Consider the following 71,176-nt stretch of genomic DNA (forward strand, 5'->3'; position numbering starts at 1 on the left):
TAGATCATTCGATCGGCGATTTGAAGCTCCTGGCTTCCTTGAATTTGAAGTTCTGCACAGAGCTCAGCATGTTGCCAGTAGAAGTGGGTCAACTTACGGCTCTGAAAGAGCTTCTCCTGGACAAGACTTCGGTACAAGAAATTTCCATCTCCATTGGTTATTTAAAGCAGCTTGAAACTCTGAGTGCCTCAAACTGCTTCTCATTGAGTCAACTATCGAAAACGATTTGTCGCCTGACGAATATCACACTTCTTTCACTGGATGGCACCGGAATCACAGCACTTCCCGATTCCATTGGAGAACTGGTTAGACTTGAACACTTGTCATTAAGGGATTGCTATCAAATAAGAAAACTTCCGAACTCCATCGGCAACATAGTGAGAACCTTAGTTGAGTTAGACGTGTCGGGAACAGGCATCGTCAAGTTTCCGCATTCGCTAAAAAAACTGTGGAGCTTGAAGGTGCTGAGAATGGATTCTTGTTTCTTCAGAGAGTTCCCTCCTGATATCGGAGAGCTAACCAACCTCGAAGAAATACATGCCTGCTGGTGTCTGAGTCTCGAGGGGGGCATTCCAAGCGAGATTGGAAAACTGCATAATTTGAGAATCTTGAGGCTGCGACATTCGACTATTTCCAGCATACCGGCGGAGATCCACCAACTTTCCAATCTTCGAATCCTTGATTTACTTCACTGCGACATGATCAAAGAGTTGCCAGAGCTCCCCTCTAGCATAACGGTTTTGTATGTAGACGATGAACTGAAGTCGTCGCATCTGCCATAGCTAGGAAAGCTATGCCACTGTGATGAAGACTAGGCTCTAGTGACCCTGGCAAAATGATGGCCTTTCCATTTACCTCATGTTTTCATTCCAGATTTGAATATGGATACCACCAACAAGATGTGTTTTTCTGAAGTTTGCAAAGTCGTTTCATCTGAAAACACGGTAACTTTATATGTGCGTTTATGTGTATGTACCCATGCCTATCGATATGTTTCGTTAATGACCGAGGCGAAAATTCCTAATGCAGCATCACTTCGGACCCATCTTGCAGGCAATCAGGAGCTTTGGGGGTCTATTAACTTGGGCGGTACCCAGATCAGCATATAGACTTTTATGATGGTCTCCGAAGATTGGTATTGCTAGCATATACCTCGTCATATCGTAATAGAAATAAGACATGTATATACATCTATATTTTTTATTTTATTTTTTGGTTGTGTCCTAGAGAGTCCCTTTTCAAAAGGCAAAATTATACTAGTAATTCATAAAGTTTGGCCAAATATCCAATGTTTGCTTTAGACTTTTAATTTGTTTAATGTGATCCTTGATCTATTCCTAAGTATTCAATCTAGTCCTTGAACTTTCAATTTGTTTAATCTATTCTATCAACTTTCCATAACAAAGTCAAATCAGCCCTTCAATACTATTAAAAAATTTCATAATTACACTATTAACCGGATTTTAGAATATTTTCCCATTTCATTTCAAATCCAAAACTTTATCAAATGAACAAAAAATATTACGTTTTCGCTCTGAAACTTCATTCAATGAGAAGGACAGAGATTTAAATATTACGTTCAACGGATTTGATCTGAAATGAGCGAATGTAATTGGGAGAAAGTAGAACGTGGACCTGATAAGAGTGGTCCCTGCGTTGCAATGGAGGTAGCAATGGGGACTGCTTGCGCACACAAGTAGAATGACTTCCCAAATTCCTTCCCACGCAAGAAAGTGTGTGTTCAGGCATTGGTTTTTTTTTTCTTTTATACCGAGGATTCGCTTCATGACTTCCCAAATTCCTTTTCACGCAAGAAAGTGTGCGTTCTGGCATTGTTCTTACCTTGTAGGATCAAGAAAAGAAACTGTTTCACTGGAAATGGTGTCTTACCCAAAACAGTGAAAAACCTTTCATCGAAGGTTGATCTTTGATTTTTATCGTTGAAATGGGGTTCGGCGGTGATTCTAGACAGGAGTTTTGATTGGTTTCACAAGGAAAAATGAAATTCTACAAGTGAACTACTGAAACATAAATTGGACATTGCATTAATAATAAAAAAAATACATTGAATGCGTGTTCTTGATGATCGGAGATCCTCTACAATGATAGCATATTGCCACTTATGTAACCCACTAATTACAACCATTTAATCACGGTTACTACTACTAAGGCAATAACACATGTAATTTTGAGATTCTAGGCTCCCCATGCACGGGCCATTTCCATCCACAAGCGGTTACAACTCCAAAGGCTATTATAATACTCAACCGTCACTTGATATCTTTGTCTTCAATCTTCATCTCAACCCTTGCGTCCTCTTCTCTATCCAACACTTGGCCTAATTTCGATGGCCAACTTGTGGTGCTCTTCACCATCATACTTTGCCGATCTCCTCTTAATTACTTGTCGATGTCAATGCTACTTTGTTGTCAACTGCTATATCACAGATGCCAATATCCACGCTATAAAATTGTCAATTGTCCAATGGCTCGATCATTGATCAATTCTCGCTCAATCGGCTAGCCCCAATTGCACATCGATTACAATGGGTTATTTCTTCTGACCCTCAGCAATCAACTCAAAGTTCTAGTGTCTCTTCAAGAATAAATACTAGCTTTTAGATGCAACAGCAATACTCAGAGCGATTAACTTCTTTGAGCCTTGATTAAACCAATGAAGGACAAATGATGAAGTAGGTTGTCCTAGCCAACAGTCAAGACTAGACAAAGCAGATCATCCCTGTAAAACTAATTTACAACCGTTTCTATACATTTTATTAGTAGTGTGAAAATAAGAGAAAGGATTGGAGGGAAAAACCATGTGTCATTGAGACTGCACACAAGTATTTATACTATATTGAAGTATTACAGAATAGGAAAACCCACAATTAAAGGATATTACACAATCAACATGTACATATATATTCCTAACACTCCCCTCAAAATGGAGCATAAATATCATAAATGACAAGCTTGTTATATATACACCTGATTCAGGGACCACTTAGAGCTTTAGTGAATATGTCAGCTACCGATCATTAGTTCTAACAAATGCAGACTTGATCTCCCGGGACTATGGCTTTTCTAGAACAAAATGACCGTCGACCTATATATCTATGCTTCATCCTCTCATGAAAAACAGGGTACGAAGCAACACGTCACTGCTTGACCATCACAAAACAACGCCATCAGTGACTCACGAGGACCAATCAAATTCAAAGCTGGCCTCCATGTTCTTTGTCTTTGTCTCTCTCTCGGTTTTGACAGTTTGTGCAGGCTGCTTTTAGCTGGATCCACTTGCCCTCAGCAGCAACAAACCATGCAGCAAACTTAAGGAGGAACGTTAGAATCCATCAAAACTTGGGGTCGGCGTACACAACCACTTGGATCGAGAAACGCTAGACCGGCCGATTTTGGGCATTTTTAGAATGCACTTTTGGTTCCTCATTCTAGGGTGGGAATCGAATTGCCTGGAGCAATTTATATATTTTTATTTTTTAAATAATTAAAATATAAATCTAAATCCTAATCTCCTCTTGTGCCCCCAGCTTATTTCAAATGATGAAATAAATTTCCTTTATATTGTTGCACCAATTCATAGAACTTGACCCTTTTGTCTCTTGTTCCTTTCTTTACTTTAGTTTCTTTTTTAATTCACCAATTTTACTTTCCTTGCTTACCCGCTTTGAGTCTGTCATTAATGGAAAAGAATCCATTAAATCTTCCTCCTTTTTTCGAGCTAATCCTTACAATCATGGTCCCATCATCTCTTTGTCTTCCTTGCAAATCTTGGATGAAATCTCAATTTCAAATTGCGACATGGATTAACAATTCAATTAATCCAAAATTTCCGGTTAAGATATATGAATCCACTGGTTATGTTGGACTAGCCGGGAGCTGAACGAGACTGATTCCCATGCTAGGTGGTCCGGTTCCCAATTCCTAGGTTGGACTAGACTGAATTGGATAACGAACACCCCTAATCAAAACTATACCTATCAAAATGGATTATAGGCCGATTTCTTAACCTACATTTGATGGGTCGAGTTGTTATACAAATTAATTATATTTGATAAACAAGTTTAAAATGGTAAAACTCAAGATATGGGTATTGAATGAGTTGATAACTTACTTAAACCCAATCCACCTATATAATTCTCTCTTCACTCTCTCTCCCCTTACTCAATCTCGCTCTCACTCACTTTGCGCTCTTACTTTGGTTTAGTTATGATTTTTCTTATTAGTTTAGATATATAAGTGTTTTAGCAATATGAGATAGGTATAACTTACTACATAATAGGTCAAAGTGGATTGACACATTTCAATTTGAGTCGGATCATTTTCAACCCGATCATCCCATTTGATGAGTCTAACTAGAACTTTAGATATTTCTATGCCATGAATTTAGGTCAGGTCCCCTTGGGGTATATCAATTTCCAGTTGAAAATAATTCTCAAATTTAATCGAATGGTTACTTATGTACCTTTATTTTTATAAATACCTTTTCACTATATGTCGAGGCAAACCTTGCATTTAAGATGCCAGATTGCCCCTCCCTGCAAAATCTTCTTAGCTTCTTACTTCGGGTTCGAGTGGTTTGGCTTTTAGTTAGAAATTGAACGGATTGAGTGGGCATAAGAATTTATGACTGATAACTTTTTGAAAAATGATTGTTTCGTAAATAGGAACGCTTGTGAAGATGCAAGCTTGTTCCCGAGAACCATAGTTGGGTTTCTCATTGGTACTTTCACAAAAATTCTGTTTTTTTTTTGCGAAATATGAATGATTTTGAAAATGTTTCCTAAAAATTATTGCATGTATCGCATACAAAAGTGATTGACTTTGTAAAATACTTTCTTCATCACCAATGAAAATTTGGCCACACAAATTATTGTCGATGATGAAAATTATTCTCGTTAACTAATTATTTCAACAAATACAAGTGATTGTTGTTAGGAAAATATTTTCTAAATTATTAGCCATTGGTTAAAAAGTGAAGATGCTTTTGGTATTTTTTTATCCGCCCCACTAAACCAAATACGGCGACTAGTGGGGCTCCCCCCAAGTGATTATATTTAAAAAGAAAAGGGGGAAAATCACCAAAAATCCCAAACTTTGTTTTGTGATATGAAAAACTCTAAATTTTGCTAATCGTAACACATTTACCCCACTAAAGGCATTTTCATCTGATTTTTTCTGTTTCTTTTTTTTTTCTTCTTCTTCTTCTTCTTTCTTCCCTCTGCCATGGCCGATGGAGGGAAGCCAGACTCAGGCGAGGGCGGCCCTCGCCAGCATCAGGTGAGGGCCACCCTCGCTTGGGTGTTGCCATCGCCAACCTAGGTGAGGATAGCCGTCGCTAGATCCGATGAGGGCGGCTGGCAAGGGTGACCCTCACCGCGCTTAGGCAAAGGCGACCCTCACCAGCGTCGGGCGAGGGCTGTCCTCACCAAATTCGGCCCAGGCAAAGGTCGCCCTTGCTGGAGTTGGCGAGGGCAGTCATCGCCTGGGTTGGCAAGGGCAACACTGAGGTGAGGGCGACCATCGCCAAACTCGGCTGAGGGCCACCCTCGCTTGAGTCCGGCTTCCCTCCTCCATGGCTAGGGGTGGGAAGAGAGAAGAAGAAGAAAAAAAAAAAAAAAGTTAAAAAGAAATGAAAAATAACCTTATAATTTATGGTAAATGTGTCACACGGATATAAGTTTAGGTTTTTCTGTGTCACAAAAAAAGTTTTTTTGTGTCACATTTACAAAGTTTGGGGTTTTTCATGTCACAAAAAAAAAGTTTTGGATAAATTTGTCACTTTGGGCAAAGTTTGAGATTTTTGGTGGCTTTTTCCCAAAAAATAAAAAATAAAAAATAAAAGAAGAAAATATTCCTCAAAATAATGTGTCATTACTGGTTGTGGACATTGTTCTGGTTTCAATAGAGTTGGTGGAGGGCTATCGGTGTTCAGTCGTCCATGGTCGATGCTGTTTTCAGTAATAACTTATCATAGTCCGTTAGATTTTATTTTAAATTCATTTATTTTCACGATTAACCCAACTTTCAACATCCTTGACAATCTCACGTCGCTCCTCGCCATTAGAGCTCAGATTTTGTTAACGGGTGTCTCATAGATAATAGTTAACTAATTGATAAAGGAAATTTCATTATTTTCAATACACCGATTTTCTCATATTATGCATAATCAGTACTTTGAGAATTGAACTATCTAATTAAAATGCTTGAGACACTCATTAATACTAAAAATCGAGAAACGTTCCTAGTTAAATGATCTATCATAATTAGGGTGTTAGAATCGAATCGAAACCAAAACCAAAACCGAACATAACCAAACCAAAGTTTGTGCATTTTCGGTTTGGTTCGGTTTTCGGGTCAAATAATTGAAAAGTAACCATTCTTTTTTTCGGTTTGGTTCAGTTTTTTGTTTGGTTTGGTTAACCGAAACCGAACCTAATCGAACTGAAATTCTCAATAAAACCACGCAACTTAAAACCTCTCTTCTTTCTTACCCTTTATTTAGTTTGGTTCCAATAAGTAAGGCAAAAATAAGAAAACCGAAAAACTGAACCGAACCAAACCAAATCGAACCTAACTGGGTTTTCAATTCGGTTTGGATTAAATTTACACCTTATCGGCTTGGTTTGGTTCGGTTTGATTTTTTTGAAAACCCGAACCGAACCGAACCATTGACACTCATAAATTACATTCTTTTACCCACAGCTTCCTTTTATTTTCTCAGTTAAATTAGTTCTATTTGACAACTCAAAAAGAAAAGAAAAACTGAATAAATTGAAGGAAAGTCTTCAGACTCCTGAAGAGGAGAACTGCGCTTATTCAACAGGACCAACACCATGTTTAACTAAAGTACACACCTTGAAAATCAAACACAGATGGAGCTTTCTTGGGATGATGCAACGAAAGGGGTGGTATCGGGGGTCCTTAGAGATGACAGAGGCGCTTTACTGGATGGTTGTACCATGAAAGTTTCGTCTTTGTCGCCGATTCAGACGGAAATTTTGGCTCTAATTGAAGCTCTAAAGCGGTTTGAGCCGAGGAGAGAGAGAGTGATATGGAGGATCGAGACCAGCTGAGCTAGTGGACAAACTTTAAGGGGAGACGCACGTGTAGGGGAAGCTGGAGACGCTGATTGAAGAGGCTAGGATTTGAATGGCCCAATGTAAGTCCATCTCGCTAGCCCATTGTTATAGGTCTGCAAGCAAAGTGGCTAATTGAGTCGCGAAGGCCCATCGTTCAAATTCCCTTTCATCTTTTTGGGATTTTTTTAATGTTTGGACACCTTTATACTGGGCTTTTTGTTTAAGAACTCTTGAATTTCAATGAATATCAAGAAATATTTCAACAGAAAAAAAAAAAAAATTCACAAGACGAGAAGGAACATGCATGAACTTGCTTAATCAAACACCTCAGAGTCAATTTGACTCTCTTTGTCCAAAAAAAAAAAAAAAAATTGACTCTCAAGATTGCCAGATTTTTCCATGGCATGTGATGCACCCAAATTTTCATCAATGATCTTGAGAAAGTCCTCCGAGAATGTTCCGTTTGGTAATATATTTGTAACACTATTTGTAAATTCTGAAAAAAGATGATACAATCATATAATCTGCTACTGGCCGAAGAGGTATATTGACATAATTTACCAATAGCGTTAGCAAATTACCACCGTCAATGTTCCAATAACTTACTAACTGTGAATATATTTTTATCACTCAAAACAACATTATAATAATAGCTAGGAATTTTCTATCGGATTTGTCAATAGTAAATTTTTTATTTCATTGATAAATTACAACTAGTTACGTGCCCCTTGTAAAATCTAATAGCAGGGGTAATCTACTATTGATGGAAAAATCATTATTTTATTGGTAACTTATAAATGGTTGATCAGATTGACAAATCGCCCGCCACCTTTTACGATCCTTTTACTTACCATCGATTTCTAATTTACTGCCAACATTACATATTTACCATCTGCGGAACAAACTGCTTCAATTTCAGAAATCTGCCAAATCAATATATGGACTCAATGCCAAAATGCTTGAAACATCCTGCAATTGGGTGAGTCCATCCAAGTATATCCCTATGACATGCTTCCCACAATCGTCCTATAAACGTTCGGAAATCGTAATCGATGGTCTCTGCTTTGCAGCAAGAGACAGGAGAACAAATGACAATGGACTAACCAAGAGGGCTGGTTACAGGTCGAGAGATGCAAAATATAATGTACAGCAGTATTATTCAACATGGAGAAAGCAAAATCTACACTTCATATAAGTCCTGGATGAACAGGATGATAGGCCTTACTTCCATCAACTGAAGAGACCTTGTTACACAGCATCAAGAAGAAGAAAAATCTAACAGAAGTTTGGAATAAGAACAGGCAGAAATCACAAGGGAAGGCGCAAGGTGCGGCGCGCTTGCTTTTCAAGGTTGACAAAACGGCACTTCGCCCTTCGTTTTCTGTCTAACCATCCCACCCACATAATGCGATGCTGTTGATCCCTCTCAGTTTATCTTCACCAGTGCCCTTGATCTTCAACTCGCATGTCGTCCTGAAGAAGTTCAAAACCGAACTCCCTACCCAATCCAATCCTGGAGTAATCTGAAGAAATGTTGATTCCGAATCATCAATTCAATATTTACTAGGAACATGAGCTACCACCTATTTAATGTTTCAGCAGGCAGATATGTTGAAGTAACACAATCTCATTTGAGTTACCATCGATCAAATTTCCGACTAATCGATAGGACACTAATAGCAAGAAATGGCTCATTCAATCATGGTTAATTGGTTTGACATTTAACTAGTAGCATGATTGCATATGAAGAATTTCATATTCGCACGAAAATTACTTACGTATTTACGTATCGCAAGCATGTTTTTAACTTTAGTTTCATGGAAGCCTTCATTGGAGCATGATACTTATTATGCAATGGGGGGTAAGCGTAAAAATGTACAAACAGAGACGTACTCAAGTGCCAATTTAGCACTACAACATGTTGTGTTACTTACAAACTAAACTGTCTTTCAATAACTTATTAGTTTTCCGTGTTACCTTTTACAGGTTTTACTTTACACATAGTCGACGTGTCTGATTCTATTATGCAAATTTAATTTCTCCAAAAAATCCCTAATAACGAACAATTCTGGAAACCTGGTACTTTCGATGCCCCAAAACAACAAACTTAGACAATTTGGATAAGCCTGCTTACTCACATGAAGCATTGCAATATTACTTCTTATTACATCTAAAGATAAGATAAAAATTTTAAACTTCATTAGAACACAGGTGTAGATTGCATGAAATAAGAAAAGTTTATTTCAGGCAATTGATTTTCTCAAGATTTCTCCATGTCCAATCCGGCATGACTGTAACACAGTCCTGAAATTTGGAGCATCAGGTTTCTCCCAGAATTTCGGAGCCACGTACTAATAAAAGTACTAGCTTGTAAATTCTTATGCCACGAAAATAAACCAAGTCCAGGTTGGTGAATCCATCAACTTGTAGATCAAAGTTTTTCGCAAATAGTTTTTGCTCTCAACAGAAAAAGAACTGCTAGAGTTGGTTCATGCTGATTGTTTATAGATCAATGAGGAATCATCCAGTGCATTAAACTGGGTACTTCAATACTGACCACATTTTAACAGTCCATGTGATAATTATTGCTTGAATCTCATCTTTACCCCAGGGAAGAGGCACAGATTAAGTAGAGTATGACAATGGGAAAGAGAAAAGTCGCTGCAGAAAACAGGTAAAAAGAAATGAAGAAAAACAACTAAGTTGAAATATTCACCTTGGAGACCCTGTCGGAATAATAAGGTCTACCAATTGTAGATGCAGAGAAAAAGTGCAGTACTTACCTTGGAGAAAGAAATAAACTCCAACCTCTTTCAATTGGTAATGCAGAGCATCCTTGGAGCTTGCTGTTAAGATCACAACATGCATCAACCACCACGTTAATATTGGTACAGACAATCACAGCGCCTCGAGCAGCAACTTTCACAGTGCCTCTCACGGGGTTGATCCTGAATGCTGCAAAATTCTATTTCCTCAATTTCCAGACTTGTGCACTTTGATAGGTCCGGCAACCTATTAAGAGAATGGCAATCAGATATGGAAAACCACCTCAATAGTGATGCTTTTTCGAGACCATCAAGGTTCTTAATATTGCAGCCAGATATCTTCAACACTTGCAGGAACCGGAGGTTCCCAAGACCAAGAATTTCCGATGCAAGGCAGTCACAGAGCTCCAATTCGGACAGAGTTTTTAGATTAGAGAAATCCACCCTCTGGCTCCTGCAATTCTTGATAACCAGTTTAGACAAGCTTGAGGGAAGTTGTGGGAGCTCTTGCAGGTTTATGCAGGACAAATCAAGTTCTTTAAGTTGAGTAAGATCTTTAAAATCTTCTGGTAGACTAGTAACATTTGGAAGGGACAGGTTTAGGGTCTCTAAGTTGGATAAACTTGATATCCAGCCAAAGCTTTCCATTTGGGACCACTCAAAGGAAGATAGGTCCTCATCGGGATCATTAACAAATTCCAGAACTTTCAAATCTATCAAATATGAAAAATTATGAACTATCCTCATGTTTTTTGTTCCCCAGCGCAAACTCACTAAACTAGATGGTAATTTTGGCAGAGTCTGAAGTTTGTCACAGCATAGCAAGTGGAGAGTGTGGAGATGAGAAAGCAGACAAATGCTCTTGGGTAGGCTACTAATCAGGGTACCCGATAACTCCAAGATTCTCAAAGATGATAACCCTGAAATGTCACACAGAATTTCCCCATTCATACTCCAGCAGTCAGAAAACGTTATGAGTTGCAACTTGCCTAGATTTGCAATACCTTTAGGGAATGTACTTATGGGAGTATTATTCATTCTCAGCACCTCCAATCTATCCAAATTTTTTATGGATTCTGGCAATACCTTAATTCTGGTGTTTGACAGGTCCAGTTTCTGTAGTGACTTAAGCATCCCAATGGAGTCCGGAAGTGCAGTTATCTGTCGAAAATCTCTTAAAGAAAGCTCAGCAAGTCCCTCCAACAACGTAACAGAATTTGGGAGTCCTGGGATAATGGACTTATCCAGTGCAAGATATGACAGAGACCTCAAACAACCAATAGACTTGGATATTTCAGCCAAATTTTTGCAGCTGGAAGCACTGAGAGTTTTAAGTTTCTGCATAGACCCTCTTATGAAACGAAGGTGACGTATGGAAGTTTTATCCACCAAAAGCTCTTTCAAGTTATCCAAGGAGCCCATCCCCTCCGGCAGCTTGAAAATCGGAGTGGACTTGATGTTCAAAGACTTCAAAATTTTCAAATTACCAATGGTTTTGTCAATAAATAGCAAATTAGAACATCCTTCAAGAATCAGTCTTTCTAATTTGCTATCAGCTGGGAAGCATGGTGATTTACGTAATTGACTGCAACCAGTTAGGTCCAAAACTTTCAATTTGTTTGCCTTCTGTGGAACAAAGAGATAGAATAGGTTCAGTTTCTATTAGCTAGTCATCACAAAAAATTGAAAAAGGAACGTGTCTGATACCTCCATTATTTGAGTCCAACCTTCCCAGTCATCTGCCACTGTGCTCAATGACAGATCAAGAATGACCAAGTTCTCTGGGCACAAAATAAGAGGTTCAGAGCTCTTATGGTACCCTCGCCAATGAAGCCACCTTAATTTGCAAAGAAGACCAGTAAAATTTCCTCTCATATTAGCTCGATCCAAATTGAGGAACCTTAATTCTGATAGTGGGCTAAATTCTTCAGATGTGAAACAGTCATTGGATCCTTTGTCAAAGGTAAGACCTAGGGCTTGAACTCTTGGAGTACCCTAGCAGTAGATGCATCGGAATTGAACTTTGTCATAGTCTCTCTTTTTTTAACATTTCTACAAATTGAATATTTAGAAGGGAACTGCGTAAACTAAAAGAAAAATCAACTGCAGGTAAAAAATAATAGTGCTAGTTTTCAGGTTTACCTCCCTCCTCCATAGGGCGGATAGGGCTTGATCGTGCATCCACAACCTACTTCGATTACAAGGGATTGGATCTTCATTTTTCACAATACTTCTGCCCAGAGTTCTCAGTAGATCATGCATCAATAGCTCGTTGTTTTCTCCAATTTTCACCAAAGACAGGAGACAAAGAGAGTCGATCCCGATGTGAGGATAAAGATCACAGTCGTCCCACATGTAAAAGGCAATTCTCTTATCCTTTCCTATCAGAAAACATGCTATGTCCAAAAATATATTCTTTGCATTTTCATCTAAAGCATCGTAACTGATCTTTAACACATGTTCAACTTCTTTATGTGGAGCTTCTTGTAATGTATTCAAGGTTTCTCTCCATGTACCCTTGGGTTTCTTAAACAAACGCGAACCTATGACATCAAGTGCCAAAGGAAGTCGCCCAAGAGCCTTTATGATGTTCATGGAAAGGTTTTCAAAGCCCTTGTCAGGAAAATCCCTTCTAAAAGCCCGCTTAGAAAACAACTGGAGAGCTTTTTCTTCTTTCATTGGTCCAACCTCATAGGTTTCAGCCTCTTCGAGGCTCGAAAGGATGTCGCTGTTTCTAGAAGTCACAATAATCCTGCTTCTCGGACCAAACCAACTGAGCTCCCCAACAAACACATTGAGTTGGTTGACATCTTCCACGTTGTCAAGGAGAATGAGGACCTGCCTATTGCGAAATCCATCAGCAAGATATGCCATAGCCTCATCAGAACATCCGAAGTCTGCACTTCTTTCACGGAGATCTGAGATTAATTTATTTTGCAAGGATAAGATCCTATCATGTTGATCTAATTTTGGAATTTGATCAAGACAACTATAACCTTGAAAGTGATTATAGAGTTGATTGTAAACAACTTTTGCAAGAGTAGTCTTGCCAACCCCCCCAATACCATATATTCCAAGGACTCGAACATCGCTGCCACAAATTTCAATTACTTGTCCATCGCGATGCACAATGCCAAGCTTTCTCATGATCTCTTGCACGTGATGGTCAACTCCGACTAAACAATTTGTCACAGTTAGTCGATGCTTCTTCAGCTTTCGCAGAACAATTGGGATGAGTTCATCTATGAGCTTGGAATGATATCTACAAAATTCAACGGAGACATAATGAGAAAGTGAACCAGAACAATAATCATCAAAACAGAATGCGCAGAGTGGGACCAGGAAGCAATGCACATGAGGCAAGAAAAAGGAGGCATTTAAATGCATTTTCCAAAGATCCCACATTAAATTGGTCTTACTTGGTCTAAAAGGCAAACGGTTAAGTGGAGTTGCGAGAGAATTAAACTTAAAAATGAAGAATAATGTCAAAGAGAGCATAATTAGTTTATGATCCAATACAACAATTTTGTAAGTCAATTTTAAATTGAATTGGATTACCCGTCTGTTACGAATCCATTTAACCTTCCAATCTCTTTGAGAGCCAGCTTCCACTCCTGGATGATCTTACTATCGACCCCCTTCATCTCGTGTTCGAGAAAGCTCTTCTCAAAAGAATTCCTCTGGTCTTTTAAGTCCGAGAGCTCAATCTCATAGAAAATGGGAATGGTTTCTCGACTCATTTTTCGCTTGCACTCTAATATTTGGACCAACTCCATGAGGCAGCTTCTGCTGGAAGCATAATCCGCCGAGATGATGGGAATCAAAACCTTCGACTGTTTGATCGCTTCAATCAGTGCGGGCTTGATCGGTTCTCCGACAGGCAATTCCTCTTCATCTCGAAAGACATGTATCCCAGCATCTGTCAATCTTTGGTAGAGGAAATCTGTAAAACCATAGCGAGTATTGGGTCCTCTAAAACTTAAGAACACTTCATAGTTGTTTCCAGCGAAGTCAGAACTTGATGGCAAGGACGAAACGGGTGATTCCTGTCAAGTGAGTAAATTGAGCTTATCACAACCACCGTACAATGTCGAATACCCCTATTGTAGTTAGAAAAGAAGTATTGAAACTTGGGCAGGGGAGAGATTGCCTCATTTTATGCAGTGAATATGATATATATCCATGGTCTTCAAATGCTTCTCGCTAAGCTGATGTAATAATAATGATTGAGTATGATGATGCGATATATCTGATCCTAGTTAAAACATACAAGACTTGAATCTCGTATGGGAGATCGATGTTTTTGAAGTTTCAGCGTGACGGAGATATGCTGCAACCATTGATAATGCAAATTTTTCAGGCCGAAAGACTAAACAGAGAGAGAGAGAGAGAATCAAGACGCGAAGTCAAAGAATCTCACCGGAGTAGTCCTCCGTCTCTTTAGAAAAGCAGCAGCATCGGGACCGGCCCGAGAGTCATCGCATTCCCAAGCAGTATTCTGAAGCGACGAAAGCATCGCAGTCCTCGATTCCATCTTCTTTCTTCCTCAGTTATCTTCTTCCACTGGTACGGGTGAAACACCCATGTGGAAGGTCGAGGTCCGAGACTAAAGGCCACTTTCCTCGATCCACATAAAAAACATACGACCCCATAAAAAATTGAACCATCCTAAATGTTTTGCGTTAAGTAAGTCCGGTAACATGTCAATCAACTTTTATTGGTCGGACACATCAATAATTCCACCTGCCCTTGTCGCACCGAGGTGGAGAACGAAAAAATATTCAATGATTCCAAAGCGCCACGTCATTGACGTGGCGCGCGTTTTTATTTATATCCAATAATAGAGTGTTGGATGAGATGGAATAAAAAATGAAAATCATTTTTTTTTCAACTTCCTGCACCACCCACTCTTCTCCTCTCCTCTGCAAATCGTTTCTCGGCCATGGATGACACGGCCTCCTCCTCCTTCCGGCCACCGCCTGCCCAGCCACTTGAGAATCCCGTGCGGCTGTCTCCACCGCACAAGCCAGAGGGGACTTGGAACAGTCATGGGGTCTCTCTCTCTCTCTAGTGTCTCCTTCCATTGTCCTCCCTTCAAGTTCCCTTCCGTGAAGCCCAGCCATGACAGATCTGGAGCCATGGCAGGATCTAGATCTGGAACCGCGGAGCCATGGCCGCGTTCTCGACAGAACTTGAAGCCATGGCCGCACAACAGACCTTGGAGCCAGATCTGTCGCGGTTATGGCTTCACAGACGAGGCCGGCCCTCGCCAGATCTGGGCGAGGGATGGCCTCGTCAAGATTTGTTCCATCATTTTTTAAGGCTCAGCCAGGTCTGTTGCGGCCATGGCTTCGCGGTTCCAGATCTGGATGCGGCCAAGTGACACTGGAAGGGGGCGGAGATGGTGGCCGGACGGGTGTTCTCTGTCAGGGAGGAAGATGAACAGAGAAAAAAATATTTTTATTTTTTTTATTCCGCCTATTCAACACGTGTCGATCTATTATTGGATAAAAATAAAAAAGGCGCCGCGTCAGTAATTGACGTGGCGCTTTGGAACCACCGAATATTTAGATGGGGCCGACAAGGTTTGGTGATCCTCGGGAAAATAAAATAGCCAATTTTTTAAAAAATATTATTCTAAGGCCGAAAAGAAATTATAAGAAAAGAAATCAAAGAGAGAGAACGGCATTTTAATGTCAGTGAGGCCTCGGATGACCCGAAGCAGTGGCTCCATGCTGGCCGTATCATCGGAGGACTGAAGCTCGAAAGGAGACGCGATTTGGCTCCAGGATTCGGCAGTGGTTTCGCCTTGGCAGGGCAAAGGTAAGTCTCGCTCGACCCATCTGTTTCCTTTGCAATATTTGAGCTGTGTTGGGGTCAATAGTCGCCCAGATTTGAATGAGTGTTGCGACTCACCCCCAAAGAACTCTCATTCCCTTTTGCCTCGCCGTTCCCACCGCCCTTTCCGTTGTCTGAGGAGCCGATGATGGCCGCCCGAGCTTGGCCGTCGTCGGTTTGGCGGAAGTGGTGGTCAGTCTCCGGTGGCTAAACCTTAGAGAGAGCAAGAAAGTTCTTTTTCTTCTAGGAACTTTGAACTAGATGGTGACGGTCAATGTATGTCATGAGCTAAAAGAAAATCTTGCAATGCATAGGGTGTGTTTGTTTCACTAAAGAGCATTTTGCGAACTAGTTTTTTTTCTAACTTTCACATATTTGATTCGTTGAAATAGTTAGTCAACAAAAAAGTATTTACTGACAAAGAAAACCCACGCTTTTAATTAGGAAAATGAATTCCAAGTTTTGAATAGAGGTAATCATTTTCTTAAGCATAACAATTGTCTCATCACAAATGCTTTTCTTCACTAAGATAGTGGTTTATATGCTTTTCAGCATGTTACCAAACAAATAAAACTAATTATATTTCTTGAAAATGATTTTCACAGAAAAATTTTCTTTTATGATGAAGCTATAAGTGAAACAAACAAATGATCATGATATAGAATTTTATGGTAAAATTCCTTAAAATACGACAGAAATAGCATCAAGCACGGAGCAACCCCCTCGGTCTGTCATTGTACATGTTCTTTTCTGTCTATCTGAGTTGGATCTATTGGTGGATATGCTCTTACTTTCCCCTTTATTAAATATATTTTGCAAAATGCTGAGGGAAAAAGAGATTTATATTAGACATATGGAATTTCTCGGTGTGGCCGCCGGCAAAACTCATCACTCGGTCTTCTCTTTTCTGCAGCCCCTGCTATTTATAGTGTTTTCCTTGACTCTTTATAGACCCATTTATGGTTAAATGCTAGCTCTTGTTTTATCAACCCATTAAAAATTTAACCTATTTATTTTCACTCAAAATCCCACCATCTCTCTCTCTCTTTAACTTTACAATTTTTTTTATAAAAACCGAAATTATAATTATTTTTTATTTTATTTTATTTTTTATTTTTATTTTTCTTCTTATTTTTTTCTTTCTTCTTTCTCCCTCCCGTTGCAGATCATTGCCCATTAAATATTATATTCTTTAAAAAAAATAATTAAATAATAATAATTAAAATTCGATTTTTTTTAAAATAATTATTTTAAAAATTATAAAAATTTCCCATTAAATTTGTGTTATATAAAACCATTTTAGCAATATCATTTTTAAAATTTATATAAGCTTTTTTAGGTTTCGTTAAATGGGTCGGGTATAGGTCGGATACGGGTCGGGTCGGGTATAGGTTAAAAATTTTTGCACCCCAACCTTTCCTTGACTCTTGCTAGCTGTTGGACAACCCCAACCTACGCCGAAGATATCACAATCAAGATGAAGGCAAAAGATGATTGTGTGACTGACCATTTAGTTGGGATAGATGATCAAGTGGAAGCCGTGATGGACTTGTTGGGCTATGACTTTGGTTGTACACGGTTTCTTGGAATTCATGGCCCTGCTGGTATTGGAAAGACAACCCTTGCCAAGGCTCTCTTCAACAACCTCATTCCTAACTTTGATTGGAAATGCTTCCTACCAGATATCCGTGCATCATCACGCCGCCATGGCCTATTACTTCTGCAAAAGAAACTGCTATTTAACATCCTCGGTGACACCAAAAAAGAAAAAAAAAACATCCTTGGTGTTTCGACCAAAAGAAAAAAAGAGAGACCCTCGGTGAAAATTCGATGGAAAAAAAAAGAGACCCTTGGTGAAACCAAGTCTATGGTTGACATCAATGACATTGATGATGGAATGAAGGTTATCAAGGAAAAACTTCATGATAAGAAGGTTCTAATTGTTTTGGATGATGTGGACCATAGGGAACAACTTGAGAAGCTAATTGGCAAGATTAGTTGGTTTGCTACAGGAAGTAGAGTCATAATCACGACAAGAGACAAAAGTATCCTAGATAGCAGTGAGAAAATTATACTTTATGAATTGAAAGAAATGAATTCTGATCAAGCACTTCAGCTTTATATAAATCATGCATTCAAAAGAGAATCTCCTAGAGACAATTATTATGAAGGATTTTCAAGGGACATTGTTTCTACTATTGGAGGACTTCCTTTGATTGTTAAGGTCATAGGTTCATTTCTTCATGGGAAGCACAAAACTGTATGGAAATATACACTAGAAAAGTTAAGGAGCATTGCTTGTGAAGAGGTCCGTTGGAAGCTGAACATTAGCTATGACGCCTTAAATTTCAAGCAAAAGCAGATTTTTCTTGATATTGCATGTCTGCCCTTCCATGAGGAGGAGATAAATGCATCTTATATGTGGGAAAATTGCAACTCTTTCCCACAAACAGAAATTGAAGTCCTTAGTTCTTTGGCATTGATAAACATTTCACCGGAACGGCGGGTTATGGATGCATGACTTGCTAAAAGACCTAGGGCGCCAAATTGTCCATGAGGAAAACCTAGATCCAAGGAAAGCAAAGCAGATTGTGGATTTCTGAGGAAGCTGTGGACATATTGAAAACAAGAGAGGTAAAATGAATAGAGCACAAATTCTGTCTTTCTTTGCATAGAATCATCTATTTGAGAAATTTCTGCTACATGAAGAAGAGAAATTGAAAGCTCTTTCTAATTGTGTGCGTATTTGGCAGAATAAAGGAAATATTGAAGCACTCAGTCTAGATGGAGATCCTACTCTACTCATCTTAACCGATGAAGATTTCTCAAGGCTGCCAAATCTAAGATTCCTTGAATTAGATGGGGGGAGCTTTATCGGGGACTTTACTGGTCTCTTTTCAAAGCTAAGATGGTTTTCTTGGTGCCATTTTCCTCCAGATTTAATTACAACTAATCTGTTCCCACAAAACTTGGTTGTCCTCCAACTCTCCGAATTTAATGATGCCAATGCTTGGGAGGGGTGGAGCCAAATTAAGGTATGTATGTTGTCCCACATTTTTCCTATGGCTATGTATGTTTGGCAACACCATGTAAAGCTCTATTCTTGTCACAGATGCTACACAATTTGAAGGTTCTACATTTGACACGTCTAAATATGATCAGAATCGACTTATCCGGGTGCTTTACTTTGGAAAGGTTAATCATCGAAAAATGTCAACAATTGGTTCAAATTGATCACTCCATTGGAGAGCTAAAACAACTGGCTTACTTGAAAATTGAGGGTTGCCACAAGCTAAAAGATCTGCCTGGCGAAATTGGCTTGCTAGTGAACCTAAAACACTTAACCTTGACCAACTGCTCAGTGTTAAGGGATCTCCCAAGCTCGATGGAAAAGCTAAATTCGCTGATCAAGTTGGATATATCATTCACATCAATTGAATACTTACCTTATCCTCTTGGATATCTAATGACTTCGGATGAGATAATTATTGAAGATTACCAACAAGCAGAGTTTCCTTCAGCCAGTGGGTTGGCGATGGAAGATTGCCAACAAGCAGAGTTTTCTTCAGCCAGTGGGTTGGCATTGAAGCTTGAAGTGGTACGTGCTAGATGTTGTTCTATGGTGCGAAGTTTCAAGTGAAATTGGGAATTTGTCCTTTTGAGAATCCTAGATCTATCATACACTTCCATTCGTCTAGTGCCAGAAACAATTGCTGCGCTCCCTCACCTAGAAGAACTGATTCTTAGGAACTGTGATAGCCTGCAAAAGTTGCCGCCGCTTCCCCCAAGTTTGACTCATCTACTTGTTAGTTCTCGGTCTTTGGAGTCTATTCCAGATCTATCAAACCTGACTAATATAGTTAATCTTCTCTTATCAAATGGCAGAGTTCCTCCATCATTGCCTCCATCGATCCTCACCGAAACCTTTAACTTAGAGTGGATTGGGAAGTTATGCAAGTTAGGAACTTTGGAACTGTGCCTTCCGACCTTTGCCTTGTCGCCAACTGCATTGGGTTCTCTTTCTTGTCTAAGAAAACTTCACATGTCTGGCCACCGATACCCGAACTTTCTCATGCAGCCCGTTGGATCAACAATGCATGGAAATCTCAGCTCAATAACAACTTTCCCAGGTTTATCCAACTTGAAAAATCTAATAGTTTTGAAGCTCTGTTGCTCTATGGAAATTGCGATCCAACTTGGCGGGCTAGAGCAGTTGAGACATTTAACTGTCAGCAGCTTTCGACTCCTTGAAACTATAATATTTTCCTCCCCAGGCCTGAAGAATCTAAAACGATTGCAAGTAGAGGACTGCGATGTTGAGAGAGATTCATGGTGCTGGGGCATTGGAAACATTGGAAAGCCTGAAGGTCAACTTATGTCCGTCAATTACAACGTTAGGTGATCTGTCAAAACTGCAGAAGTTGGCGGAATTGAAAATCGAACATTGCGAAGAGCTACAGGGTTTTGAGGGCTTTGACGAGTTAGGTTGTTTACGTCTCTTTGAAGTGATCCAGTGCCGCTCCTTCGAATATTGGACAAATGCATTGGACACAATGGTACCAGATGAATGCCAAGTCGTAATACAAAGTTGTAAGAAACTAGGCACAATTCCTGAGGATGGCATGCTTTACAAGGATTATAGAGATATGTTTCTTGCAAGGATCAAGTCTGATTCAGATGCGGCCACATCCTACAATAAGGGAAAGGTGCTTTCTTCTTATTTTTCTTCAGCATCATGCTTAAATACTTTCTTGGACTAATTAATTTGTACAACAAAAAAATATTAATGAAACTATAAAGAAACTATCGGGAATAATCATACTGTAATTTGATTTTTCATCAGAATAGTTATATATGTTACAAGTCCAACAGGGTTTATGTTAGGTAACAAGAATGATTAGAGGGAATTTATGTTGTTCATTATTCTGCTTGGACAATTGCTCATTTACACATATGGAATAGATTAATAACACCTTGAGCTATTGATGATCACAGAATATTATTTTGTCTTTTTTTTTCATAAGACTTTATATATGGATATCATGTCAAAATACTCAATCTCATCCGTATAAACTAGAATATTAGTTGCAGCTAACTAAAGACGGTATTCCCATAGCAATTGGAGTTATGGATTTTTAGTTTATGGGGGTAGTATGGGATCCATAGTAGGCAAGAAAATCACTCATTTGATTGAGCATGCTACCAATAAATTTTTATCTCTGACTCTAATGTGTGTGCTTCTAGAAAAGCATGTATGCAAAAAGGAAGCTTGAGCTTGATGCAAACTGCTAAAATATCTGCTGCTTTTTATGATGATCAATCCCATGAAAAGTTATTCTATGTATCAATACTTATATCTTCCCTTTCATCAAATTTGTCCGAATTGAAATGGGTGAATAATCAACTGTTTTGACACTTCCTCGTGGGAAGATAATTTTGAAAGATTCTATAAAAAGGAAAACTAGTGTCAAGACACAAGCGTAGCATGTGTATGTAATCATTGGCAGGTTACATTTGGAGAGAAAGAATGTTTTCAAGGAATCGAGTGATTGTTTAATTGACTGATATACAGTAAATAGTTATAAACGATGTGACTTTGGTGATTATTTAATGAAGATAAAGTTGCGAGTAGTTTTAATTTTTCATGGAAGGGTGTTTTCAAAAGCAAAAAGTGAGATTAATATTGGTTTTGGTTTAAAAATATAGATTAATAGAGATTAAGTAGAGGCTAGTAGGGGGGAGAGAGAAGTTTTGGTATGTTATACTTTAACTATCATCTCACTCTCAAACTTTTATCATACTTCTTTGCAAAATGTGGAAGCCGAACTCCACAATTGAAATTGAACGTGCTCACCCCATTTCCTTACCAAGTGGGAGGGAGAGAGTTTAAAGTTATTAAATATGTGGGACTAGAACAACATGTGGGCCACACACAGAGGAAGATAAAGAATTAACTAGCACACATGTAAGCATTAGCACAATGTCCATCCAATCTTCATTTATTGATTAAAAATGGAAAGCAAGATAAATTTCACATGCATATAAATTTTTGTTAGATTTAGTTTAGTGTATTAAAATGGCAAGTCATCTGAAATGGGCATTGGGTATCTTGAAGATGAAGGATATTGTGTGGGAGAAAGGCCTATTGAATTTGCACCGTGCATGACTATAGATTAAAAGTTACATTTATCCAAGTAACTTGAAGATGAGGAACTTATAAAGAAGGAAAAGGTTTATTGGTATTTGAAGAGTAATTTGAGTAAAGATTAGATTTGCTCCTGATTAATAGATGGTTGAAGTGATCTTGATACAGACTCGTGGTTTTCAATTTTCATTTGCCAATTGCCAAACTATGATTGCATTTGTTTTGCCGAAAATAAATGATTTGAAAAATTTTTTAAAATAATCACTTATATCTCTTAAAAAATAAATCAATCAAAAATAATTTTATTGTTCATAAAAATGTTTAAACATAAATTGTTACCAATAATGAAAACAATTTTCATCAACTAATTATTTCAAATGATAGGAAAGACCATTTTTTGAAAAATATTTTCAAATTCATTCATTTTCCATAAAAACAAACAAACCCTTAAGAAGCATCTCAAAACCTTTAACATTGCCAAGCGAAATCAAAGAAATTAAGATCATTAAGTTAAGATATTTGCAAAAGGTTTCGAAATGAGCTCTTTTTATTTATTTTCCTCCTTTCCATTTCATTTGCATAGAGTGCTCTATCTATTTTCCTTTTATTTGCTTAACATTTTGTGAGACGTGGAATTAGAGAATTTTATACTTGCCCATGGTTATTATTTAGATGTGAGTCTTGGGAATTTGGAAATAAAAAGAGGATCAAAGAAAAGAGGGTAAGAATTGAAAAATAAAAAAGCTAATAATTATTTTTAAAAAAGGAAATTAAGACCATCGGGCTTCGCCGGCGAGGGCTAGCGACCATCATTAGGGTGTCGGTGAGGGCCGTCTGCCCCCTCACTCGCAGGTTAGTGCTTGCACGTCCTCGTATCCACCATCGCCACGAGCAGAATCATTCCGGCCAACGATCAAGCAAGTATCATCCCTAGCCATCACCTTTTTTGAGGCCTAACGCAGCAAGCTATGAAACCCACCACCTGACCCCATTCCTGACGGCCATCATACCAGTACTCGATTTTGGCAAAAAACCACTTTTGTCTCCAAAACCAGATTTCCTTCTTTTCTTAACCCGTGTTAAGTCTTGTGAACGTCATGATGAAGTGGATCAAAGCTCAAGAGTTTCTCTATTCCAATTTTGAGAGAATGAAGACATGCGAATATGTGAATCCTGCTTGATTCTAGTGGATTTTTGTCGAATTAATGCTTTAAAAAGATTTTTTAGGGTGATAGTGTGAGGAAAACCGTATATGTTGATTCTTGCTGGGTGCTTGCATTTTGGATGTTCAGACTAAGGATTATTATTGTCTTATGATATTTGGGATTTTGTATGTTTTCTTCTTTAAGATGTTTAATTACCTTGGATATACCATTTTCTAACCTCCCTCTCCTCAGCAAGTAGATGGTGATGAGGACGACGATATGCCAGAGATTGTGGACATGCCGTTGAGGGAAGACAGTGACTATGAAGAAGAAAAACAGGAGGTAAGAAAAGAAACCAGCCGAAATCTCAGCTGAAATCCCTTCTCTATTCAAAATTCGTATTGATTTTGAAAAAGCTGAAATTAAACCTTACGGTACTTACCGGTTCTTATAACGAGCATGCTGAAACTAAGAACTGTTCTTGGAGAGATTGATATTGAAACTGTCATGCACATGGTTGTTCCCTGCTCTCCCCTACATTCTTCAATTCTGAGGTGCTTGCTGATTGAGAGAAATTAAAAAATAATAAAAAAGTCACATCAATATTTTTCGTTAACCAAATAAGATTAATTTCAGTTTGAAGAGTTTTAGAACTTGATTACTCTTTTTAAAAACTTAAGACTCAATTGCATTTTAATGACAAATTTTAGGACTCTTGGTATACTTACCCTTTTCTTCTATTGTTGTTTGACCCGTTTAATTTCTGCTCATTTGGTGCCAAATTAGCATTACTTGTCATTTTCTGTCACTGAAACAGTGCCACATCATTAGTTAGTATGATAGTTTATTTAGAGTGGTCGACCGAATCATTTGATTGTACGAGTTTGAAAAGTTAAGAGGCCTTGATTATATAAGTAAAACTTAGAGAATCAAATTGCACAAATCCATAAAATTAAGAGATTTAGTTCGGTATATTAATATGGCAAGTCATTTGAAATGGGCACGGGGTATCTTGAAGATAAAGGAAATTGTGTGGGGGAAAGGTCTATTGAATTTGCGCCGTACATGACTAAAGATTAAAAGTTACATTTATCCAAATAACTTGAAGATGAGGAACTTTCAAAGAAGGAAAAGGTTTATTGGTATTTGCAGAGTATTTTGAGTAAAAATTAGATTTGCTCCTGCTAATAGATGGTTGAAGTGATCTTACTACAGACTTGTGGTTTTCAATTTTCATTTGCCAATTGCTGGTCTATGAATGCATTTGTTTTGCCGAAACTAAATGATTTGAAAATTTTTCTTAAAAATAACCATTTGTATCGCTTACAAAAATAAATAAATAAAAACTATTTTCATTGTCCATGAAAATGTTTAGACATAAGTTGTTATCGATAATGAAAATAATTTTTATCGACTAATTATTTTAAGTAATACAAAGGATCGTGAATGTTTTCAAAATCATTTGTTTTCCGCGAAAATAAACAAAGCCTTAGGAAGCATCTCAAAACCTTTAACATTGCCAAGCTAAGTCTAAGGAATTAAGATCATTTAAGATTTTTGCAAAAGGTTTTGAAATGAGCTTTTTTATATATTTTTCTCCATTTCATTTCATTTGCGTAGAGTGCTCAATCTATTTTCCTTTTCTTCGCTTAACATTTTGTGAGATGTGGAATTAGAGAATCTTATAGATGCCCATGGTTATTATTTAGATGTGGGTCTTTGGAATTTGGAAATAAAAAGAGGATAAGAAGTGAAAAAATAAAATAGCTAATCATTATTTTAAAAAAAGAAATTAATACAATCGTGCTTTGCTGACGAGGGGTTTGGGTGTCAGTGAGGGCCAGCAACCCTTGTTGGGGTGTCTGCTAGAATCGGTGAGGGCCATCGGCACTCATCGCTCGCAGGCGAGCGCTTGCATATCCTCATACCACCGTCGCTGCGAACAGAATCATACCGCCCAATGATCAAGCAAGCATCATCTCTAGCCACCGCCTATTTTTAGTGCTAACACAGCAAGCTATGATGCCCACCACGTGACAACTATCATGCCAGTACTCGATTATGGCAAAAATCCACTTTTGTCTTTAAAACCAGATTTCATTCTTTTCTAATTTGTGTAAGTCTTGTGAAAGTCAAGATGAACTGGATCAAAGATAACGAGTTTCTATGTTCCAATTTCGAGGGAACGTGAAGATATGCACAGATGTGAATCCTGACTTGATTCTAGCGGATTTATGTCCAATTAATCTTTAAAAAGATTTTTTTATGGTGATTAAGTGTGAGGAAAACGTAAATGTTAATTCTTGCTGGTTGCTTGCGTTTAGGTGTTCAGACTAAAGATTATTGTCCTATAATATTTGGGGATTTTGCATGTTTTCTTTTTTAAAATGTTTAATTATCTTATATATACCATTTTCTCGACTCCCTCTCTTCAGCAAGATGATGGTGATGGGGACCGCGATCCGCCAAAGGTTGTGGACACGCTATTGAAGGAAGACTCTGTCGTGAAAGAAGAAATAGAGGAGGTAAGAAAGGACACCAACCTATATCTCAGCTCAAGTCCCTTCTCTGTTCAAAATTCATATTGATGTTGGGAAAGCTGAAATTGAACCCAACGGTACTTTTACCGCTCCAGACAACGACCATGCTGAAATCAATAACTGTGATTGAAGAGATTGATATCGAAACTGTCGTATTGGCTTTCAATCTAAAGAAGGGTCTTTTGCACATCCTCGTTCCTCGCTCTCCCCTACATTCTTCAATTCTAAAGTACCTACTAATTAAGGGGAAAAGTGTTAGAAAATTCTTAAACATATTGCATTTGTGTCAATTTAGTCATAAACCTTTTGAATTAATGTCAATTTAGTCATAAGCATTTTGAATTAATGTTAATTTAGTCCTAAACCTTTTAATTTGGTACCAATTAAGTCATTTCGGTTAATTTTGACTGAATGTTGTTGCCGTGAATGTTGGCCCGGTACATGGCACTGCTAGAGCTGACATGGATAATTTAAAATACTATTTTAATATTTTTTTAACTTTTCATTATTTTTCTGATTTTTTTTTGGGTAAATGTAAGATATATATTGACTTTAACCAACAAGTTATAAAGCAAAAGAAACTCAGCACCAAAAAACTTGCACTCAGGAAGATAGACAAGTCAACCCGAGTGGAAGGGTGCCGAGAAAAGGAAAAGGGGGAAGGGCCAAACACTGGCAACCCTCAAACTAAAAAAAAAGGAAGGATCTGACACCCAAGACACCACACAAGAATCACAAAGAACGGTGAAAAATAGCGGCAGCATCAATAACCACAATTACAGGGAATTATCATACAACAAGAGAGAAAATGGACGGGTCAATTCCCCAGCTACGTTGAATTCTCCTATTTCTTGAGGTGTCCGCAACATTGTTGAAAGTCAAGGCTTTGTCCTTGATGACTTTGACAAGGTGGTTCTTGAAGGCCGGGATAAACAAAGATTGTTCCCTAAAAAGAATATTGTTTCTCGTTTTCTAGATCACATGGCAAAGAGCTCCAAAAGAGAAGCGAGCAATGCAATGATAGAATTCCTTGCCTGAGAGAAACTTCAAGGCCCACTGGAGATTGTCCTGCCGCGTCTTCTTCCGCCAAGGTAGGTTGCACCTAGCAACCCAAAAAGACGTGAGGTCGGCAGTAATACGACAACCAAAAAATAAATTATCGATGGAGTCCAGCCTATAATTACAAAAGGCACACGAGACATCATCAATCCTCCCATAGGAAAGTAGAAGAACCTGGGTAGGCAACCGGTTCTTAACAATGAGCCACAGGTTGAATTGATACAGCGGTGTGAGCGAGTTGCTCCAAACAAACGAGAACCACGGAACTAAGGTTTCCTTCAGCTGAATGATTTCTCACGCAGAGGTAATTGAAAAAGGTGCCTGAGGTACTCTCAAGCCATCGGAAATGGTCTGGATTTTGCGAAAGGATGGGGAGGGGAGACTCCCACGATTCCAAAATGGTCTTGAATTCTTGGCCCTCTACGGAGAACAGGTCCGCAACCGAGGCCATTCTGGGTAGCCCCAACTGGTAGATAAAAGCGTCTGAAAACAAAAGATTAAGGGGACTCCTAGGGTGCCAATGATTAAACCATAGAGACACGGAGCAGTCATCTCCTATGCTCCATTGAAAGGAATGGCGCAAATTTCTACTAAGCTGGAGTATCTTCTTCCAGGCCCAAGAACAAATTGTCGGCTTGTTAGCAACCCAGAAATTTCTCATTTTCAAAAAATTAAAGTGAATCCACTTACACCACGAGGATTCCTTGTCAATGAAGAGAATCCAAATGTGTTTAAGCATGGCTGTCGTGTTGCAATCCCGAAGCTTGCGTAGGCCCAGTCCTCCTCCTTCTTTCGGAAGGCAAACAACATCCCATGAGACTTTCACACCTCTCTTCCAAGGCCCGGGCATTTCCAAAGAAATTGTCTTAGAATTTGCTCGATGCGGTCCAACACAGCTCTAGGCATCATAAAAACACTAGCCCAATAGGCTTGTATTGTGTGAATGACATACCTTATCAGCTGTAGGTGGCCTGCAAAGGATAGAAAGCGTTGAGCCCAAGATTGTACCCTTGCTGTAATGCAGTTGACAAGAGAGATGCAGTCTGACTTGCCAAGTCTCGTGGTGATAATAGGAAGCCCCAAGTACCAAACCGGTAGTTTTCCTTCTTGGAACCCAAAGGTGAGAAGTATATGGGTCCAAGTAGAGGCCGTCCCTCAAGCAAGGAAAACTTCACTTTTGTTTATATTGGGATATAGCCCACTCCAAGCAGAAAAGGTATCGAGGCCTTCCTTGAGAAGAGAAACCGAGGCCAAGTTTGCTTGGCTAAAGAGGAAGACGTCATCTGCAAAGAATAAGTGAGATAAGCCCGTTGCTTTACATCTCCAGAAGAATTTGAAGCCCGGTTGCTTGGATTGAAGGGAAAGGATCCTGGAAAAAATCTCCATAGCTAAAATAAGTAAGGAGATAAGGGGTCTCCTTGATGAAGTCCGCAACCACTTGCAAAAAAACCATGCAGCTTACCATTTAAAGAGATGGAAAAATTAGGTGTGCGGATACAAACCATGATAAGCTTGATCAAATGATCAAGAAACCCAAAGGCACAGAGAGTAAGCTCCAAGAAGTCCCAGTCAAGTGTATCATAGGTTTTCTGGAAATCCACTTTGACAGCACACTTTGACGAGTATGTATCAAGGTGGAAACCACTAAAAAGCTCTTGGGCGAGGAGGATGTTATCCCTAATCCTTCGGACCTTAATGAAGGCATTTTGGGGAGGACTGACTATATTTCGAAGCACGGCAGCTACTTGATTAGCCAAAAGCTTGGTGATGCATTTGTAAATTATATTACAGCAAGAAATATATTTTTCTAAATATTTTTTTTTCTTCTTTTTTTCTACCTTTCACCAATGACCGCCCACCGGCCATGGCCAAACAGGCTAGCCTTGCTTGGCTTGGGTGAGGGGAGCCCTCACTGAGGTTGCCCTTGCCCAAGCGAGGGTTGGCCTTGCCCAAGCCAGATCTGGCGAGGGCTCAAGAGCTTAGCCTTGCCCTCGCCATGGCCAAGTGAGACTAGCCTGCCCATCCATAGCCGATGGCTAGTCACTAGCAAAAGGTAAAAGAAAGGAAGGAGAGAAAAAATAAAGAAAAAAATTCAGAAAAAAATTCAGAAAAAAAATTAATAAATAAAAAAATTATTAAAACATTATTAAAAATTGTCCATGTTAGCACTGGCTAGCATTCACGTCAACCACACTGGCCAGCATTCACGTCAACCAATCAACGTCCACATCAGTAATATCCAATCAAAATGAGCCAAAAAGACAGAATTGGTACAAAAATAAAATGTTTAGAGTTAAATTGGCACTAATACGAAATATTTATGACTTTTCTAACACTTTTCTCACTAATTAAGAGAAATAAAAAAGCAACAAAAAAAACTACATCAACATTTTTTGTTAACCAAATAAGACGTGGTTCAAATTAACGAGTTTCAGGACTTGAGTGTAATTTTTAAAAATTTTAATACTTGATTGCATTTTAATGATAAGTTCTAGGACTTTTGGTATACTCACCTCTTTCTTCTTTTGTTGTTTTTTCCGTCTAATTTTTGTTCAGTTGGCACCAAATTAGCATCACTCATCATTTTCTATCACTGAAATGGTGCCACGTCATTAGTTGATATGATTGTTTAGCTAGAATGGTTGACCGAATGATTTGATTGTATGAATTTGAGAAAGTTAAGGGATTTGTTTGTACAAAATAAAATTTAGAGGACCAAATCGCTTATACGTTGAAACTTAAAGGATAGAATCCATACTTAACCCACAAGAAAAAGATAAAATACCAATCAATTAATAAAAGTAAATGAAGCGAAGTGAAATGGAGTTAATAATACACTTATGAAAAATATATTTTAAACAAACTATCAATACATGTAAAATTAATCATTAAGAATTTTATCTCTATCTCGGATTTCAAGTAGAATCTCAATTAAATAGGAGTATTAACAAAATTCTGAATTTTACATTTATATGAGTTCATCAATATTACATTTTGAATTACTTAAAGACTCATAAATCGGAAATTCAGAACTAATATCACAATTAATTTATAAAATCTTTTAATAATGCAATTCAAAACTGCATTGAAAAGTCTTCTTCATATCATCACATGCTCAAACTGAGCACACAAATCCACACTGTTATATAATGAAGGAGAAACTCTTACTTTTAAGCGACCACAATCCTTTTTTAACCTAAAACCTCAATTAGTAATAATATGAATACTCTATCAAGGGATAAATCAGTAAATTAATAATTCTATTTTTATCTCTCATGTATTTTTACTTTTAGAAATTCTTTTTCTATTTTTTCCTCTGTGAGGCTCTATCTTTTAGTTCGTTTTTCTTTTATTTGGTCAAATATTTGTATCATTTTATCTAAACTCGTTTAAGCGATGTTATTGCTTATTACATTTGTGTCAAGTGTCAAATGAAAATTTTTCTTTTCTATTGTTACTTCATCTCTATTTTTATTTGGTACTTAGTTATTTTTTAGAAGATGTGAAGCGGTACCAAGTATTAAAGCTGCATCTTTTATTTTTTTCTTTGCTTTCTTGTTATTTTTGCTTCAGTTTATACTATTAATTTATGTTTTCACATATTTTAGTAGATATTATAAGTAAATATTCAATCATTGTCAGACAAACTGCTTTTTCTAAAAGTATAAGCTATTCAAAAGCGGGTCAACGATGTATTTATAGCACATGATTTAAGACTTCCCATAGCATGTAAGCCGATCATCATACGTACAATACAGGGTGTAGACAGAACCACATTAAGAAGATAATCGGCAAAATAGGATAAAAGACTGAATGATAGGAATAACAAATAAGAGAAAATTTAGAGGGAGCGCAAGCGGTCAAACAATTGACTTGGGTTCTGGTATCTTGTTGGACAAATTGGTTTTTTTTTTTTTTTATTAAAGAAAATTATCCTAAAAGTCTTAAACTTATTGTACTTTTACTAATTCAGTCATAAACCTTTTAATTTTGTCAATTGAGTCTATATGGCCAATTTTGGTTAAAAATCGCTAAGGTGAACTCTAGCCATCCTACATAGACAATTTTTAATACTAATAATTATTTTTTAATTTTTTTAAAAAAATTATATTCTTTTCCTTTTCTTCTTCTTTTTTGATTCAAAAGGCTGGCAAACTCCACCAACCACTGACCGAGTGCTAGCAACCCCCGTTGGCCCTTGGGTGAGGACCATGAAGCCCTTGCTGGCCATGGCTAGGGGTCGTGGTCCCTCACTGAGGCCAATGAAGGCATCACGAGCCTTCATTGGCAATAGCGAAGGTGTCGTGAGCCTTCGTGGGCTATAGCAAGGGCATCATGAACCTCGCCCGGTCCCGCTATGGCCCGCAAGGGCCGTGACCCTCATTCTATGGCTAATGAGACGTTGCTGGCCCTCGCCTAGTAGCCAACAGGAACCAAAAAGAAAAGAAAAAAGGAAATAAAAAATTAATAAAAATATACTTAAAAATATTAAAAGTTGTCTACATTCAGTCATGTCACATAGGACGATCAGCATTGACTGGACTATAATGTTAGTGATTCCCGATCAAAATTAACTAGATGGACTCTATTGGCAAAACGTAAAAATGCTTAAAATTCTATCAAAATAAAAATGTTTAGAATTAAACTGGCAAAAGTACAATAGATTTAGGACTTTTTGGATAATTTTCCCGTTATTTTCTAAATGTTTAAGCCGTTAGAAAATGGACCATATGAATTTAATGCATGTGACTTAACAATCTTAACATATGATAATTACAACAAAGGACTAACACAATTTAAATTTACATTGATAAAGTTAGACCTAAGTTTGTGCTACGTTAAATGGATTCTATAAATTTCAGGAAGGGTTACAATTAAAAAAGAGTCATAAGATGTGCTTACAGACTTGCATAATTTGCAAATTTAGAGAAATAGACATGAGTTTCCGAACGAAAAGTTCAAAGATCTATTAAGTACAAATAATCTTGTGTTTTGACTTGCATCCTATTTGAAATTTGAAAAATCTATCAGGTGCAAACAATCACTCCAATTTTAACTTGCATCCTTTGACTTTTCATGTTCGTGAAATTTTTTTAGAACATGATTGAGGAAAAAAGGTATGACAGTAGTGATTGAGATATGCATGAAATGATGATAATGATTTTTAGAGTGAAGGGATGGGATGCAACATCATCATTCTACTTCTAGACCACATCTTTGTTGAAATATATACAAGTTTTTGAGTTTGAAGGGTACATGTTAAGATGACAATTCAAGAATTCATGTACATGCATGCATATATATCTTTTTCTCATGTTAATTATTTTAACCTTTCAATATAATTTTATTGTTAATAGCGTTCGCTGCAATGCTCAGCTATTTCCTAGTATATAATTAAAGCTTAGATTGAAAGATCATTTGCTCCTATGGTCGCCATGTGAGAACTTCAATTTGCAATATTCAGAACGTTGGCGTTGGTTGCGTTAAACACTTTTAGGAGAACATGTTGATAAAAGTGGGAACCAACAATATCTCAATGATTCAACATTTGCCGCCCCATATCATTTTTCAATTGAGTCATGTTCTCTAGTAATATTTTCTGAGTTTTAATGTATACTGTCTTTCTTAAGTTCTTACACACATGCATATCAAAAGATTCGCTTAGTCAGTATATAGTAAGAAATTTCAAAAACGGGTTAATTGTTTGACAACATATATTTGGGAGGTAAAAGTTCTTCACTCCTGAATCTTGGATTTCCTTGGAAACAACGTGGCAGTAATGTTGATCACTGATAGATCAGGATGACCAGCGACTTCGTATGGTAGACAATTTATGCAAACACAACAACGTTATAAAAAATCAACAAATATGGGTACTTCTTCGCATCTTGCAGTCTTATCAGTGAGCAATCATCATGTTTCTCATAGGTGGCTGAAACGGAAGAGAAAAGGCAAGTTGCCAGTATCGAAAAAGATGTTGGAACTGATGATCAAGTAAACCGCATCATGAGCTTGATGAATATTAATGATATGGAGCAGCGGATCGTTGTCGTCATTTATGGAAAAGATGGAATTGGCAAGACGACTCTTGCAAAACTCATATACAACCGAGTGTTCTGTGATTTTGATGGTTGTAGCTTCCTTACAGATATTAAAGAAAAAACTCAAGCATTAGGAGGGCTTCGGCTTTTGCGAACTAAGTTGATTTCCGATATTCTAAAACGGGAACTTGAGGATGTTGCTCTTGTCAATAGGGGAAATGAGTTTTTCAGGGACTTATTTTGCGACACGAGAGTCTTGATTGTCCTTGATGATGTGGAAAATGTGTTTGATGTCCAGCAACTCATCGGAAATTGCTTTAATTGCTTTGCATCTGGAAGTAGGATCCTGGTAACCACTAGAAACAGTGTCATCCTGGAAGACTCTCCTCAGATCCGGACTTATCACGTTAGTTGTTTGGATAAGGATCAGGCTCTTCAACTCTATAGGCAGCATGCATCTATACCAACTTCTTCCTCACATGGCAAATGGTCTGTTCATGGTAGGGGTGCTCAATCGTGGGTGCATGCATCTGTACAAGCTTCTTCCTTACTTACGAACTTTTTTTCGGAACATGCTTTTAAGGCTATAGTAGGACTCCCATTGTCTATTGAAGTTATGAGTGCAGTCTTCAACGGGAAAACGGAGGGGAAATGTAGATACATACTAGACCGGTGGCAGACAATGTTCAAGCGCTGGGATCTTCAGGAAATTGTGGAGGAAAGTTATCGAACATTAGATCCTAAGGAAAAACACATATTTCTTGATATTGCCTGCTTCGCCACCGGCATAGATTTTCGAATTGCTCGGTACATGTGGTATGATTCCTCTTTTCCGCCTTCCCGTGAAATATTGACTCCCCTAGCGAAAGTTGAAGAAAACAATCAGATATGGATGCATAGCATGTTGAGGCGACTTGGCAGAGAAATCGTTCGTGCAGAGAGTCATACAGATCCAGGAAGGCGGAGTAGATTATTTAATCATGAAATAGCTCTTGACACGATAAAGCGGAAAAAGGTGAATGTTTGGTGTGCTTTTTTTTTCTCTTTAATTTATTCATCGTGAAGCATAAGAAATAGTTTTGTTGTGTTCACCGCCTAAGGAAAGGAATTACTTTGCCAGATACTGTTAAAATCTGACCGTGTGTGCAATTGACGTTGCTCATAATTTTCCTTTAGGAGTTTATCCTGACTAGTTACGAATCAAGAAAGGAGACCATCCTCACTAATTCTTTTTTCTCGTCCATCACAGGGAACTGAAAATGTTAGGGCACTCTGCCTTAACTTTCAGTGGCATACTTTAGTCAAACTCACACCAGAAGACTTTAGGAGCATGCCAAACCTACAGTATCTTCAATTGGATCATGCAGACATTACCGGAGATTTCGCTTACATTTTTCCAAATTTAAGGTGGCTTCGTTGGCGAGGGTGCCCTCAACAACTGCAAGTAACTAATTTTCGCTTGGTAAACTTAACCATTCTTGACTTGTCATCGAGCAAAGTCACGAAAGACTGGAAAGGCTGGGATCAAATAGAGGTAATTTACGATTCATTGCTATGGTGAAGTCGCCCGGTTTAATGTAACTATTTATGAAGTGAACTCACGCAAATATTTGTCCTATTTTGCAGATGATGAACTTGAGAGTTCTAGATCTTACAGAATGTGGTGACTTATTAGTCACTCCTAAGTTCTCTGGCTGCAAAAATCTTGCCATATTGATTCTGGAGCGATGCTCACAGTTGATCAGGATAGATCATTCGATTGGCAACTTGCAGCACTTGGTTACCTTGAATTTGAAGTTCTGCACAGAGCTTAGCATGTTGCCGGTAGAAGTGGGTCACCTAATAGCTCTGAAAGAGCTTCTCATGGATGGGACTTCAGTACGAGAAATTCCCATCTCCATTGGTAATTTAAAGCAGCTTGAAACTCTGAGTGCCTCAAATTGCTTCTGCTTGAGTCAGCTACCAAGAACAATATGTCACCTGATGAATATCTCACTTCTTTCACTGGATGGCACAAGAATCACAGCACTTCCCGATTCTGTTGGAGAATTGGTCAGACTTAAACACTTGTCATTAAGGGAGTGCTGTCAAATAAGAAAACTTCCGAACTCCATTGGCAACATAGGGAGATCCTTAGCCGAGTTAGACGTGTCGGGAACAGGCATCGTCAAGTTTCCGCATTCGCTAAAAAATCTGCGGAACTTGAAGGTGCTGAGAATGGATTCTTGTTTCTTCAGAGAGTTCCCTCCTGATATCGGAAAGCTAACCAACCTCGAAGAAATACATGCCTGCTGGTGTCTGAGTCTCGAGGGGGGCATTCCAAGCAAGATTGGAAAACTGCATAATCTGAGAATCTTGAGGCTGCGACATTCAACTATTTCCAGCATACCGGCAGAGATCCACCAACTTTCAAATCTTCGAACCCTTGATTTACTTCACTGCGACATGATCAAAGAGTTGCCAGAGCTCCCCTCTAGCATAACGGTTTTGTATGTAGACGATGAACTGAAGTCGTCGCATCTGCCATAGCTAGGAAGGCTATGCCACTGATGAAGACTAGGCTCTAGAGACCCTGGCAAAATGATGGCCTTTCCATTTACCTTATGTTTTCACTCCAGATTTGAAAGTGGATACCACGGACAAGATGTGTTTTTCTGAAGTTTGCAAGGTCGTTTCATCTGAAAACACGGTGACTTTATATGTGCGTTTATGTGTATGTACCCATGCCTTTCGATATATTTCGTTAATGACCGAGGCGAAAATTCCTAATGCAGCATCACTTCGGACCCATCTTGCAGGCAATCAGGAGCTTTGGGGGTCTACTAACTTGGGCGGTACCCAGATCAGCATATAGACTTTGATGATAGTCTCCGAAGATTGGTATTGCTAGCAAATACCTCGTCATCTCGTAATAGAAATAAGACATGTATATACATCTCTATTTTTTATTTTATTTTTTTGGTGGTGTCCTAGAGAGTCCCTTTTCAAAAGGGAAATTTGTACTAGTAATTCATAAAGTTTGGCCGAATATCCAATATTTGCTATACTTTTAATTCATTTAATGTGATCCTTGATCTATTCCTAAGTGTTCAATCTAGTCCTTGAACTTTCAATTTGTTTAATCTATTCTATCAACTTTCCATAACAAAGTCAAATCATCCCTTTGATACTATTCAAAAATTTCATAATTACACTATTAACCAAATTTTAGAATATTTTCTCATTTCAATCCATTTATCAAATCAACAAAACTATTACTTTTTAACTTCATTCAATGAGAAGGAGAGAGATTTAAATATTACCTTAAACGGATTCGATCTGAAATGAGCGAATGTAATTGGGAGAAAGTAGAACGTGGACCTGATAAGAGCGTTGCCTGCGTTGCAATGGAGGTAGCAATGGGGACTGCTTGCGCACACAAGTATAATGACTTCCCAAATTCCTTCCCACGCAAGGAAGTGTGCATTCTGGCATTGTTTTTTTTTTTTTTTTTTTGGTTGCTGGAGGAACCGCTTTGGCCGACAGCCGCCCACGTAAACCCCCAGGTGTCGCTAGCGGGGAAACCACCACCCCGACGCCACGCTTAAGTCACCTTTTTTGGTTGCTGGAGGAACCGCTTTAGCTGACAGCCGCAACGTAAACCCCCAGGTGTCGCTAGCGGGGAAACCACCACTCCGACGCCAAGCTTAAGTCACCACACAGCGTTTCAGCCTCCCTGCTTTGCAAGGGCTTCGAACCTTGGCCTCCTCGGTGGAGGACAAAGGATCTATCATCCACGCTGCAACGGCCGGTGGTTGCATTCTGGCATTGTTCTTACCTTGTAGGATCAAGAAAAGAAACTGTTTCACTGGAAATGGTGTTTTACCCAAAACAGTGAAAAACCTTTCATCGAAGGTTGATCTTTGATTTTTATTGTTGAAATGGGGTTCCATGGTGATTCTAGATAGGAGTTTTGATTGGTTTCACAAGGAAATATGAATAGTAATTCTACAAGTGAAGTACTGAAAAATAAAGAGGACATTGCATTAATAATAAAAATACATTGAATGTGTGTTCTTGATGATCAGAGATCCTCTACAATGATAGCCTATTGCTACTTATATAGTCCACCAATTACAACCATTTAACCACGGTTACTACTACTAAGGCAATAGCACATTTAATTCTGAGATTCTAGGCTCCCCATGCACGGGCCATTTCCATCCACAAGCGGTTACAACTCCAAAGGCTATCATAATACTCAACCGTCACTTGATATCTTTGTCTTCAATCTTCATCTGGATCCTTGTGTTCTCTTCTCTATCCAACACTCGGCCTAATTTCGATGGCCTACTTGTCGTGCTCTTCAACCATCATACTTTGCCGATCTCCTCTTAATTACTTGTCGATGTCAATATTACTTTGTTGTCAAGTGCTATATCACAGATGCCAATATCCATGCTACATAATTGTCAATTGTCCAATGGCTCGATCATTGATCAAATCTCGCTCAATCGACTAACCGCAATTGCACGTCGATTACAATGGGTTATTTCTCCTGACCTTCAGCAATGTTCTAGTGTCTCTTCAAGAATAAATACTAGCTTTTAGATGCAACAGCAATACTCAGAGCGATTAACTTCTTTGAGCCTTGATTAAACCAATGTAGGACAAATGATGAAGTAGGTTGTCCTAGCCAACAGTCAAGACTAGACAAAGCAGATCATCCATGTAAAACTAATTTACAACCGTTTCTATACATTTTATTAGTAGTGTGAAAATAAGAGAAAGGATTGGAGGGAAAAACTATGTGTCGTTGAGACTGCACACATGTATTTATACTATATTGAAGTATTACAGAACAGGAAAACCCATAATTAAAGGATATTACACAATCAACATGCACATTTATATTCCTAACACTCCCCTTAAATTGGAGCATAAATATCATAAATGGCAAGCTTGTTATATATACACCTGATTCAGGGACCACTTAGAGCTTTAGTGAATATGTCAGCTACCGATCATTAGTTCTAACAAATGTAGACTTGATCTCCCGGGACTATGGCTTTTCTAGAACAAAATGACCGTCGACCTATATATATATGCTTCATCCTCTCATGAAAAACAGGGTACGAAGCAACATGTGTCGCTGCTTGACCATCACAAAACAACGCCATCAGTGACTCACGAGGACCAATCAAATTCAAAGCTGGCCTCCATGTTCTCTGTCTTTGTCTCTCTCTCGGTTTTGACAGTTTGTGCAGGCTGCTTTTAGCTGGATCCACTTGCCCTCAGCAGCAACAAACCATGCAGCAAACTTGGGGAGGAACGTTAGAATCCATCAAAACTTGGGGTCGGCGTATACAACCACTTGGATCGAGAAACGCTAGACCGGCCGATTTTGGGCAGTTTTAGAATGCACTTTTGGTTCCTCGTTCTAGGGTGAGAATCGAATTGCCTGGAGCAATTTATATATTTTTATTTTTTAAATAATTAAAATCTAAATCTAAATCCTAATCTCCTCTTGTGCCCCAGCTTATTTCATCATTTGAAATGAATCTTTGTTTCTTTTATATTGTTGCACCAATTCATAGAACTTGACCCTTTTGTCTCTTGTTCCTTTCTTTACTTTAGTTTCTTTTTTAATTCACCAATTTTACTTTCCTTGCTTACTCGCTTTGAGTCTGTCATTAATGGAAAAGAATCCATTAAATCTTCCTCCTTTATTCGAGCTAGTCCTTACGATCATGGTCTCATCATCTCTGTCTTCCTTGCAAATCTTGGATGAAATCTCAGTTTCGAATTGCGACATGGATTAACAATTCAATTAATCCAAAATTTCCGGTTAAGATATATGAATCCACTGGATATGTTGGACTAGCCGGGAACTGAACAAGACCGATCCCAAGGTCAGGTGATCCGGTTCCCAATTCCTACATTGGACCGGACTAAATCGGGAAACGGACACCCCTAATCAAAACTATACCTTTCAAAATGGATTATAGGCTGATTTCTTAACCTACATTTGATGGGTCGACTTGTTATACAAATTAATTATATTTGATAAACGAGTTTAAAATGGTAAAACTCAAGATATGGGAATTGAATGAGTTGATAACTTACTTAAACCCAACCCACCTATATAATTCTCTCTTCGCTCTCTCTCCCCTTACTCAATCTCGCTCTAGCTCACTTTGCACTCTTACTTTGGTTTAGTTATGATTTTTCTTATTAGTTTAGATATATAATTGTTTTAGCAATATGAGATAGGTATAAATTACTACAAAATAGGTCAAAGTGGGTTAACACATTTCAATTTGAGTCGGATCATTTTAAACCCGATCATCCCATTTGATGAGTCTAACTAGAACTTTAGATATTTCTATGCAATGAATTTAGGTCAGGTCCCCTTGGAGTATATCAATTTCCAGTCTAAAATAATTCTCAAATTTAATCGAATGGTTACTTATATACCTTTATTTTTATAAATACCTTTCCACTATAAGTCGAGGCAAACCTTGCATTTAAGAGGCCAGATTGCCCCTCCCTGCAAAATCATCTTAGCTTCTTACTTCGGGTTCAAGTGGTTTGGCTTTTAGTTAGTAATTGAACAGATTGAGTGGGCATAAGAATTTATGACTAATAACTTTTTGAAAAATGATCGTTTCGTAAATAGGAACGCTTGTGAAGATGCAAGCTTGTTCCCGAGAACTATAGTTGGGTTTCTCATTGGTATTTTCACAAGAATTCCGTTTATTTCACGAAATATGAATGATTTTGAAAATGTTTCCTAAAAATTATCGCATGTATCTTATACAAAAGTGATTAAATTTGTAAAATATTTTCATCACCAATGAAAATTTGGCCACATAAATTATTGTGGATGATGAAAATTATTCTCATTAACTAATTATTTCAACAAATACAAGTGATTGTTGTTAGGAAAATATTTTCTAAATTATTAGCCATTGGTTAAAAAGTGAAGACGCTTTTGGTATTTTTCATATCCGCCCCCACTAAACCAAATACGGCGACTAGTGGGGCTCCCCCCAAGTGATTATATTAAAAAAAAAAGGGGGAGGGGAATCACCAAAAATCCCAAACTTTATCCAAAATGACAAATTTACCCCGAACATTTTTTTGTGATATGAAAAACTCCAAATTTTGCTAATTGTGACACATTTACCCCACCAATGACATTTTCTTCTTATTTTTTTTTTTTTTCATTTTTTCTTCTTCTCTCTTCCCTCCGCCATGGCCGGTGGAGGAAAGTCGGACTCAGGTGAGGGCGACCCTTGCCAGCATCGGGTGAGGGCCACCCTCGCCTGGATGTTGCTCTTGCCAGCCTAGGCGAGGATACCGTCGCTAGATTCGATGAGGGCGGCTGGCAAGGGCGACCCTTGCCACACTTAGGCGAAGGCGACCCTCGCCAGCGTCGGCGAGGGCTGTCCTCACCAAATCCGACCCAGGCAAAGGCCGCCCTTGCTGGATATGGTGAGGGCTATCCTTGCCTAGGCTAGCAAGGGCAACACCCGTGAGGGCGACCCTCGCCAGACTCGACTGAGGGCCACCCTCGCCTAAGTTCGGCTTCCCTCCGCCATGGCCGGTGGTGGGAAGAGAGAAGAAGAAGAAAAAATATATAAAAAGTAAAAGATGAAAATAACTTATAATTTATGGTAAATGTGTCACACGGATATAAGTTTAGGGTTTTTTGTGTCACGAAAAAAAGTTAGGGTAAATGTGTCACATTTAGCAAAGTTTGGGGTTTTTCATGTCACAAAAAAAAAAGTTTGGGATAAATTTGTCACTTTGGGCAAAGTTTGGGATTTTTGGTGGTTTTTTCCCAAAAAAAAAAAAAAAGAAAAGAAGAAAATATTCCTCAAAATAATGTGTCATTACTGGTTGCAGACATTGTTCTGGTTTCAATAGAGTTGGTGGAGGGCTATCGGTGTCCAGTCGTCCATGGTCGATGCTGTTTTCAGTAATAACTTATCATAGTCCGTAAGATTTTATTTTAAATTCATTTATTTTCATGATTAACCCAAGTTTCAACATCCTTGACAATCTAACGTCACTACTCGCCATTAGAGCAAAGATTTTGTTAACTGGTGACTCATAGATAATAGTTAACTAATTGATAAAGGAAATTTCATTATTTTCAATACACTGATTTTCTCATATTATGCATAATCAGTACTTTGAGAATTGAACTATCTAAATAAAATGCTTGAGACACTCATTAATAGTAAAAATAGAGAAACGTTCCTAGTTAAATGATCTATCATAATTAGGGGTGTTAGAATCGAATTGAAACCAAAACCGAAACCGAATGAACCGAACCAAAGTTTGTGCATTTTCGGTTCAGTTCGGTTTTCAGGTCAAATAATTGAAAAGTAACCATTTTTTTTTTCGGTTTGGTTCAATTTTTGGTTCGGTTTGGTTAACCGAAACCGAACCTAACCGAACCGAAATTCTCAATAAAACCACACAACTTAAAACCTCTCTTCTTTCTTACCCTTTATTTAGTTTGTTCCAATAAGTAAGGCAAAAATAAGAAAACCAAAAAACTGAACTGAACCGAACCAAATCGAACCTAACTGGGTTTTCAATTCGGTTTGGGTTAGATTCACACCTTATCGGCTTGGTTCGGTTCGGTTCGATTCGGTTTTTCTGAAAACCCGAATCGAACCGAACCGTTGATACTCCTAAATTATATTCTTTTACCCATAGCTTCCTTTTATTTTCTCAGTGAAATTAGTTCTATTTGACAACTCAAAAAGAAAAGAAAAACTAAATAAATTGAAGGAAAGTCTTCAGACTCCTGAAGAGGAGAACTGTGCTTATTCAACAGGACCAACACCATGTTTAACTAAAGTACACACTTTGAAAATCAAACACAGATGGAGCTTTCTTGGGATGATGCAACGAAAGGGGTGGTCTCGGGGATCCTTAGAGATGACAGAGGCGCTTTACTGGATGGTTTTACCATGAAAGTTTCGTCTTTGTCGCCGATTCAGACGGAAATTTTGGCTCTAATTGAAGCTCTAAAGCGGTTTGAACCGAGGAGAGAGAGTGATATGGAGGATCGAGACCGGCTGTGCTGAGCTAGTGGACAAACTTTAAGGGAAGACGCACGTGTAGTGGAAGCTGGAGACGCTGATTGAAGAGGCTAGGATTTGAATGGCCCAATTTAAGTCCATCTCGCTGGCCCATTGTTATAGGTCTGCAAGCAAAGTGGCTAATTGACTCGCCAAGGCCCATCATTCAAATTCCCTTGCATCTTTTTGGGATTTTTTTTTTTTAATGATTGGACACCTTTATACTGGGCTTTTTGTTTAAGAACTCTTGAATTTCAATGAATATCGAGAAATATTTCAACAGGAAAAAAAAAAATCACAAGACGAGAAGGAACATGCATGAACTTAAATCAAACACCTCAGAGTCAATTTGACTCTCAAGATTGCCAGATTTTTCCATCACATGTGATGCACCCAAATTTCATCAATGATCTTGAGAAAGTCTTTCAATAATGTTCTCTTCGGTAATATATTTGTAGCACCATTTGTAAATTCTAAATAAAGATGGTACAATCGTGTAATTTGCTACATACTGATCGAGTACATTGATGAAATTTGTCAATAATGTTAGCAAATTACGACTTTCAATGTTTTAGTAACCTACTAAGTACTAATAATGATGTGTGTGTGTCTATATATATATATATATATATAATTTATCACGTAAAACTACATCACAACAATGGGATAATTGCCTAAAAACAATCCTAAACTTATTGTAATAATATCAATTAAGTATAATTTAGTCTATTTGGGTTGTTATAATATTTAAATAATAAACCATGCATTCATATAATAATTTAAGCTTTTAAAATAGTTGGGGTGATCCAACGTAATCTCACACATTATTGGAGCAGAAGGTCTCGGGTTCGATTCTTTCTAAACCCCTATTCCCCCCTCCTCTCAAATTGCATATTTCCATGCTTAGTACTAGGCCCCAAAAAAAAAAAAAAAAAAAAAACTAGTGTACATCAATGCCAAAAAAAAAAAAAGAAACAATTGCAATATGTTTAAGATATTTTTAGTAATTTTTCCTCACAATAATCGCTAGTAATTTTTCCTCACAATAATCGCTAGTAATTTGCTATTAAATTTGTCAATAGTAAAATTTTTATTTCATTGGTAACGTACAAATAGTTGCTCCTTGTAAAATCTAAAAGTAAGTGGTAATTTATTATTAGGATTATCGATAGTAAAATTGTTATTTCATTGGTTACTTATAAATAGTTGACCAAACTGACGAGTTGCTGATCACCTTTTACTACCCTTTTATTTACCATCAATTCTAAATTTACTGCGGACGTTATACATCTACCATCCGCGGAGCTAACTGCTTCAATTTTAGAAATCTGCCAAATCAATGTATGGACTCAATGCCAAACTGCTTGAAGCATCCTGCAATCGTGTTAGCCCATCCAGGTCAATTCCTGCTGTCACATGCTACCTACAATCGTCCTACAAACGTTCGGATCCGTAATCGATGGCCTTTGCTTTGCAGCAAGAGACAGGAGAGTGACAAATGACAATGGACTAACCAAGAGGGCTGGTTACAGGTCGAGAGATGCAGAATACAATGTACGGCAGTATTATACAACATGGAGAAAACGAAATCTACGCTTCATACAAGTCCTGGATGAACAGAATGACAGGCCTTCCTTCCATCAACTGAAGAGACCTTGTTGCACAGCATCAAGAAGAAGAAAAGTCTAACAGAAGTTGGAATAAAACTGGCAGAAATCACAACTGAGCCGCAAGGTTGACAAAATGGTACTGCAGTTTCTGTCAACCATGGCATCCACATAATGCAATGCTGTTGATCACAGATTTACAACGCGTGTTATCTCAGCTTATCTTCACCAGCGGCCTTGATCTTCAACTCATGTGCTGTTCTGAAGAAGTTCCAAATGGAACTACTTTGCAATCCAGTCCTGGAGAAATATGAAGAAATGTTGATTCTATATCATCAAGTCATTATTTACTAGGAACATAAGCTACCGCCTATCTAATGTTTCAGCAAGCAAATATGTTAAAGAAACACAATCTCCTTGATTGAGTGACCATCAATCAAAGAACCGGTTAACCAATGTGACAATAACAGCAAGTAATGGCTCATTCAGTCGTGGGTAATTGGGTTGGCATTTAACTAGAAGAATGTCAGCATATGAAGAATTTCATAGTTGCTGGAAAATTACTTAACTATTTTGGTTTTAGATTCATGGAAATCTTCTTGCAAACATTATACTATATCATGCCACGTGGTCTGTGCATAAAAATATACTAACAGAGACGTTTTCAAATGTTCCACATAACGGTACAATATGTTGGGTTACTTACAAACGTGACATTTTCATATGTCCACATAACAGTACAACATGTCGTGTTACTTAAGAGGTAAACTGTCTTTTAACATAGATGATGTGTCTGTTTCTGTTATGAAAAATTAATTTCTCAAAAGAATCCTGAATAATGAACATTTTTTGGAAACCCTGCACTTTCGAGAAAACATCAAAACAACGAACTTAAGCAATTTGGATATGCTTACCCACATGAACATTGCGATAGTTACACCTAAAGAGGACACGATTTTCAAACTTCGTTAGGACACAGGCATAGTTTGCATGAAATGAGAAAAGTTCACTATGGACAATTGATTTTCTAAAGATTACTCCATGTCCAATCGGGCATGACACCTCTGTAACCACATCCCTGAAATTTGGAGCGTCAGGTTTTCTTAGAAGGGTTGGAGCCACAAACAAAAATGAAAGTACTAGCATGTAAATTCCTAGGCCTAAACAATTTACCAAGTACTGCTTCTTGAATCCATCAACTTGTAGATCTCTGTTTTATACAAATAGTTTTTACTCTCACCAGAAAAAGAAATGCCAGAATTGGTTCATGCAAATGGTTTATACATCAACTAGGAACCACAGTGTATTAGACCAGGTACTTCATTGCCAACCACATTTTCACGCTCCATGTGATGATTATTTCTTGAATCTCATTGTAACCCAGAAGCAGCACAGATTAGGTAGAGTATAACAATTGGAAAGAGAAGTGTCGCTGCAAGAAAACAGGAAAACAGAAACGAAGAAAAACAACAAAATTGAAATATTCACCTCGGAGAGACTGTCAGAAATAATAAGGTCTACCAATTGTCATGCAGAGAAAAAGTGCAGTACTTTCCTTGGAGAAATAGATAAATTCCAACCTCTTCCAATTGGAAATAGAGAGCATCCTTTGCAGCTTGCTGTTGAGATCACAATATGCATCAAACAACACATGGTTATTGGTACGAACAATCACGGTGCCTTGAGCAGCAATTTCTATTGTACCTCTAACAGGGCTGATCCTCAATGTTGCAAAAGACTATTTCCTTAAATTCCAGATTTTGGCACTTTGATACGTCTGGCAACCTGTCAAGAGAATAGCATTGAGACATAGAAAACTTTCTCAATTGTGATGCTTGTTCGAGACCATCAAGGTTCTTAATGTTGCAGTCAGATATCTTCAACACTTGCAGGAGCCTTAGTTTCCCAAGACCCAAAATTTCCGATGCATTGCAGTCACAGAGCTTTAATTTGGACAGAGTTTCCAGATTAGAGAAATCCACCCTCTGGCTCTTGCAATTCTTGATAAGAAGTTTTGACAAGCTTGAGGGAAGTTTCGGGAGGTCTTGCAGGTTTATGCAGGACAAATTAAGTTTTTTAAGTTGAGTAAGGGCATTAAAATCTTCTGGTAGACTAGCAACATTTGGAAGGCACAGCTTTAGGTTCTCTAAGTTGGATAAACTCGACATCCAGCCAAAGCTTTCCATTTGGTATGGCTCAGAGGAAATTATGTCCTCCTCATCAGAATCATTAACTAATTCCAGAACTTTCAAATTTCTCAAATATGAAAAGTCCTGAAGGTTCCCCATATTTTTGGTTCCCCAGCGCAAACTCACTAAATTAGATGGTAATGTTGGTAGATTCTGAAGTTCGTCACAGCCTAGCAAGTGGAGAGTCTGGAGATGAGAAAGCTGACAAATGCTCTCGGGTAGGCTACTAATAAGAGTAAACGATAACTCCAAGATTCTCAGAGATGATAACCCTGAAATGTCACACAGAATTTCCCCATTCATACTCTGGCAGCGAGAAAACGTTATCACTTGCAACTTCCCTAGATTTGCAATATCTTTAGGGAATGTACTTATGGGAGTATTATTCATTCTCAGCACCTCCAATCTATCCAAATTTCTTATGGATTCTGGCAATGCCTTGATTCTGGTGTTTGACAGATCCATTTTCTGCAGTGACTTAAGCATCCAATCAGAGTCCGGAAGTGCAGTTATCTGCTGACAGTCTCTTAAAGACAGCTCTGCAAGTCCCTCCAACAACTTAACAGAATTTGGGAGTCCTGGGATAGTGGACTCATCCAAACAATTAGTAAACTCGGATAATTCAGCCAAATTTTCGCAGCTGGAAATACTAAGAATTTTAAGTTTCCGCATAGAACCTCTTAAGAAATGAAGGTGACGTATGGTAGTTTTATCATTCAAAAGCTCTTTCAAATTATCCAAGGAATTCATCTCTTCTGGCAGCCGGAGAATCAGAGTGGACTTGATGTTCAAAGACTGCAAATATTTCAAATTACCAATGGATTTGTCAATAACTGACAAATAAGAACATCGTTCCAGAATCAGTCTTTTTAATTTGCTATCAGCTGGGAAGCATGGCGTTTTACGTAATTGACTGCAACCAGTTAGCTCCAAAACTTTCAATTTCTTTGCCTTCTGTGTAACAAAGAGACAGAAAAGGGTCAGTTTCTTTTATCTAGCCTTCAAAAAAAGTTGACAAAAGAAGGCGATACCTGCATTATTTGTGTCCATCCTTCCCAGTCATCTGCCACTGCGCTCCGGGATAAATCAAGAATGACCAATTTTTCTAGACTCAAATGAAGAGTCTCGGAGCTCTTATGGCACCCTTCCCAATGAAGCCACCTTAATTCTCAAAGAACCCCAGTAAAATCTCCTCTCATGATAGCTCGATCCAACTTAAGGAACCTCAACTTCAAAAGCGGAGCAAATTCCGCCGATGTGAAATATTCATCAGATCCTTCCTTACAGGTGAGACCAAGGGCTTCAACTTTTGTGGTACGCTACCAGTTTAAACATAAAGGAAAATGAATATGAATTGAATTTGCCATGGAATCGCCCCTGTTTTCTAAACAACTTCTACAAATTGAAATTTAAAACGGAATCAGGGTTTTACAAAGAAAGTAGTTCTAGCTTTCAGGCTTACCTCCTTCTTCCGTAGTGTGGAGAAGGCTTCATTGTGCACCCACAACCTGCTTCGATTACCAGGGATACGATCTTCATTTAACACAATTTGTGTGCCTAGAGTTTTCAGTAGATCATACATCAACAGCTCATTGTTTTCTCCGATTTTCACCGTAGACATGACTTGCAGAGCGTCGATCCCACTAAAAGGATAAAGTTTATAGTCTTTCCACATGTAGGAGGCAATTCTCCAATCCTTGCCGATGAGAAAACATGCTATATCCAAAAATATTTGCTTTGCATATTTATCTAAGGCATTGTAACTTATCTTCAACACATGTTCGACTTTCTCAGGAGGAGCTTCTTTCAATTTCTCCAACATTTCTTTCCATATACGCTTTGATTTTTTGAACAAACATGAACCAGTCACCTCAAGTGCTAAAGGAAGTCGCCCAGTAGCCCTTGTGATGTCGGTGGAAAGGCCCTCAAAGCCGTTTTCGGGGGAATCCCTTCCAAAAGCGTGCTTAGAAAACAATTGGAGAGCTTTTTCTTCTTCCAACGGTTCAACCTTATAGGTTTCAGCCTCTTCAAACCTTGAAAGGATGTCGCTCTTTCTAGAAGTCACAATGATCCTGCTTCCTGGACCAAACCAACTAAGCTTCTCAACAACCAAATTGAGTTGCTTGACGTCATCCACGCCATCAAGGAGAATGAGGACCTGCTTGTCACGAAATCCTTCAGCAAGAACTGTCCTAGCATCATTAGAACATTTGTGTGCTGCAGTTTTTTTTTGGAGGTCTGAGATTAATTTATTTTGCAAATACAAGGTCATATCATCTTGATGTAAATTTGAAAATTCAAGATAACTATAACCTCGAAAGCAACCATAGAGTTGATTGTAAACTACTCTTGCAATAGTAGTCTTGCCAACCCCTCCAATACCATATATTCCAAGGACTCGGACGTCGCTGCTACATATTGTATTTTGGTGTCCGTTGCGATGCATAACGCCAAGCTTTCTCATAATCTTTTGCACGTGATGGTCAACTCCGACTAAAAATTCTGTCGTAGGTAGAACTCCCTTCTGCAGGGTTTGCAGAACCAATGGGATGATTTCGTCCATGATCTTGGAATAATGCCTACAGAAATCAAATTATGGAGACATGATGAGAAAGTGAATTAAAACAATAATCGTACAACAGAGCAAAGCAGAATGCGCAGACTTGAAATAGGAGCAATGCACCATGAAGCAAGAACAAGGGAGGCATCTAAATGCACTTCCAGAGATCCTGCAATCGAAAGGTCTAACTTGGTCTGAAAGCCGAACAATTAAGTGCAGTTGCGAAACAATTAAACTTGAAAATGAAGAATAATGTTGAAGATAGCATGATTGGTTTATATGCCCAGTGCATCAATTCTGTAAATGGATTTTAAAAAATCGGATTACCCGTTATGTATTTTTGCCGTTACAAATCCTTTTAACCCTCCAATCTCTTTGAGAGCCAGCTTCCAATTCTTGATGGTCTCGCTATCCTCCCCATTGCTCTCGTGTTTGAGAAAACTCTCCTCAAAATAATTCCTCTGGTCTTTCACATCTGAGGGCTCGATCTCATAGAAAATGGGAATGATTTTTCGATTCATCGTATTCTTGCAGTCTAATATTTGGACCAACTCCATGAGGCAGCTTTTGCTGGAAGCATAATCCCTGGAGATGATGGGAATCAAAACCTTCGACTGTTTGATCGCTTCAATCAGCGCAGGCTTGATCGGTTCTCCAACAGGCAGATCCTCTTCATCTCGGAAGGCGTTTGTCCCATTATCTGTCAATCCTCGGTAGAGGATATCTGTAAAATTCTGGCGAGTATCCGGCCTTCTAAAACTCAAGAACACATCATAATTGTTTCCAGCCAAGTCAGAGCCTGGTGACAAGGACGAAAAGGCCGATTCCTGTCAAGTGAGTAAATTGAGTTCATCACATCCACTGTAGAGGTATTGAAACTTGGGGTGGGGAGAGATTGCCTCAATTTATGCAGACAAAATCGAAATATATCGATGCTCTGCAGATGCTTTTCGCTAATCCTATGTAATATTGATAGAGTACGATGACACGATATATTCTGATCCTAGTTAGAAGATACGAGACATGAATCTCGCATTGGAAAAAGGGGAGTTTGATGCGGGGTTTGCATGCTTTGGAAGTATTGGCGTGACCATTCATAATGCAAAATTTAAACAGAAAGAAAGAAACACAAGGGCTAGTACAGAATTAAGACGCAAAGTCAATGAATCGAACCGCAGTAGTCTTCCGCTTCTTTAGAGGGGCAGCATTGCGACCGTGCCGAGAGTCATCACGATCCCAAGTAGTACGCTGATGCGACGAAAGCGTCGCAGTCCTCGATTCCATCTTCTTTCTTCCTCCGTAATCTTCCGCTGCCGTGCGTGCGTGAGGGAGACGAGCTTTTTTATTGATTGGAACGAGTGAAACACCATGTAAAGGTCGAGATCCCACCCTTCGAGAAAACGACTTCCCATCGGATCCACACACAACGTTGACTTTGACTTTGGAAAAAAAATTTAGACGCCCCTCCAAACACTTTTGGAAAATTACAAATAAGATGGAATCAAACCGTCCGTAGTAGTCTTCCGCCTCTTTAGAGAAGCAGTGATTGTGATAACGCCAAGAATCATCACATGAATCACGGTCCTCCATTCCATCTTCTTTATATTTTTTGGGAAAATTGTTACTAGGTGCGATAAAAAATCAATTCGCGAAATTATTCTTGGACATTTTAGCATTTGAACGACAAAAAGATAGGCAATTAAAGAGAAATAATTTTCATAAATTGAAAATAACAAGTTTAGATCGACAAAAACTTGTACTTCTAACAAAAAGGAAATCATTTTTCTTGATGTCGCTAAATGATAATAATAATAATCCCTCTATGGATGTGTCATGATAAAAGTAAAATGATTAAAATCATGTTTAAGGAAAATAGTTAGTTTTGTTTTTTTTTTTTTGGTGGTATGCTAAAAAGGGTGCCTGAAAACATTTTTAAGTATGTTGATGTCATTTACGATTACAGAATTAATATGCTTGAAAAAGGGATTTTCTCTATTTAAATTTGAGAATTCGTTTTTCTAATTTTAAGTGTGAGTGTTTTATAGTATTACATAAGCAAATCATTTTCAGCCAATCATATACATGAAAATTCAGAAAATTAATTCACAGAAAGCTTCTTTGGCGAAACAAAAACGTCATGTATATTTTCCATCTCCGATTGATTTTTGTCTTTTCCTTCATTACGTCACATCTGTCTTTTCTGTACATCTTGTCTAACGTGTCCCTTCATGCTTCTTTTTTTTTTTTTTTTTTTTGTGACCCAGGGAACCCTGCACGGCCGGCAGCCGGAGGTAAACCACTGAGGGCGACATGTGCTAGCCACTACACACGTGCCACCAGGTAAGTTGCCAAGAGTCTCCCTGCAACTTGCGTTGCAAGAGCTTCGAATACTAGACCTCCTCGATGGAAGTCTAGCGCCTACCCAAAGAGCCACCACGGTCCATTCATGCTTCTTTACTGCTCATGTTCTTCATTTAAAAAGAAAACACCATATCATACAAGATGGACCTGAACAGGTCTTTAAACTGCTCAAGGAAGAAACAGGCGGAGGGACCCGCTCTGGGATGGGAGACCTTGTGTGTCTGTCTTCCGTAAAGGCATGAGAGAGGCCTTGAAAAAGATTCTCTCTCCCATTGGGCACCGCGCCAACGTCCCAAGTGGACTGGGTGACCCTATCGGAAGGCCACGATGCCGGGCCACGGTCCATCTCTTTCCTACTCTTTCCAATTCTTGTTATTTTGACGGATGACAGAATAAACAAAAATGTTGCTTCAAGTTTGTTAGTCATTTACATGCCATTTTAAACAACACAAAGCTGCCTTTAGTAGATTCACTTAGAACACCATAAGATCAATTTTCTTTCGCCTTGTTTTTATCACAAACAAACACCAATTATTTTCTTTGAAATTGAATTTCTCAAAAGCCATTTTTCCAGTGACAATAAGTTTTTAATGAAACAAATGGACCCTAGGTATATTTTTTTCATTGAAAAAAGCTTTCCACGGATTACTTTTCTAAATTCCCATGTTTGGTTTGTTAAAATGATTAGTCAATGAAAAAATATTTATGATATCACTCACAATTAAGTTATAAAAATGAATTTTCGGTTATGAATAGAGAAATCATTATCCCAACCATAACAGGTCTCTTGCCACAAACGCACAGTAGCTTTTTCAACTTCCGTTTAATATCAATTCCACCAAATAAATAAATAAAACTAATAATTTTCCTTGAAAATGATACCTCTACAAAGTATAAAATTTTCGCAACGACAGGCACACCTAAATGCATTTTTAATTTCTAAATATCTTGGTTATAATGTGCTCTAAGATTGTGCTGATTTATCTCATAAACTACAAGTGCGCAATATGTATTACAGACAATAATTAAGCAATCGTCCAAAAATGGTATGCAAGGATGCATGTATCCTAATTAATTTAGTGTATGTGCATTAACAAATCTGGACCATGTTTAATTTCTTTTTAGGATCACTTAGGGTGCATTTGATAACGTTTCTGTTCCGGGAAACAATTTTTGAACAGAAATATTATTTTGTTGTATATGTTCCAAAGAACAATTTCTGAGTATAAGAACGCGCTTAAAAACTGTAAAAATTTCTACTCCAAGAATATAAATGCGTTTGGTAAACTTGTATAAATTTTTGTTTCTTTTAATTTTTCAATATTTTTATTATATTTTTCATTTTTTTCTTCTTTCTTCTTTTGGCCGGTCACCGGCCTTGGCCATGGCCGGTGACCGGCCGATGAGGGCCGGGCGACGAGGGTTGGTGACCTTGCCGTGGCTAGGCGAGGCTCGGCCTCGTTAAGCCAGGGCAAGGCCGACCTCGTGCCGCTTGGGCGAGGTCGAGCCTCGCCGGTAGGGGCCGGCGACACTCGACCTCGCCGGGGCCGGCGACGCTGGTGAGGTCACCAGCCCTCAATGGCCGGTCGCCGGCCATGGCCGAGGCCGGCAACCGGCCAAAGGAAGAAAAAGGAAATAAAAAAGAAGAAGGAAATAGAAGAAGAAAAAAAAGTGTTTCTCAAAATTGTTCTCGAGAACAAGAAATAACTTTTTTGTACTTCTTATTTCTGTTCCAAATCTGTTCCCGGGAACAAAATTTTTACCAAACGCATTTCTATTCTTTTTTTGTTCCCTAGAACAATTTGTTCTAGAGAACAGAAACACAAATAAACAAACATGCCCTTAGTCAGCATAATTCTAATGGGGATATTGCCAAAAAAGTCATAAACTTGTTATAATTGTGCTATTTTAGCCCTAAACTTTTTGTTTCACCAATTGAATCTTAAACCTTTTGCATTACCAATTCAATCCATCTAACCAGTTTTAAGTGATCGACAGCTAGTCGATGTTGACATGGACACTAGTACTCCTATGTGGTATCATTAGCACTAACATAAACAATTTGTAATAATATTTTAATACTGTTTTTTGAATTTTTTATTTATTCCCACCTTCTCTCTCTACACGGCCGGCAACTAGCCAAAGGCAAGGCCAGCAAGGGACTTGGCCAGCCTTGGGGAAGATTGGCTATGACTAGGTGAGGTTTGACTTTGCCAAAGGCCATTGGATGGATTGGTAAGGCTCACCCTTGTTGGATCTATCGAGGGTCGAGCCTCACCGACCATGGATGAGGCCGAACCTCACTAGAGCCTGCTCGAGTTAGCAGCCTTCAACTTTGTGGCCTTTAGTGAGGGCTCGAGCCTCGCTAGTGGTTGAGCAAGGCTGGCCCTCACCAAATATGGCGAGATGAGGCCTTGCCCACCTCACTAGCCAAGTAGGAGACTTGGACGACTTGGCCATGGCCAGGCTTCCCTAAGGCCGAGGTCCCTTGCTAGCCCCGCCTTTGGCTAGTTCTTTGGCAGTGACAAGTTGGAAGAAGAAGAAAGTGATAAAAAAATGAAAAATAATAAAATATTATAATATTATAATAAAAACTCCATGTCGGTCTTTGGTGATGTCACAAAATGGTCTGGCATCCATTTCAACATTGACTAGTCAAAATTGATCAAACCGATTGAATTGACACAAATGCAAAAGGTTTAGAACTTATTTAGCCAAAAAAAAAAAAAAATGTTTATGACTAAAATGACACAAGTATAATAGGTTTAAGACTTATTTTTTTATAGTAATTTTCCATAATTCTAATATATGAATAAAAGAGAAAAATTTTGACTTAAAATCAGAGAAGCCCCAAAAATAGTTTTAAAAATTATATGACAAGATACTTCTCAAGTGTGTCTATTTAATAAGAAAAAAAAATTATGCTAAAAATTTCGAAGTGTTAACTCTTGGTAAAATTATTTAAAAAGTGATAAACCTATTGCACTTTTGCCAATTCAATCCTAAACTTTTTAATTTTCTCAATTCAGTCATAAACATTTTCATTTCTTGGCAGTTGAGTCCATCCGATCAATTTTGACTAAAATTTATTGATGTGAATGCTAGGGGTAACACATGGCACCACCGTCGCCGATGTGGATAACTTTAGTAAGATTTTATTATTATTTTTCTTTCTTTTCTTTTTGGCCTTCTTCTACCTTTTACCGGTGGTCAACCTCTAGCCATAGGCAATGGCTAGCCACCAACCATGGTAGGGTGGGCTAGCCTTGCCACCCCTCCTTATGCGAAGCTTGCTAGGCGAGGGTTAGCCTCACCTAGGCTAGGCAGCCTCGTTGAGCATCACCTTCACCCAGACGACAATAGGCGAGGTCACCTTGGCCCCAACAAGAGCCAGCCTAACCAAATTTGGAGGGGAGCCCTCCTCAAGGCTCGCCATGGCCCAAGCCAATTTGGTGAGGGCAACCCTTGCCGGGGCCTATGCAACCTCTCTCGACAATGCCTTCACCTGGCCAATGCCTAGTGAGGCCGCCTTGGCCGTGGCAAAGGTCGACCTCGCCAAATTTGTCTCGGACAAGGCCGATCCTCGTTAGGTCTGACCTAGTCGACCCTTGCCTGTGTGAGGGCACCCCTCACCAAAGCTTGCCCATGCCTGACCGGGCCTTGCCTGTGGTAGATGAGGCTAGCCTGCCCTACCATGGTTGGTGCCATGGTTGGTGGCTGGCCATTACTTGTGGCTGGAGGCCAATCCCCAGCAAAAGGTAGAAAAAGACCAAAAAGAAAGTAAAGAAGAAGGGAAATAAATCAGAAAAATAAAACAATTCCAAAATATTAAAATATATCCATGTCAACACCAATCGAGCTATGTGGCACCATCGGCATTCACATTAGCAAATTCTAGCCAAAATTGGCAGGATAGACTCAATTGCTAAGAAGTGAAAATGTTTAGAATTGAATTGGTAAAATTGAGAGGTTTAGAATTGAATTGATAGAAATGCAATAACTTTAAGACTTTTTGGACAATTTTCCAGTTAACTCCTTGATCAGAGAATTGACAAATGAATTGGGTCTTTTTTTTTTTTGTGGGGGTCGAATAATGAATTGGGTCTTTAGTTGCACAAAGGTATGAAGTCTTAAGTTCGTTTTCTGTTATGTTTAAAGTAAAATCTGAGGGATGGATTTGATCTAATGCATAAAACTTATCTCAAGATATATTGATCATAACCCAAAAAAGGGGTAATACTGGTAGGTGTATTAAATTAAAATATGTAAAATATTTTGAAGTTAAGTCATATTCCATTTTTGTTAATATTATTATTAGGTTTTTTGAAGGCCGTTCCTACCCCCGAATACAGCAATTTTCTAGAGAAATGAAAAACAAGGAGAGATGAAAAAACAAAGGATTGAAAAAAGAAAAAAAAAAAAGGTAGCAAAACATTGAAAAATGATGACTTGCCAACTTCTTTCCACTTTATCAAAATCTGAAAAAGCTAGCTCTAGCTTTGTAAAAATTTCCTTCTTTATTTTTCTTTTTCAATCAAGAACTACCTCTGAAAAAAATAAAACGTAAAACCGGTCGAATCTGAGTGAGAAAGAACCACATCACCACCCTTTGGTCGAGCTCTTATTCCTCTAATAGTTTTTGTGAAGCTCTCTATAATGAGAGGAAGATGGAATTATTTAAATTTCAAGGTGATGGTCTTGGTATCTTAAGTGTGATGTCGGGGTGGTAGGTCCTCCACTAGCGTCATTCCAGGGTTTACCCGCCACTACCGGCTGCACGGGGTTCCCTCGGCATAAAAAATAAAATAAAATAAAATAATGATAATTAATAGAAGACGGAAGGTCAAACTTGTATCCAGCTGGAGCAGCCCATATAGCTTTGGCGTGGTTGGCTTGTTCTAATCCAGCCAGCGTTCATTTGCTCACCTTTTTGTGTTGACTATTTTGCGGTTTTTTTTTTCTTGTCGAATTTTTTGTGGTAATTAAACCACAAAAAACTGACATATGTTGGGCCATCTATATAATATGTGTGTGAGAGAGAGAAACTATTTGTTAGTGGTGAGTATTTGGTTTATGGAGCACCCATTTGAGACGTGAGTACAATCCAGGATACTGAGTTCGGGTGCTGGAGACTCGAGCCCCGACTCGAGAGTCCCAGTTTCAAGCTCCGGGTGGTCCCTGGCATGTCTTTTAGGGAGCTGGGGCCCACAGGGATCCTACGAGCATGGTTTGACCGATTGGGCAATTAAATAATTTTGAAACGTTTCTATTGTTGTGGGCCACATTCATCTCTATTTGTTTGTGGTCATCCACGTGGCACTCTCATTCTTCTTTTATAAGTGAGTGACAAATTTGGGAACAGACAGTCCTTTTGGAATTGATGAGTTCATTGAAAAACTACAAGAGGTGCAGACCCCCTTGACACTAGCACAATGGCCAGCAACGCCCAAAAAAGAACTTCATTACGTTGATATAATACACGCATAAGCTTCATTTAGTTATTATAATTTGACACTTACCCAATGTATTAGTTCTACTTTAACTCTTCCCATAGCATAATTCCAAAGATCCTGTCATTTCGAATTTAACTAAAACTTTCGATCCCTAGATTTAATAGGACTTTACTGATTTTCTTTAAACTATATAAGGATCTACTTGCTTGATTAAAAAGTTTTCATTCTAGAGTTTCGAGTATGCTTAATTATCTACGAAAGCTCAATTAATCATAAGATAACCGATTCAATAAATTGTTACACCTTGTGGGGCCCAAATCATTGGACGTGCCTTAAGATAAAACCTTACTAATATAAATTTTGAAATGTCTTAGAGCTATTGCAGAGTCAAACTTAGGGTTACAGAAGTGAAAGGACCACCTGACCACCCTTTGGTCAAGTTCTTATTAATTGTTTTTGCTAGGCTCTCTATTAATGGGAGGAAGATGGACTTATTTAGATTTTAGGTGATGATTATATTCTCTCACGTAGAGAAGCGAAATGATAATTAATGGAAGACAAAAGGTGTGACATCCTGATTTTCGACCATGTTTCGATTAAATGAAATGGGCTTTTCATCGACGTGCCTATACTCATTTTCTTTGAACTGATCACTCATGAGATAACTAATCTATCAAGTGAAGCCGTTAAAGGATATAAACGCAACAAACTTAAGAATTCAATCAGAAATCGATTACTCGATCATGCTAATCGGCAAGGGTCAATACGGCATCGTTAAAATCGGTTAGAGATTGGAAATAGGTCGATTCAATAGAGGCACATAATTAAAGTGTGGATGATTCCACCTTATTGCAAAATTCATGTCGAACAGCACTAAATTGATTTTTCTGTCAATTCTCTACCTATTACCCGTAATTAAAATTTTGAGATACTCTTGCCTATGAGTCGGAGATGCACAATGTGGATCGAAAATAATCGATCAACACGCTAAAAATTCCCAAAAGCTACCCGGTATGGCAAAATTGAATGGATTTTTTGCCAGGGATTAGTTAGTGAGGAAAATTATGGAATTTGATATGGGCTTTCTCTTCAACAAATTTGGCCATCAAATGGGAGAGACTTGTGAAGAACTTGAAGTGTAATGGGTGCAAATTTGTAGGCTTGAGGGGCTGCTGCAACTTGGCCTTCAAACTTGGCTTGTTTGAGAAGTTTGGGAGGGAAAGTTGCTGTCGGATAGGGCCGAAGACTTGTGGGGCTTCCGCTCAAGTGTATTGGATATTTAAGGTGGACTTTTGAGGCCTCTTGTCCCCTCCTTGGTCCCCTTCTCCTTCTTCTTCTCCCCTTGATTTTCGACCAGCCCAGCAGAAGCCCTATTGCTGCTGCCTTTACCTTCTTCTTCTCCTTCCTTACTTCAATCTTCATTTCCAGCCACCTCTAGCCCTTGTTGAACCAGCCAATAGCTGCTTGCATTGTTCGAGCCAGCCATTGCATTGAGCTTGCACTAGCCTTGACTCCAGTCCTGCCGTCCTCAAGCCTAGGTTAGCCGTTGCTACTTGCGCCAGCTCACCTCAACCTGGCCGACTGCCCATCGCTGCCTCCAACCACCCCTGGTCGACTGTCAACCCCTCACTGCTCCAGCAATGTCGTCCAGCCTATCTCTACGCTGAACCACCTCAACCGTGACCGGTTTTGCCCCTCCTTAGAATCGAGAGCCAGCTTGAGTCGTGAGGCTTGCTGGGCCGTTTTCAGCCCATTCCGGGCCTCCTTTGCTGTCGTCATATGCCCGACTTGTGGTTGCCATCATGCCGCCGTTGCTGTGAACCGGTTTTCGTGCTAAACCGGTGAGTTAGCCTCCTAAACTCTTATTAGGGGTTAATTGCACTTATTATAGGAGTAATTAGGCTAATTAGGATTAGTGAGATGTGGTTAGCTTAGTTAGATTTTGGTTAGGATTATTTAGTTAGGCTATTAGGTGGTTAGATAGTTAGTTAGTTCATTTAGTTAGCTTAGTTAGTTAATGTAGTTAGTTTAATTAGATCAGATTAGTTAGTTTAGTAGATTAATTTAATTAGTGCCGTTAGGTGGTTAGATTAGAGTATGTAGATTAATTAGTGGTTTAATTTAATTATGTTGCAATTTATTTAATTAAATGTAATTTATTTAATTATTTATTAATTAGCGTAACTTATACCGGGATAGTCGTTCGTCAGAATTTCGTGCTGATCGTCATGGTTATATTGGTTTATACAATTGAGTACTAATTTATGTAATTGGATGCTGAGTGAAAATTTTTGAATTATTATTTCAAAAATATGGATTTTTGGTATTTAATTAGAGAAATATCGGGTGTCGATTTTTTATGCCAAAAAGTACTTTTAGCACTATATCAAATCATTGAATTTTTAAATGGGAGAACATCACGCTTTATGGTTTGATTTGACTATATGACTACGCATAATTATTTTATCGGGTTTTTTTAATATGAAGAAAACATGCTAAGTCAATTATCTGAAATGGAAGTATTTGAGTGCAAAACATGATGTGCTTGGCCGAACATGGATGTGCATGTAAACGTTATAAGAATCCATCACTCGATGAAAGTCGAGGGCAATGCTCCTATATGGAATGCCCCATGTCAATGGATGCCGAATCGCGGTAGAGGCCGGACCGATGCTCCTTCAGAAATACCGTCTAGATGTAGACGTTGCCATGCTCGATGGGGGCGAGACAATGCTTAGTTATGTTGGATGACCACTGACTGTTTAGTAAGTCATGGCTGTTGGGTTGTAATTAATTGGAATGCTTGAATGAGTGAGATAACCGCGCCTGATTATGGGATAAAATTGTGTGGTACAGAATGTGACGTGTCATAATGTGATCAATTGATATATGAAAGTGAAGTATTCCAATTATTGAGTGCATTTACTGCATACATATGTTATATGAGCTGTACTAACGTGCAAGGACGTGTTGAGGCGAGGTAAGTCTTATATAATGTGTGTTTAGATTGCCTCTAGGTGAATTACATTCCTAATTAGGGTTTAGGGTGTAGACTTGCCGAGACATTGTCTCACCCCGTGGTGGTTTACAATTTTCAATTCCTTAGATGGATGTACGACACGTACGTTATGAGGTCCCACAGGTGATGGACTTCCAGCACGCCTATTTCCTTATTCCCAAGACTAACCTGACCTATGAGTTGGTTGAGTCCACGGTATGGGTCAAGGAGGGCCAACCTCAGTTGGTACCTAACCGATACATAGCGTGGTTCATTAACTTTCCCCAAGAGGGTCGGGAGGGTCCCGTACAGGGTTTTGATGGGCCTCCCGTTGGAATCGGGAAGTGGGAAGTATGGCACTCTATGGATATCGACACCCCTGATAGTGTCGTGGTGGACCCAGAGCCCATGACAGAAGAGTCTAGGACTTAGGAGGCCTAGTAGGTCTTTTTGGTTTAGACTCTTGTGTATATAAATCCAGTTTGTTTATGAAAGGTGTTTTGAGTGAATTGGTTATCTTGCTTCTCTATCTCATGTTTGTTTATTGTCTGGAGATTGTTTAATTCGCTTTCGAATGTGTATAAAATGAATGGGTCAACAACGTGTCCTGGGAACGTCGCAATTGATCGACTACCAAGGGATGTGCGCACGCTCGAGATTCGGGGCGTGATAGAGGATTGTCAAACTTGTATCTAGCTAGAACAGGACAAATAGCATTGGCGTGGTTGGCTTGTTCTAATCCTGCACGTTCAATTTCTCACTTTTTTAAAAAATTTATTTTTTTGGGCAATTTTTGTGGTTTTTGTCTCGTCGAAATTTTTGTGGTAATACACATGTTGGGTTATCTATAATCTAGAAATCTAGAGAGAGATATTCGAAAAGAAGTCTCCAGTGCAATCCCGAATTTTGAGCTCGACCGCCGGAGACTTGAGGCTTGGCTCGGGAGTCCCAATTTCAAGCGTCGCTTTAGGGAACTTGGGCCCATGGAGAATCCCATGGCATGATTCAACTGATTTGGCAATTAAAAATTTCCAAATGTTCCTATTTTAGGGGAAATTCTTTAAAAAGCCATAAATTTATTACACTTTTATCAATTTAGTTTTAAATCTTTCAATTTTTCCAATTGAGTCATAAACCTTATCAAGTATTGGTAGTTGAGTCAATTTGGCTAATATTTCAGATGTAGATGTAGATCGTCCTATATAACATGATAGACGTTGATTTTGACAAAAATAATAATTTTTTAAATTTATGATCTTTTGAATTTTTTAAATTTCTTTCCTTTTTTTTTCTAATTTTTTTCTTCCACATCATGGCCCTTGACTAGTAGCGGACGATTAGCCTTCGCTTGTGGTCTCATCGAGACTTAGAAGAAATAAAAGGAGAAGAAATGAAGAAATTAAAAAAAAAATTAATACAAGATTATAAGAAAATTCAAAATTTCTAGAAAAGTTGTCCGCATTAGCGCCAACGGTCTTACATAGTACTACCCGTTGGAAATTAATCCACGAGAATACACAAACTGTTTGTTGCAATCAGAACATCAATGTAAATAAGACGATAATAGCTATATAATATTCTTCTTTTTATGTAAACTTACAACTCTTGGAGAAGAAAAAAATAAGATATCATTGAAAAATAACATAAAATTGGAGGTGAGGTACGGATAACTGAATCTCCTTAAGGTGATTAGTTCCTACCAATGGTGCTCCGCATGATTCATGAACTATGCCTCCCAAGATACAACACCTTGAACCTGTTTGGATTAGCACTATGCAAACAGGACTCGTCGAACCGTTCAATTGAACCAGCACACTCAGAAAAATCAGAAGAGTAGAAGAAGACATCAAAGCTCTTTTTTGGAATCGAATCGGGAAAACCAAAAACTCTTATGAAACTCTATGCTCATATCTATTTATAGAGTTTTCTAGTTCATGTACTAAAGAGATACATGAATTAAATAGACGCGTGTATCCACGAGATTCATGAATAAAGAGATTCATGTATCCAAAGATATGTGAATTCAAGAGATTCATGAACTCAATAAATACATGAACTAAACGATACATGAATCTAGGAAATTCATGAATTCAATAGATACGTGAATATAAAAGTATAAGAAATTCATGAATCCAAAAAGAGATACGTAAACAGAAAAAACGTATCTTAATTGATTGCTTCCGTTGATTCATTAACCATAATTATAACCATAATTACAACAATCCCCCACATTAATGGATCAACAAAATATTTTTGACTCGAAGGAATCTGAGCATGCCCGTTGAAATAAACCGCATCAAGATAGGTAGCTTTCGCTTTGAACCTTCTTTAGTGAAAGCTTATCGGACTTTACTTAACTAGTCGATGAACTAAGCCTTGAATCACCAGTTGTTTGTGTAAGCCTAGACAATAAACCTCACACGGAGTATTTCCAATTCAAGATTGGTTCTCAGTTGTGTTCGTTCTTTCGGCCCTGAACCTCTCGGGATTCGTGTGTGCTTTAGAAAATCTAGCTTATAAAGATTTTCATAGAGTCGGCCAGCTCCACGCATATAGGTGCATTCCTATTAAAGATATCCTACCATATCTCACTTGGATGTTATATTCCAAGTTATAGGAATCATTAAACGCATAGCGTACCCTTAATAACACTGTAGGAAAGCACTGTTGCATCATAGGTGTTGGAGAAATCTTTCTAGAATATTTTGAAGCTGACAAAACGTTTCTATCAGTCTGGTCTGAAGATTTGTATACTCTGCTATTAAAGTCTGAAGACCTCCGGACTGCCAGACTCAAGACTCAAAGTCTATTATGATTGATAGTTTCTAATTCGTTGAAGAAAGGCTATCCAGAACTGAGTTCTTCTCTAAGGATTTGGCCTTATCGACTGGAGAAGATCTCTTGGCTGGATAAGACATAACGGATTCCTTTATTCAAATCAAGAATGGTTAAAGATCCGATGATTGACGAAGTATTCCTGGAATGTTCTACTTATGGAAACCAAGATCCCGATTGTATGGGCGAGCAGGATTGATGGGCTATCGACATTTTCCTTTAATAGCTTGAATAATCTTCCTAATTGATTCTGTCCAACGGGAGGATTGGAAGAATTCCTTTGGTAAGTGCCAACGGGTATGATGGCACAAAGGAGTATAAAAGGAAGACGTTCCAGTTGTTCGAGGAGTGCATGATAGAAGAATTCCAAAGTCTAAAGCTCTTTGATTCTTAGTCAATTCATTTGCTGAGCGAAATCTTGTACACAAAATAGAGTTTATACTTTGAGAGACCTTGAAGAAGTGTGATAGAATATCTACACTGTGGAATCAAGGGAAAGCAAAGTCTTTGTAATATCTCTTTTGTTCATAGTGAAATCCAGCCGTGGTCGTCGCGAAGAGTGGACGTAGGCTTGGAATAAGCCGAACCACTATAAACTTTGTGTTCAATCTTCTCTTCCTTACTCTTAGATTTACTTTGATCATAGTTCGATTTGTTAACTAAAGAAGAGCTTCCTTTACATTGTTAGTCCAAAGATTGCTTTCATATCTCGAGAAATTATTTAAACACCTATTCACCCCCTCTAGGTGCTATTACTAGCTATATCAATTGGTTTCAGAGCTTGTGTACTCACTTCGCTTGAAGTGTTTTACTTCAGAGTTAAAAATCCATGGCTAGTATGCTAGCTCCAGGGCTGGTGGAAGGGTAGAGCAATACCAGACCACCTTACTTTGATGAAAAGGATTACAACATCTGGAAAAACAAGATGAAAACATTTCCACGATCAAAGGATCCTCTGGAATGGGACGTTGTAGAAAAAGGAATCACTCCTAAAGCTGCATCTGTCACAGAGAGAGGAAAAGAAACTGTTGAGTCAAGTGAAATGACTCAGGAAGAGATAATCAAGAGACAAGCTCTTGATGCAAAAGCAATTTATTCTTTATATTGTGCTTTATCACCTACTAAATATAATAGAATATCTTCTTGTGTTACAGCAAAAGAAGTCTGGGATAGATTACATATCACCTATGAAGGAACTGATCGAGTGAAAGAGACCAAAATCAACATTCTCCTTGGTCAATATGAAGCATTCAAAATGAAATCTGGAGAATCTATTACTGACATGTTTAGTCGTTTTACAGAGATTGTGAATGGCCTTGAAAATCAAGGGCAACCAATTTCTGATCCCATGAAAGTAAACAAGCTTCTGCGTGGACTCTCCAAGGATTGGAATCACATAAAGACTTCAATAAGAGAGACACAAAGAATCATGACACTATCTGTCGATGAGTTGGTTGGAACTCTTATGAAGTGGAACGAATCAATGAAGACGAAGATCCTAAAGGTAAGAAATCCATTGCATTAAAACCCAATGATGATTCTGATGTCACAGATTCTGAAGACAATATGGATTATGAGGAGCTTGCTCTCATGATAAGAAGATTCAGAAAGCTGAACAGAAAAGGAAGAAGATTCAATCCAAAGAAACAGAGTTTTCAAAGCAATGCACCAAGTCTCGTTGATGATGATGAATCAAACAAAAATGTAGTCTCGCTTTGAATGTAAGAAAAGAGACACATCGACTAACCGTCCTCTTCTAAAGAAGAAGAAAGGAAAAGCTGAAAAGTCTCGAAAAGCTCTTAAAGCAGAAACCTGGAGTGATACAGAGTATGAAGAAAGTGATGACAATTATGCCAATATATGTCTAATGGCACAATCGGATTCAGATTCAAACTCTGAGGCAAACTCAGATTCAGACAGTGAATTTGAGGTAAGTAACTTTAAAATTCATGTTAAGGTCTCTAAATACATTGATGAGCTGTGTTTTAGTCTTAAGACTTCTCTTAAAAGGATTTCCGAACTTAAAAATGAAAACTCGCACTAAAACAACAGGAAAATGTTTTGAAAGAAAAGTTGAAACATTTAGACACGAATATTTCTACTCTTAAAGAAACTGAAGATAATATCTTAAAAGAAAATGCATTTTTTAAAAATGACTTATCGATATTTCAAAAAAATTCTCAATAGGATCTGAGAAACTTGAAAAAATTCTTACAAAGACAAAGACCTTATTTCAATAAATCAAGTTTGGGAATGACAAATAAAACCATTCCTTTAATTGATTTTCCTAAAGTGAAGGAAAGAATTAGCGAGACCTTCAAAGACATTTTACAAAAATCATTTTCAAAAAGTATTTGTAAAACCAAAGGGGTCGAAATGCTCTCGGATGTTCAAAATGCAATAGTGCATATCATTTTGAAAAAGAGTGTCCTATGGTTTGGAAACCTATTAAGAAAGTATGGGCAAAAACCGCATATCATACTAATACCAATAGACCCAAGAAATTATGGGTACCAAAGAAAGCTTGAGTCTCTTTTTTAAATGCAAGTCACTATCAAGAAAAAGGTAAAATGGTATCTGGATAGTGGATGCTCAAGACATATGACGGGAGATTCAAATTGCTTCATAAAGCTCGTTCAAGTAAATGGTGGAAAAGTTTCTTTTGGAGGAAACAGCAAAGGAAAAATTGTGGGATTTGGAACTGTAAAGATTGGAAACCTCACACTAAGCAATGTTTCTCTAGTGGAAGGACTCAACTACAATCTGCTCAGTATCAGTCAGCTGTGTGACACTAGTTTCAAAATCAACTTTCAAGAGGGAATATGTTCAGGAACAAGTAAAGATTCTACTCAGTCATTCATGGGCCGAAGACATGGAAATATCTACCTCTTGGATGTGAAACCAGATGAATCGCAATGTCTAATCTCAATTCAAGATGAAGCGAGCTTATGGCACGAAAGCTTGGGCACATCAATATGAAGATAGCCAAAATTTCAGCGAAGAAGCTTGTTCGTGGTCTACCCAAATTGTCACACCAAAAGTCGATCTATGTACACCATGCGTATTGGGAAAGCAGGTAAGAAATTCCTTTAAACCAATAAATCAAGTTTCCACTAATCGTGTACTACAGCTTCTACATATGGACCTTTTCGGACCTACCAGAACTCAGAGTATTGGATGATTCTATGCAAAATGAATCTTCTCAGACTTATCTTGAAGAATCTGAACCTGCTCCAGACTTTACAAAGTCTAAATCTCAAGAAGCAACTCAGACTCTGAAAGACCAGCATCAAATGGTTATTGAAGATTCAAATGAAGGAAGTGATCATCAACCTGACAAATCAATGAGTAACTGGAAGCATAAGTCCAGTCATCCCAAAGACCTCATTATTGGCGACATTAATGAAGGAATTCGCACAAGATCCAAAAGGCGCGAAGAGTCTAGTGTTGTGGCTCTTATTTCGAAATAGAACCAAAAAGCATAGAAGAAGCTTTATCGATGAAAGCTGGATTGAAGCTATGCAAGAAGAACTCAGACAATTCAGTATCAATGATGTCTGGGAATTAACTCCTAAACCAAAAGGTAAATCTATTATTGGAGCTAAATGGGTTTTCAGGAACAAGATGAACGAAAAAGGTAAAGTTGTAAGAAACAAAACAAGACTCGTGGCCAAGGGATATACGCAAGAAGAAGGGATAGACTATGACGAGACTTACGCACCAGTAGCAAGGTTAGAAGGAATTCGATTATCACTTGCTTTTGCTTGTTATAAGAATTTCAGGTTATTCCAAATGGACGTCAAAAGTGCTTTCCTGAATGGATTTATCCATGAGGAAGTTTATGTGGAACAACCACCTGGGTTTGAAGACCCAAGGAAGCCAGACTCATTATTTAAACTGAAAAAAGCCTTGTATGGATTAAAGCAAGCACCTCGAGCTTGGTACGACAGATTGAGTAAGTTTTTAATTCAAAATGGCTTTGAAAAAGGTAAAGTAGACACCACTTTGTTTATCAAAAGAGAAAGCAAAAGTTTTCTGCTTGTTCAAATATATGTCGATGATATCATTTTGGATCCTCAAATGAAAGTTTGTGCAAGAAATTCTCTAAGTCTATGCGGGATGAATTTGAAATGAGCATGATGGGTGAACTAACCTTCTTTCTTGGACTTCAAGTGAAACAATTGAAGGAAGGGACTTTTATTCATCAAGAAAAATATGCTAATGATCTTGTCAAAAAGTTTGGACTGGAAAATTGCAAAAAGACTGATATACCAATGTCAAGTTCCTTGAATATCGACAAAGATGAAGGAGGAAAGAAAGTTGACCAGAAGCTATACAGGAGTATCATCGGTTCACTTCTTTATCTTACTGCTTCTAAACCTGACATTTTGCTTAGTGTTTGCATTTGTGCCAGATTTCAAGCAGATCCTAAAGAATCTCATCTAAGTGCTGCAAAGCGTATTATCAAATACATTGCTTCAACTTCAAGCATCGGCCTTTGGTATCCTAAAAAAGGATACTTTACTCTCCTTGGATATTCGAGATGCGATCTAGCCGGTTGCGAGTTGATAGAAAGAGCACCTTGGGTACCAAATTACTTGGAAGCGGGGCGTGTCTTGGTTTTCAAGGAAGCAAAATACAGTAGCTCTTTCTATAGCAGAAGCAGAATATGTAGCTCTTGGAAGCTGTTGTTCACAAATTCTGTGGATAAAACAACAATTAAGAGAATTTGGAATTGAAAATTCATGCACGGAGATTAATAGTGACAACACCAGTGCAATCAATCTTACCAAAAATCCAATTCTTCACTCAAGAGCAAAGCATATAGAGAGTCAACATCACTTCATTAGAGATCATGTTCAAAATGGAGAAGTTTTGATTCAGTTTGTTGACTCAAAGAACCAACTGGCGGATATATTTACTAAGCCTTTGGAGAAAAATCAATTTGAAATCATCCGTTCCAGACTCAACATCTTGAAGCTTGAAGAAGTTAAAGTCTAGAGACTCTCAGTTTCAGACAATCATGGTTCTTGACTGTATGTTATTTTATTTTCTCTTATATTAAATCTCGTAAAGGTACAATCACTTATCCATTCATGATTGATTTATGCTATCTTCAATTTCCATGAAAAGTACAATTTTTCCTTTTCAAAATGAGTTAATGGTAGTTATCCATTTTTTTTAAAAGGCAGTTATTTTTTTAAAGGTATCTTTTAACCTTCCTTTACGACGTTTGGCATTCCCCCGTTTCGACTAAGCTATAAACAATCGGTTCCTCTTCACTTAACTCCAAAACCCTAAAAAGCATCGATCTTCCATTCATGTCTTTCTCCCTTCTTTAATCTTCAAAAAGTTGTCATCTTTCTTGGGAAAGTCAAGCAAAGAATCTTTCAAAGACTGAGAAAGATGTCATATTCAAGAAAGTCTTCAAGGATTGCAAGCGGGGACCACGGCGAATGAGTAAGGGCCTACTCACTTTGATCTCACCGAGGAAGAGGAGTCACCAAGTCGCAGCGGAGCTCACAACATTCTCGCAGCGTCATTCTCCACCATCTAGTCCACAGAATGCTATTCATCAATAAGAGGAAGAAATCGTCGAAGACGCAGATCCTGGAAGAGTTCAAAAGCCCTATTTTATTTATAAGCTCTACCGTGCTTTAAAGAGCATTGGTACTCCTTTGAACTACATCGATGAGTTTCTTAAGGACAAGGAATATGTGAATGAGTACATCTTTTTGCGAAAAATGGAGAGTTTGGAAATTGCTCCTAAGGGGATGGCAGAAAAAACCCTTGCAAAATATCCCAAGTGATCCGCGTGTTGGAGGTTTTAATCCGATAGATGGAAATGATGATGACAGGTTGTACAAAGAATTTCAACCGAGAATGGGTGTTGCGGCGAGAATTCGAGGAAAAAGAACATAATTGTTTAGATCGAAGGAACAGAATGATCTATACTCCAAATTGTTGAAACGTGTGGTGATAAGCCCTAGAAGTGTAGATTTTGATTTCCTTGATGCTGTGAATGTCAATTTGAGAGAAAAGTTCAATTTTCTTCAACTTGAACAGTTCTGTTCCGACACCACAGAAGCTTATGCTCAATTAACTGCATATTTCTATTCAAATCTTAGTTTCTTGGATGCGAATAGAATCTCCTTCAGTGTCCGAGATAAGGACTTTGTAGTAGATGTGGATATTGTTGGAGAAATCTTCTTGAAGTGTTTTGAAGTTGACAAAACGTTTCTATCAGTCTACTCTGAAGGCTTGTAGACTCTGCTATTTAAAGTCTGAAGACCTCCGGACAGCCAGACTCAAGACTCAAAGTCTATCCTCATTGACAGTCTCTAATTCGTTGAAGAAAGGTTATCCAGAACTGAATGTTTCGTTGAGGATTTGACCTTATCAACTGGAGAAGATCTCGTGGCTGGAGAAGACATAACGGAGTCCTTTGATTGATCGAAGATTGACTCGATAATTGAAGATCCGGTGATTGCCTAAATATTATTGGAAGGTTACGCTTATGGAAACCGAGATCCGATTGTATGGGCGAACGAGGATTGATGGGCTATCAACACGTTCCTTTTATAGCTTGAACAATCTTCTTGATTGATTCCGTCCAACGGGTAGATTGGAGGAATTCCTTTGGTAAGTGCCAACGGGTATGATGGCATAAAGGAGTATATAAGGAAGGCTGTCTTAGTTGTTCAAGGTGTGCACGATAGAAGAATTCCAAAGTCTGAAGCTCCTATTTGTTTAGATAAATCCTTTGAGCGAATACTTGTATACAAAAGAGAGTCTATATTTGTGAGAAACATTGAGGAGGTGTGGTAGAACATCTACACTTTGTGGAATCAAGGCAAAGCTGTGCTGTAACTTCTCTTTTGATCATAGTGAAATCCAGCCGGTGGGGTGTCGGTGCGGAAGAGTGGACGTAGGCTTGGAATAAGCCGAACCACTATAAATCCCGTGTTCAATTTTCTCTTCCTTACTCTCTCTACCTCGATCATATTTCATTTTGTTAATTAAGAGAGAATTTACTTTCTATCATATGCTAAGAATCGCTTCCGTATATCGATAAATTGTTTAGACACCTATTCACCCCCTCTAGGTACTCATACTAGCAATATCAATTGGTATCGAGCACATTGTGTACTTACTTTATTTGAAGTGTTTTACTTCATAGTAAAAGATCCATGGCTAGTATGCTAGCACCAAGGCTGATGGAAGGGCAAAACAATACCAGACCACCCTACTTTGATGGAAAGGATTACAACATCTGGAAGAACAAGATGAAAGCTTTCCTACGATCAAAGGATCCTCTGGAATGGGACGTTGTAGAAAAAGGAATTACTCCTACCATTGCATCGGTCTCGAAAGAGGAAAAGAAACTGAAGAAACCAGCGGAATGTCTCGGAAGAAATAATCAAGAGACAAACACTCGATGCAAAAGCAATTTACTCCTTATATTGTGCTTTATCACCAACTGAATATAATAGAATATCTTCTTGTGGTACAGCAAAAGAAGTTTGGGACAGATTGCATATCACCTATGAAGGAACAGATTGAGTGAAGGAAACAAGAATTAACATTCTTCTTGGTCAATACGAAGCCTTCAGAATGAAACCAGGAGAATCTATATCTGACATGTTTAGTCGTTTTACAGATATTGTAAATGGTCTTGAAAATCAAGGTCAACCAACTTCTGATCCCATGAAGGTAAACAAGCTACTACGTGGACTCTCCGAGGATTGGAATCACATAAAGACTTTGATAAGAGAGACGCAGAATTATGCCACTATCTCGTCGACGAGCTAATGGAACTCTTCAGTCTTATGAAGTGGAACGGATTAATGAAGATGAAGATCCAAAAGGTAAGAAATCCATTGCATTAAAATCAAATGATGATTCGATGATACAGATTCTGAAGAAGATATGGACGATGAGGAGCTTGCTCTCATGATAAGAAGATTCAGAAAACTGAATAGAAAAGGAAGAAGGTTCAACTCAAAGAAACAAAGCTTTCAAAGACAATGCACCAAGTCATTGATGATGAGAACCAAACAAAGACATAGTCCGCTTTGAATGTAAGAAAAAGGGACACATCAGACCCAACTGTCCTCTTCTGAAGAAGAAGAAAGGAAAAGCTGAAAAATTTCGAAAAGCTCTCAAAGCCGAAACCTGGAGTGACACGAGTGTGAAGAAAGTGATAATGAATATGCCAATCTATGTCGATGGCACAATCGACTCGGACTCGAATCGGACTCGAGACGGAATTTGAGGCAAGTAATTTTAAAATTCCTGTCAAAGTTTCTAAATATATTGATGAACTATGCTTTAGTCTTAAGACTTCTCTCAAAAGAATTTCCGAACTGAAAAAAAGAAAACTCAGCTCTAAAACAAAAGGAAAATGTTTTAGCGAAAGAGTTAAAAGTCTAGACTTGTCTGTTTCCAATCTTAAAGAAAATGAAGATAATCTTTTAAAAGAAAATGCCTTTTTAAAAATAGACTTATCAAATATATCAAAGAAATTTTCTATAGGGTTTGAAAAACTTGAGAAAATTCTTTCAAAGACAAAGACCTTACTTCAATAAGTCTGGTCTAGGTATGACAGAAGAAACAATTCCCTTGATTGATTTTCCTAAAGTAAAAGAAAGAATTAAGAAAAGACTCTCGAGTGAGGTTTACAAAAATCACTTCAAGAAAGTTTTTGTTAAATCTGTAGGTAGAAATGCTCTAAAATGTTCAAAATGTAACAGTCCGGATCATTTTGAAAAAGAGTGTCCTATGGTTTGGAAACCCGTTAAGAAAATATGGGCTAATACGCTTATGTTACTAACACCAAAGGACCCAAGAAAGTTTGGGTACCAAAGAAAGCTTGAGACTCCTTTTTAAATGCAGGTCACCGTCAAGAAAAAGGTAAAGTGGTATCTTGACAGTGGATGCTCAAGACACATGACAGAGACTCAAAATGTTTCATAAAGCTTGTTCAAGTAAATGGTGGAAAAGTTTCATTTGGAGGAAACACAAAGGAAGTATTGTGGGATTTGGAACTGTGAAAATTGGAAATCTCACAATAAGTAATGTTTCCTTAGTGGAAGGACTCAATTACAATCTTCTCGATTAGTCAACGTGTAACGATCTTTTGGTTTCAAGATCTTCTTTCAAGAAGGAATATGTTCTAGAATCGAAAGACTCTACTCGCCTTTCATGGGTCGTAGACATGGAAACATCTATCTTACGGATGTGAAACCAAATGAATCGCAATGTTTTATCTCAATTCAAGACGAAGCAAGCTTATGGCATAGAAAGCTTGGTCATGTCAACATGAAGCGATTAGCCAAAATCTCAACAAAACAGCTTGTTCGAGGACTACCCAAATTACCTTATCAAAAGACCGATCCATGTACTCCATGTATTCGGGAAAACAGGTAAGAAATTCATTTAAGCCAATAAATCATGTCACT

General features: G+C 38.2%; 5 protein-coding genes and 1 long non-coding RNA gene across 12 annotated transcripts in view; 3 read left to right on the forward strand and 3 right to left on the reverse strand.

The window, feature by feature from the left end:
- Positions 1-940, forward strand: part of LOC108960012 (disease resistance protein RPV1-like) — a 1,839-nt gene extending 899 nt beyond the window's left edge. The window contains exon 3 of the mRNA XM_018874609.2: positions 1-940. This exon is cut by the window's left edge and continues 121 nt beyond it. Coding sequence (XP_018730154.2) covers positions 1-782 — 782 coding nt within the window. The 3' untranslated portion in view covers positions 783-940.
- Positions 941-8,194: 7,254 nt separating this feature from the next.
- LOC108959351 (disease resistance protein RPV1-like) lies at positions 8,195-14,501 on the reverse strand. Of its 2 annotated transcripts, none has more exons than XM_039312753.1 (6): positions 14,285-14,501; positions 13,423-13,910; positions 12,007-13,126; positions 11,572-11,859; positions 9,883-11,490; positions 8,195-8,622 (listed from the first exon to the last, which is right to left on the reverse strand). In XM_039312753.1, the coding sequence occupies exons 1-5, from the start codon at positions 14,396-14,398 to the stop codon at positions 9,979-9,981; spliced, it is 3,522 nt and encodes a 1,173-aa protein (XP_039168687.1). In that variant the 5' UTR covers positions 14,399-14,501; the 3' UTR covers positions 8,195-8,622; positions 9,883-9,978. The 2 variants fall into 2 exon arrangements, with proteins under 2 accessions (XP_039168687.1, XP_039168688.1); XM_039312754.1 differs by having other exon boundaries at positions 9,816-11,490.
- Positions 14,502-17,162: 2,661 nt separating this feature from the next.
- LOC104445180 lies at positions 17,163-33,136 on the forward strand. Its single transcript, XM_039313796.1, has 7 exons — positions 17,163-18,336; positions 18,456-18,737; positions 18,815-20,408; positions 23,245-23,334; positions 25,428-25,517; positions 32,520-32,981; positions 33,080-33,136. Exons 3-7 carry the CDS (start codon positions 20,016-20,018, stop codon positions 33,134-33,136), a joined length of 1,092 nt encoding a protein of 363 aa, XP_039169730.1. The 5' UTR covers positions 17,163-18,336; positions 18,456-18,737; positions 18,815-20,015.
- On the forward strand, positions 33,127-35,658 carry LOC104447123 (disease resistance protein RPV1-like). 6 transcript variants are annotated; one of them, XM_039312755.1, is made up of 4 exons: positions 33,127-33,647; positions 33,882-34,166; positions 34,259-35,345; positions 35,431-35,658. In XM_039312755.1, exons 1-3 carry the CDS (start codon positions 33,249-33,251, stop codon positions 35,159-35,161), a joined length of 1,587 nt encoding a protein of 528 aa, XP_039168689.1. In that variant the 5' UTR covers positions 33,127-33,248; the 3' UTR covers positions 35,162-35,345; positions 35,431-35,658. The 6 variants fall into 6 exon arrangements, with proteins under 6 accessions (XP_039168689.1, XP_039168690.1, XP_039168692.1 ...); XM_039312756.1 differs by having other exon boundaries at positions 34,259-35,333; XM_039312758.1 differs by having other exon boundaries at positions 34,259-35,321; positions 35,407-35,658.
- A 7,561-nt stretch (positions 35,659-43,219) lies between these two features.
- On the reverse strand, positions 43,220-45,503 carry LOC120293438. Its single transcript, XR_005551237.1, has 2 exons — positions 44,808-45,503; positions 43,220-43,619 (listed from the first exon to the last, which is right to left on the reverse strand). It is a non-coding gene; the product is annotated as an uncharacterized LOC120293438 (long non-coding RNA).
- A 262-nt stretch (positions 45,504-45,765) lies between these two features.
- On the reverse strand, positions 45,766-47,330 carry LOC104447227 (disease resistance protein RPV1-like). The gene is made up of 4 exons (XM_039313797.1): positions 46,971-47,330; positions 46,687-46,827; positions 45,908-46,303; positions 45,766-45,780 (listed from the first exon to the last, which is right to left on the reverse strand). Exons 1-4 carry the CDS (start codon positions 47,328-47,330, stop codon positions 45,766-45,768), a joined length of 912 nt encoding a protein of 303 aa, XP_039169731.1.
- Positions 47,331-71,176: the final 23,846 nt, after the last annotated feature.

This window comes from Eucalyptus grandis, chromosome 5 (genome assembly GCF_016545825.1).
Source record: "Eucalyptus grandis isolate ANBG69807.140 chromosome 5, ASM1654582v1, whole genome shotgun sequence".
NCBI lineage: Eukaryota > Viridiplantae > Streptophyta > Magnoliopsida > Myrtales > Myrtaceae > Eucalyptus > Eucalyptus grandis.

Bases quoted from the DNA above. Each gene is read 5' to 3' on its own strand.
- LOC108959351 (XM_039312753.1), bottom strand. From the start codon at position 14,398: ATGGAATCGAGGACTGCGATGCTTTCGTCGCTTCAGAATACTGCTTGG. The intron at 13,127-13,422 runs GTAATCCAATTC...TGAATTTTGTAG, and splicing joins AATGGATTCGTAACAGACGG to ATATCATTCCAAGCTCATAG. The intron at 11,860-12,006 runs GTAAACCTGAAA...ATCTACTGCTAG, and splicing joins CCGCCCTATGGAGGAGGGAG to GGTACTCCAAGAGTTCAAGC.
- LOC104445180 (XM_039313796.1), top strand. From the start codon at position 20,016: ATGTTGAGAGAGATTCATGGTGCTGGGGCATTGGAAACATTGGAAAGC. The intron at 20,409-23,244 runs GTGCTTTCTTCT...CCCTCTCCTCAG, and splicing joins CATCCTACAATAAGGGAAAG to CAAGTAGATGGTGATGAGGA. The intron at 32,982-33,079 runs GTAACCACTAGA...TCAACTCTATAG, and splicing joins CATCTGGAAGTAGGATCCTG to GCAGCATGCATCTATACCAA.
- LOC104447123 (XM_039312755.1), top strand. From the start codon at position 33,249: ATGAGTGCAGTCTTCAACGGGAAAACGGAGGGGAAATGTAGATACATA. The intron at 33,648-33,881 runs GTGAATGTTTGG...CGTCCATCACAG, and splicing joins ACACGATAAAGCGGAAAAAG to GGAACTGAAAATGTTAGGGC. The intron at 34,167-34,258 runs GTAATTTACGAT...CCTATTTTGCAG, and splicing joins AAGGCTGGGATCAAATAGAG to ATGATGAACTTGAGAGTTCT.
- LOC104447227 (XM_039313797.1), bottom strand. From the start codon at position 47,330: ATGTTGGAGAAATTGAAAGAAGCTCCTCCTGAGAAAGTCGAACATGTG. The intron at 46,828-46,970 runs GTAAGCCTGAAA...TTAAACTGGTAG, and splicing joins CCACACTACGGAAGAAGGAG to CGTACCACAAAAGTTGAAGC. The intron at 46,304-46,686 runs GTTCTTTGAGAA...AAATATTTGCAG, and splicing joins TGAGAGGAGATTTTACTGGG to TCTTTGAACATCAAGTCCAC.